The sequence below is a fragment of the Apium graveolens genome, chromosome 11, assembly GCF_009905375.1.
Source record: "Apium graveolens cultivar Ventura chromosome 11, ASM990537v1, whole genome shotgun sequence".
NCBI classification, from domain to species: domain Eukaryota; kingdom Viridiplantae; phylum Streptophyta; class Magnoliopsida; order Apiales; family Apiaceae; genus Apium; species Apium graveolens.
In genome coordinates this window covers 63,430,257-63,502,345 of record NC_133657.1, presented here as the reverse complement: position 1 = coordinate 63,502,345, position 72,089 = coordinate 63,430,257, and the positions used below count along the sequence as shown (strand labels likewise).

The window sequence follows — 72,089 nt, the reverse complement described above, 5'->3', positions numbered from 1 at the left end:
AAGTTTGATTTTTCTCTTAAAAACTGTTTGAGTGCATAAGTCTGTTTTTATGCCTAAAAAGATAAATGATTTGATAAGACACAGAGTAATCACCTAGCAGTAGTAAGAAGAGAAAGAAAGATTTTATCTTTCAATATGAATGAGTTTTTGTAAAAGTATTGATCACTTAGGGTAAAGTCTAAGCATTTTTCATTCATGTAAAAAGCTCCATAATCTGTCTTTATAAAATTATTACCAACAACATTGTTTATTGATAAATAATCTTAATAAGAATGACTATGCTGCTAATTTCAAATTATAATGAATTTTTCAGATATAGCAACTCATATAAATTCACTAGAACTTAAAACCTCACAATTATCTGCAACAAAATATTAACAATATATCATTGACTGATACTTTTCAAGTACTTTAGATACCAATAATTATGTTACACCCTATTTTAATATAATTTAAATCATGAAAATGATTTGACAATGAATTGTCTAATATCATAATTCAACTATATTAAAATAAGATATTAATGAATTAAATACCAACTATCTATTAAATAGACATTAGCATGTAATTTCATATATTATACAATTGTTAACTCCTAACAACTGTAATATCTCAAATGAAGTTGGTTCGATAAATAATGCAACATTTACCAACGTTTTCCTATTTGCAATCTTAGATAACTATTCTAAGTTCCGTATACTTTGATCTATTGAGTATTGCATTTATTATCAAAGTGTTTAGGAATTTGCAAGTAAGTATAAAATTATTTTAACTTGACAACATATGGTTACTTCTAATAAAGCATTATCCATATTGACCATAGTTGTACTTAAGAAAGACTTTTACACTTTTTAAATTAACATAAGTGACTTAGGATAAACATTGATTACTTAGAGGAGTTCTAAGTAATGTCACAAATACTAATACTTCACAATTAGTTCATAGTTGAACTCTTAACTAAATATCATTAACCGATATAAGTCAAAAATTAGCATACAACTAAACATGCTACAATCATGATTCTGATTTTAGTGAATTCTTGAGATGTAAACATTGTGAAATTAACTAAAACCAAAATCTCATAATTAACTTATAATACATAAGTTACAATCAATATACTAGATATCAATTGTTGACAGATTTAGTTATAATCAATCATGTTGCTTATTTATTTTAATTTAGTTTGAATTATGGAGCAAATAAAAATCATTGAACTGCTTCAATTTCCATAATCCAAACTACTCAAAATAAATATTAAATAAATAAATATTAAATATCTATGAGTTAGATATTAATACTTAAATATTTATAATTATCCTTGAATAATCACCAATAGGATATATGATTTATACACATGACAATCACTCTTTGGATAATTAGTAATATTAGAAATAATTTCTAAGCATATAAAATATTGAAGTTTATACACATAACTTAAAAATAAACATTGATTACTTAGAAAAAAAATCTAAATAATATCACTAATACTAAAAGTATCTCAATTATTCGTACAAGATACAAATAACTATGCTGCATATTATTTTAATAAAATTTAAATTATGAGACTGATATGGAATGGAATTGTCTACCATCATAATTAAATCAACTAAAACAATATTCAAATTTAATACTATAATACTTAACTACCACAAATATATATATGACATTGTAATCATGATAATCAAGATAATAGCACTAAATACGAGGTATTAGATTACTGATAAATTCACAAGTCCTTTAAATATTAAAGATTTAATACTTGTGAACTTATATAAATAATTCCTTATAGATGGGATTTCCATCTAATATGCAATGAATGATATCCCACACTTATAAACCAGTCTTGAAAGATTAATTTTAACAAGTGATTTGATAAGTGTTTCTGCAAGTGACTCTTTAACTAAAAGACATGCTCTCAAAATAAATGATACCTGGTGTGAAGGTGCCCTGTCATATAGTATTCCACAGTGTTGTTGGATGGAGGTTGTTTCTTATCATAACAAGAAATCAATCTTCTTCCATGAAGTTGATAGCTTCCTGAGATGCTTCTCCTGTCACTTTAGTTGACAGCTTCAGAGATGCTTCTCCTATCTTTCTCAAAACCTGCGTAACCTTTATCTATATAGCCAAACATGTTAAGCACAATATCTTTAGGGTACTTTACTCCAAGAGTTGATAGTCCCTTAAGATATCTAATAATCTTGTTAATAGCTATACGATTGGATTCTCTAGGATCCACTTCGAACCTTGCTCATTGTCATCTTGAGAACATTACATGTTGTCTATTAGCATTTGAGTAAAGGAGTGATCTTGTCATACCTCTATAGCTTGTCATCATACCTGAGTTTCACTGATCAAGCTTTAGTGTTTTCAGTTGGTAAGTAGTCTTGGCTTGTTCAGAATCTTCCAAAATTTACATCTTCAAAAGATCCTTAATTTACTTGTATTGCCATCATTCTTTTGGTTTGCTTGTGCTCCTAAAAGAATTGTTCTTTTGGCTTGCTTGAGCTCCTAAAAGAATTATTCTAATGGCTTGCTTGAAGTAATTCCAAAAAGAATTGCAACCTTTCCAACTTGCTCCTCCATACCTAATCTGTAATTACTTAGCAAATACTCTTGCACAAGTCTTTGTTAGTAGATCAACATATAACATTATCATTATATCACTACACATATATAACATTATGTTTGTGTCTAGTGATATTAGAGTTATTAATATGATGACTCTACTAGTTCATATATAACTGTAACTTCAGTTAGAGTGTCATACCATGTCCTTGACGATTTCTTGAGTAGTATACCATTTCATACCATCCTGAAGTGAGCTTGTAAAGAAGAGTTATACATAGTCCAATAGTTCTGTAACTGCAAAGTCCATGAACTTTTGTGCATTGACTACTTCTTTTGACTCACCAACCAGGAGTACACTTATTCACATTTACCAGAGTCCAATTCCAGGTAGAATGTGCAACAGGTGCATGATATATCATAATATCCTCAAGTCTCGTCACTGGTGCTTTTTGTTAGATACTGCTTCTTGTTAATAACCTAGCATCTAGTTTGGCCTTGTCCCTCGTAACAATGCCATTGTCATCCAGTATTGACTTCTGGTTATCCTTGTACCAATTAAAATATTTGTCATTTGGTTTTGGATACCAACTTCCCTTCAATCTGCTTGTTGACTGATTGAGTTCATCTTTATTTGCAATCACCCAATAAATCTGGATCTATCAGAGCTTCTGTAACTTTCTTAATTTCTTCTTCAGATAGAAAACTAGAGAATTAATCATTCATACTCAGTAACTCTGTTAATCATTACTCCACCATCTGGATCACTTAAGAACTAGAATCTGGGAATAATATTGAAATCAAACCCTTTGTCTCAGCATATCTGTTCTTTAGTATCCTTTGATTTTCAATATGGTGTTGTGTCTGACTAGTTGATCCTTCTTTTTCTCCCCCTAAGCTGTTGTTGGGATTTCCTAAAATAATCCTTACCCTTGCTGATTGGCTTCATTGAAATAATGAGTTACTTTATACATTGCCAATCCACTGCTTGGATATGAATCAGCAATACCATTAATTTCTCCTGTAACAGATTGGAGCATGGAGTTGTTGAACTATGCACTTAGACTATCTATCACCTTCTGTTGATCAACCACATATGCCCTATAGATTGTAGACTCCACTAAGTAGCCATGAAGAATATCCTTACAAGCCTTAGCTGCAAATGCAAAGATCTTTAAAAACCTGAAAACATTTTATTGTTTTCTCCTGTAGAACATTCTCTCCAAACACTTTCAGGCTATCCAGTGTTTGTTTCTGTTGGCCATTAACTCATTAATGGTCTTCATGTATACATCCTGATCAAGGCCTGATCTTAGTTATAGCAAAATGTATTAATTGCTCCATCCCTTTGGTATTTAGAAAGTCTTGATTAACTTGATATTTCCTTTGTATCTTTAATCAAGTTCTGGTTCTTCCTTTGTACCACTCCATTTTGATACGGAGCTCCCAGTGTTGAATATGTCTCAAAATATTCTTGATGTTACAGATATTAATCAGAACTACTTCTTGAATTCAGTCCCATTATCTGACCACAAGATCATTTCTTTTACAGTTGCTTCCAGCTTGATCTGTTGATATGATCAGTCACCATATGTGATGTCTTGTCCGAACAATAACTTTGTGTTAAGAGTAATCATTAATGATCACTAAGATATATCTTTACTTTGATGTGATGTTATCTTTGACTCCTCTTTCTGATATGCCTCACACTTATCATCCTTTTGAATTCCAGATGAGGCAGTCCTCATACTAAACCCTTTTCATAAAAGAGTTCCTTGAGTTGATGTTCAAGGGTGAGAGCTTCTTATGCCATAGCTAAACTTTTGTCAGATGAAGCTTTACAATAGAAAACAATGACTTCACATTTCCTGAGATTTCAGTCTAGCCACAAGTATATCATTTCCTTACTCTTAAGCAGAGCAAGCTTCTCAACCTTCCTGCTTCAGATGAGACACTAATCCTTCTTTGAATTGACATTTTGTCCTTTGATGCAGAACCGTCTGATAAGAGGATTTGTTCCTTAATTCTTTAGCAAGAAAGATGCTTCAATTATTATCAATGACTCCAATGATTAGTTGTTATTAGTAATAGCAATTGTTGAATCCATGATGTCATTCCTTTTTCTGTATAGCTTGTCCCGTGATGAAAACCTTTGTTATCATCTCCAAAGATTATTGACGGAATAGCTTTTGTTGATCACATTTGATTGTGAGGCTCTTTCTTTGATCATATTCCTTGAGTATGAATTACCAAGAATACATAGAATCAATTAACCTGTTATGTCCTGCACTCACAAATGGATTAACAGTTTTTGGTACCCAACTTATCAGTTTGGGTCCAGATGGATTAGAGATATTATTATAATCAAAGATAATAACAGTTGTAACCTTATCATGCTAATTCTTATCTTTGACCGATCATTTTCTCCATTTTGATACCCTTGAAAAAATTGTCTCTAGGCTGGGAGAAAAATGATTCCTACCTTACATAAGGAGGACTAACAGTCTTTGCCATATTGTAATCCTAATCATGCTTTTCTATAATTAATGCAAGTACTAGGAGATGCATTTATGGCATAGAACTAAGCAAGCATTGAATTAACAGTACATGGCATTCATTCAGAAACATTACGCATAAAGATTAAGCAAGACAAGCATGATATGGAACAAACAGAAGTAACAAATAAATCACTAATTCTATCTAGTCCAATCCTATTGATAAATTTCAGCTAAATATCTCAATCCAATTGTCAACTAATACATCTTAACAAACAATTCAGATCAAATGAATAGATCACACTGTAATAGGATAGAGGAGAGTAAGCATTAACAAAGGTCTTAAGTGCTGGAAAACATATATCTCACTAAAGTAATTAATCATGTTCAACAAATATTCAAACACATATTTAAGATCATCTAAAGTAACATGCACAAGTTAAAAATCAATCCCCGTTACCAGAAAAATAATCTAGTGAACTAGTTCAACATTTTCTATGTGAGATGCTATCATGCTTGTGCGAGTGTTAAACATTTAAACCTAAGATATTATCATGCATTGAATATTGGGAACAAAATATTGCAGTGTTTCAAGAAATTGAACCCTGAGATATGTGAGTCGGACTGTAAGAACCCAAATTTTTGACATCGGTAAAAGACCTTTATGAATAGTAATATAACAACTCGAATTTTTTAGACCTTGTAAAATGCTTAATGAATAGTAACCCTGACAGACGGGAAAAACTTTTTATCCCTCACTATGTTGTGCAATAGAAAATAAGTTTCGGAGTTTATAACAAGATTATACATACCAAATGAGTCTATGTAAATGCTATTAGTTTTCGAAAAAAACGAACTTTGAAAAATGACCATATCTATGAATCATCGAGGATTACGGGAATCACAATATAATTACGAATTTAAAACCCTACGGATTTATATCCAAGGACAATACTTTAAAACATAAAGAATAAATACGAAAGGATTTACGCCGCGAACCGTTTACGAGAATTTACTACGAAAATGAATAAACGACCGAGCGAACACATAAACGAATTAATAAATGTATCAAACCAAGCTAACTATACTAGCTAACTAGAGTAAGAAACTAACCATGGTCAAGTAACCAAATAGTAACCTAGCTAGATAGAATGATAACCTAAAAGCTAATAAATAGTAACCTAGGATCTATACCAAGTAGAATAGCTTGCAACCTAGGATGGCTAGCCAATATTTTCATTGATTTAGTAGTACTAGGAGAGATACAAAATCATATCTCACAAATCTTTCAAGAGAAGCATTCAAGAAAACACAAAAAGCTCTCTTTCTCTCTCTTTCTTCAAGAACAATGCCGATTTGCAAGAACACAATGGAAAGAAAAATTGATATCTCATGTTCTACTCATTCACAAATCATTTTACCAAACCTCTTCCATATCATGGGTAAGTCATGCACCAAATTTCATTCCTATCCATGAAGTTTTCAATTTTATAAAAATGTTTGAAGTTGAGGGTGAATAGTAACTCTGAAAATCACTAACTTGTTTTCTTGATTTTTCATGAAAGTTTAAGGCTCCTAAAGCAAGACCAAGGCTTTATCAAGGATCTTAGGACTTTATTAAGTATTAAAAATCTTCAAGGAAGGTATAAACATTCATCCAAACTTTGTTTAAGTTTTAAGCTTCAAGAAAAGTAAGGATCTTGGATATAAGTATGGTTTTGATGATTGATTTGATATTATCTTGATGTTTATTTAATTGGTTTTAAGGTTGATGATTATTGCCTCAAGAACATGATGTTCTTGAGAGGAGTTAGTTTTGAGATGATGATTTGATGATTGTTGATGGTGGTATAATGATTTAAGACGTAAACGAAACTCGAATCGTAATCGTAACCTCGTTAAAACGAACAAAACTCAACTTAAGTTTCTGCAGAAGTTTCTGAATGTATAAACTGTAGTTTTTTAAACAGTAACACATGATTATGATAGAAAATTTTATAAGGATCATTTAGACGCTTGAATCGCTTGATTCCAATTTACGGATCAAAAGTTATGACCATTTTAGTAAAAGGGATTTACGCGACAAAACTGCTACAAATTACGAACTTTGTAAATATAAATGATCGACTTAAAAAAAATTCAAAATCATGAAATTTTTACAGAGAGTAAGAAATAGATTTTATTAACTTCCATAAAAATTTCAAGTGAAAATGTTGATTTTCAATTTTATAAAAATGTTGGAGTCGAGGTCGCGCGTAGTACGAACGTCAAAAACAGCCCCGTGTTAGGAAACTGCCACTTCGGGATTTTCAACCCTGTTACCAGAAAACCATTTTCAAATGATGTGTTCTAAATTTTTTCTAGATAGCGCACGCGAAAATGGTGCGTCAATTGAGTTAACGGTTTGAGAGATATCAACATTTTAGTGAAAGTGGTTTGAATAGTAAAACTTCGTTGTTGACCGGACTTTTGAAATTCTTTTCACCTAATTAAATTCATTTTATCATAACGAAACTTTTAGGATAAATATTAAAAGCACTCAAGAATCTCATCGAGGTGGTTTCGTATTAAAATATTAATTTTACGATTTATTAAAAATGATAGAGTGTGAGTCGCGTAATAGTAATATTCGGTAAAGTCAAATCTAGAAGACCACTTTGACCGTCCGTTTCGACCAAGGATTGATACTTATTTCGAGTCGGTCGAATGATAAAAGTTATGAAGTATTGAACTTATTAGAAATATAAGTTGGTGATGAGAGTAGGAATACTGATTAAGATTATGATGTTTGTTGATTAGAAAACCCGGAACGAGAGGAAGTCGGGAAACGTGTCTTGGACTCCAGGCAAGTTTTCAAACCCTACCTTTTTGAAACTGTTGTGTTGTGTTTGTTTTCAAATAATGTCGATATATACATGATGCTATATATACGATATTTTACGAATTATGTTATATAATATCATACGATATGATAATGATTTTGTTATATGAATATTACCGAATTTTAATCGATAACGCTAGAGAGTAGCGTTGTATATATGAGGAGTTTATTTTAGACCGAGGATCGGTCAGTATAATTTTATGACAACCCGGAAGCATTTCGGAGGTGTTTTATTTAAAAATATAAACGCTATAGTAGAGCGTGATATATAAGTTATAAGACCGAGAGTCGGACAGTTTTTATAAAGTATAAACTCGGGAATCATCCCGGAGATGTTTTGGATCATTAAAAGTCTGTTCTTATTTTATTCCAAGAGACTCGATGTTCACTTGCGAAACATTAAATACCTCAAACTTTTATTAAAATGATTTCCAAAGATCGTATTTTCTCAACTATATTTTATTATTCGAATAATAAATATTAATTAACTATTCATTTATTATGGGATAAGTATTCTCCAACGATTGTTGATTTCAAACCCGATTAAATATTAAAGATTATTAAATAATTAAACATAAACTAGTTGAGGAATATTATTTAAATATTTTTTTAAAAAGCATAATTATTCGAGGTTTAATTATTTAACGATTGATATTTAATTATTAAATATTTATTAAATGATTTATTTATGATTTAAAAATTATAAAACCTGTTTTAAAATACTTTCTGATTTTCGGAAAATCATTCGAATAATTTCAGATCATCGGAGAATATTATCTCGACTTATTTTAAATATTTTGAATATAGTTTCAAAGGAAACTCCCCATTATTTACTTACTAGTTGACAACAATCAACTCACATCCTTAGTACTTCCTCCGAAAAATTCAGAAGTACGTATACATATACATATATACGCTAATAAAACAAGCTGTTTCTATCAACAAGCGAAACATTTGGGGGAACTTCGATGTGGTTCGAGTTCTCAAGATATGATAGAATTTTGTTAAAGGATAAGGGAGGGGTAGACTCTAGTACTATGTGTGCTAGATGGACTACCAAAGGTACCGCAGGCGAATGTACTCTGTGTACTTAGGAACTTGTGAAGTATGTGTATACCCAAAAATGGGACACGTAGCCAGAATGCAGTAAGGGTGATAATCGGGATATGAAGGTGTCGTCCTTCTACTAGTAGAAAAGGTTACTATTTCCATAGTACGACTGATCATCGTATGCGGTGGCTCCAACGAATGTCCTATTCTTCCAATTGGAATTGTGATGCAATACCGTAACCCAAGCCTAGGTGCTGGGTTTACCATTAAGGTATTCGCAGGATAATAATCCATTAAAGAATTGTTTTCATAAGAAGGTGTGTATCACCAAGGAAAATTATTTTTGAATAAAACATAATTATCATATATGACGTTTTACTTGAGTTTATTATACAGTCATTTCATATTGTATATTATTATGTTGGGCATTATAGCTCACTCTTGATTTCTTTTAAATAACACAACACAACAGATAACCAGTATGCCGGTGTGGGACTTACTCGCTTTCAGTCATGGGGAGAATCCCTGGAAGCTTTATCTCAGGTGGGCCAGAGTATCAGATAGGTATAAGATATCAGCCGTAATTGTTGTAACTTCATGTAGAGGTTATGAATAATTGTTTGAGATCATGTAAAGTACATTTAAGTTTTAATAACAGATGATACTTGTTGTACGTCATTTCTAAGGCTATAACTTATGAGTTTGTGAGATTAGGGGTCTGTGATATGGAATTATTGGATTATTGAGTTAATGCAGGTTACACATGATTGAAGGATTGCGTGACGACCCAGATTCCTGACCCTGGATTTGGGGGCATTACAAAAATGGTACCAGAGCAATAAGTTATAGTACTCAGAGACGAGAGTGTTAGGAGTCTGTCTAGATGCGAGATTTTGTAAGAGCTCATATAGAGTTTATCATTGGACTACCAGATGTAGCCCCAATGTGTAGGTTAGGATAAATGTATATTTGAGGTATTAAAGCATGACTAATAGGACCATTGGAGATTATCAGAATGATGAGAAGAAAAATTAGAATCATATATGATTTGGATAGTATGTGGATGTAGAACGTGGAGCTGAGTCTCCAGGGCATTTGGGGTAAAGACGATATTACCAACACCATATGTTCATTGTGATAACACGAGTCTGGTTACTCGTAGTTCTTTATGGGTTGCCCATGAAGGGGCATCACATATAAGAACCATAAAGTCTAACTATTAGTATACAGTTGAGGCTATTGACCCAAACTAATTGAAGGTGTCATTTTACCAATGAGGATGGGAATGTCGTATTAATCACAAACTCACCAGAGATAGTGTCCAATATACCCTTAAGGATTCTAATTCTATTACGGAATATTTGAATGTAATATAAGAATGTTATCATAAGATGAGTACACTGCGTGATATTATTAGTGTGCTTAACATGTAAGGTTATGATGGTTTAGCTCAGGGATCGAGAGCATCGAGAATTGATGGCATGACTACAATTGAATGGCGTAAGATTACAATGAGCGATAGTTCGATCTTAGAACCTTTTAAAAAGGATAGACCAGTGAGTCTAGAGCGGAATTCTTTGGTAGATATGATGTCAGAGGCTGCGTATATATACTCGTAGACCTCTAATATATTCGGTAAAGTATGTTCAATTACACACACATGCCACTGAATTTATGGACTGCATTGAGATCCCTATGAGATCTCTTTGATCTGTTCCCAAGGGGAACTTGCCACTTATAGTTAGTAACGGATGCGTGTAGCAGGCAACTATCGGCTTAACAAATGTTTTTGGAATATTTCTGAGTAAGGTCTTCGAGGTAAAACACCGGAATGACAGATATACGTGTGTAAGTCAAGTTAGTAAGCAATTTTGAAATGATGTTGAAAGAGAAACTATTTGAAACATGGAATTACGAAGAAGAAGAGGTGGGATCATCCTCAGATGGATAATGATGAGAGTTAGGATAATCAGTGAAATATTTTGGCACCTACTCACTGTCACGTTACTCCCTCCAAATTGTTAATCATTCGTATTGCCTTGATAAGTCATATCAGGAAATCCTTTTCATTCCCTACTTTAAACTTCTGATGTGACCATCTTGAATAGTCTTTCTCCGCATCAGGACTTGTTCAATTCTTTAGTTAATCCATGAACTTTCATTCATTGATTATGATCTTCTTGTTCAACTCAGAGATATTTATACTTCATTTCAAATATCCAAGAGATTTTTTATATATAAATTTTCCCTCAATTCATCGATGAATATTCATAATGAGTATCTTCATTTGATTCTTCTTTCATACTTACTCTTCTCAGTCGAGATTGTAAATATCTAACAAATTGTTAAAAACATGGATGATCTAATATCCATATTTTCCTCGGGAATTCTTTTCTTCTAATCGGGATGAAATTATATATTGAACTTTGAAATTATAGTAAGGGTATCAATTTGATATTGGTATTCCGAATTTAATTCTATTTAAAGATCTGATAAAGTATGTGAACTAGGGCACCTATGAGTGTACCCTTTATTTGGAAAGAAATATTTAATAAGAGGCTATCGATTGTTCCGATGCCAAGACCACTCGATTCAAAGTTATAATTGTCTTTCTCGGCCCAAATTTAGAAACTCTTTATTTCAAAATCGTCATCCAGGTAGCCACAATTTCTTCAGCGGTTACGATGTTGAGATTTTTTTACAAACAAACTGAAATATGCCTAGTTGCATATGTTCTCATGAATGACTAGTTAATTGTCCTAACTAGTCAAAATTTTAATTAATACAATGAAAGCCTAGCTAATCGTCCTAGCTAGTTGCTATGGGCCAAACCAATTGTGTTGGCCATTTTCTTAGCCGGTTGATAATATTGCTTGATATGGACTAGCTATTATATTGCTAGTTCCACTCCCAATTATATTTTTATTATTCCATAGTGCATTACATATGCAAAATTTAATTGTGGATGAAATTTTCAAAGAATGATTTAATTGAGACCTAACTAGGTCGCCCACTCAATCGAGAATTCATATTCAGTTTTATGAAATATTTTGTTCATGAAATATTCTACTCTTTCGTTTATATAAAGAATAACCAATTAAAATCATAAAGTGATTGAAGAACAATATACTTCCTTATTTATTAATCATTGAGTAAAATTCCTTTTTTCAAAATAGCATCTTTTGAAACCTCAATGGTTAACCTTTGGTTGAGGATGTTATTCGAAATTTCTTTCATCATTCGAAACGAAAAGTATTCTTTCATTGGGGAAATCTTACAAGCATTGTTCGTATGATGTTATTATTCAGCAATCATTGCTTTCAAGTAATATTCTCTATAACATCATAATATAAAATATTAAGGACAAGGAAGGATAATCCTTGTTGTATTCTTTCTTCCAAGTTATAAATCTTTTGAGTGTTGCGACTCTTTTATTCAGAGCTCATTATTTCTTCAGATTTTAGATTTTGAAATCTTGTTCAGATTGTCTAAATTGAATCGATATTGTGAAAATCATTTTTCCAAGGCTAATTGCCTTCCGAACAAAGAGAGGTATAGTTGAGAACCGATTGTTGTAATATGAGACTCAAAGATCAGCGCTATGATGGTGCAGTCGGAGCATCGTGATGAGTAAGTTGTTTTAAAAAGGGAATACCATGTTTAGTTTTATCATAAGGATCTTTAACATGGTTATAAAAGAACGATAATAGATATATAACTTGATTAGTGAGGTACGCTTCTGTGAAACACTATCGGGATAAGAACTAATGAATTCGGGAAAGACCAATCATGTATGAATTCGAGGAATAAGATTTTCAAAAAGTGAAGGTAAGATTAGTAATAACTTCTTGTTAGAAATACTCGGTGATAAAAATAGAATTTGTATAAAATATAATGATACATCTATGCAGCTTAAGGATCGTGACATAAGGTGTCCTAATAATGATCTAAAATAATTGCGATAAGGTTCGCACTGAAAGGGACAAGGAGTTTACTTATGAGGAAATTTTGGAATTTTTTTTCTTACACTGAACACGAGATAAAGGCTATAGTCGTCGATATCCCTTACGAATGACAACATGGAAGAATGAAGGATGTCATTGTCAGAGCTGATAGAAGGTAAAAGAAGATCGTACACACCCTATAAAGGCCACTGGTAGCAGGTACCAATGAACGTGAATACGTCTAAGGCGCTAGCGAGAATAACAAGTACGACCCGGAAGGTATCGTAGTACTATAGATATTATACGGGGAATGATTAAAGAAGTCCGACCGATGACGGAAGCTGAACGCTCCAATCAATTGCGTATGAAATGGTGTTTCCTTCAAGATGGCAACAAGATGATGATGTGCCTTACATTACTAGAGGGAGAACTGTTAAATTTGATGCTAAGCGTGTAACAGGAGACGAGCGTGTTGAAATGTGACGAGAACTTCTTACATAAAATAATAGATAGAGATGATGCGCCAAAATGGGAAAACGTTAAGGAACAAAACTCTAGCACTAGTTGGAGCGATGGAGAGGAAAACGAATCAGTTGAAGGAAGATTTCAAACACTAGAAGATGCGCTAATCGTCCATATTAACAATTTTTAAGGGAAATGAAGTGACGAGTTGAGGTTAATCGAATTACCGATAATAACGAGTTATCATGCGGGCATTGGAATGGCTACAAAGCTTTGTATGGAAGAAAGAATCATTCTCCCTTAGATTGGGAAAAAGTTGGTAAGCAGAGGATACTTGGACCATAGTTGAGTCAACAGACCAAAGAAATTCCTAGAACTTATCAGAACCCGGCTAGTAGCAGCCCAGGATAAACAATAATGAAATAACGGACCAAGTATTGTTGGAAGTGCCTCCCGGGGAGGGAGTGATGAGATTCTAAAAGGAAAGAAATGTTGAACCCAAGGTTTATTGGACCAGTTGAAATCTTTAAAGGACTAAGAAAGTTGGCTTATAAATTAGCACCATCGTCGAATGGTCGCCAAGTTTATAACGAGTACCATGAATCGAGGTTAGGAAATTTAACCGTCAAAACCAAACATATTATTGAAAATGAGCTAATAAACTCGTAGCCAGACTTAGTGTATGTCAAGTAACGTGTAGAGGTCATAAGACTACAAGGACGAGTACCCAGAAATATATTGGATGGATGAGTGGAAATTTTATGAAGAGATCAAATACTGCAATGTCAATGTGAGAACTTGAGGTTGTCATGTGAGAAGCATATCCCTACCTGTTTCTAAACTGATTCCGGGCCGGAATCCTTTTAAGGGGGGAAGACTGTAAGAACCCAAATTTTTGATGTCGGTAAAAGACCTTTATGAATAGTAATATAACAACTCAAATTTTTGAGACCTTGTAAAACGCTTAATGAATAGTAACCTTGACAGACGGGAAAAACTTTTTAGCCCACACTATGTTATGAATGAGAAAATGAGTTTCAGAGTTGATAACATGATTATACGTACCAAATGAGTGTATGTAAACGCTATTAGTTTTCGAAGAAAATGAACTTTGAAAAATGAATGTATTTACGAATCATCGAGGATTACGGGAATCATAATATAATTACGAATTTAAAACCCTATGGATTTATATCCAAGGATGATACTTTAAAACATAAAGAATAAATACGAAAGGATTTACGTCGCGAATCGTTTACGAGAATTTACTACGAAAATGAATAAACGACCAAGCAAACACATAAACGAATAAATAAATGTATCAAACCAAGCTACCTATACTAGCTAACTAGAGTAAGAAACTAACCATGGTCAAGCAACCAAATAGTAACCTAGCTAGATAGAATGATAACCTAAAAGCTACTAAATCGTAACCTAGGGTCTAAACCAAGTAGAATAGCTTGCAACCTAGGATGGCTAACCAATATTTTCATTGATTTAGTAGTACTAGGAGAGATAAAAAATCATATCTCATAAATCTTTCAAGAGAAGCATTCAAGAAAACACAAAAATCTCTCTCTCTCTTCAAGAACAATGCTGATTTGCAAGAATACAATGGAAAGAAAAATTTATATCTCATATTCTACTCATTCAAATATCACCAAATGTTTACCAAACCTCTTCCATATCATGGGTAAGTCACGCACCAAGTTTTATGCCCATCCATGAAGTTTTCAATTTTATAAAAATGTTTGAAGTTGAGGGTGAATAGTAACTCCGAAAATCACTAATTTGTTTTCTTGATTTTTCATGAAAGTTTAAGGCTCCTAAAGCTAGACCAAGGCTTCATCAAGGATACTAGGACTTTATTAAGTATTAACAAGCTTCAAGTAAGGTATAAACATTCATCCAAACTTTGTTTAAGTTTTAAGTTTCAAGAAAAGTAAGGATCTTGGATATATATGGTTTTGATGATTGATTTGATATTATCTTGATGTTTATTTAATTAGTTTTAAGGTTGATGATTGTTGACTCAAGAACATGATGTTCTTGAGAGGAGTTAGTGTTGATATGTTGATTTGATGATTGTTGATGGTGGTATAATGATTTAAGACGTAAACGAAACTTGAATCGTAATCGTAACATCGTTAAAATGAACAAAACTCAACTTAAGTTTCTGCAGAAGTTCCCGAATGTATAAACTGTAGTTTCTTAAATGGTAACACTTGATTATGATAGAAAATGTCGGAGCCGAGGTCGCGCGTACTACGAACGTCAAAAACAACCCCTTGTTAGGAAACTGCCACTTTGGGATTTTCACCCCGGTTACCAGAAAACCATTTTCAAATGATGTGTTTTAAATTTTTTCTAGATCGCACACGCGAAAACGGTGCGTCAATTGAGTTAACAGTTTGAGAGATATCAACATTTTAGTGAAAGCGGTTGGAACTGTAAAACTCTGTAGTTGACCGAACTTTTGAAATGCTTTTCACCTAATTAAATTCATTTTATCATAATGAAAATTTTAGGATAAATATTAAAAGAACTCAAGAAGCTCCTCGAGGTGGTTTCGTATTAAAATATTAATTTTACGATTTATTAAAAATGATAGAGTGTGTGTCATGTAATAGTAATATTCGGTAAAGTCAAATCTAGAAGATCACTTTGACCGTCCGTTTTGACCAAGGAATGATACTTATTTCGAGTCGGTCGAATGATGAAAGTTATGAAGTATTGAACTTATTAGAAATATAAGTTGGTGATGAGAGTAGGAATACTGATTAAGATTATGATGTTTGTTGATTAGAAAACCCGGAACGAGAGGAAGTCGAGAAACGTGTCTTGGATTCTAGGCAAGTTTTCAAACCCTACATTTTTGAAACTGTTGTGTTGTGTTTGTTTTCAAATAATGTCGATATATACATGATGCTATATTTACGATGTTTTATGAATTATGTTATATAATATCGTACGATATGATAATGATTTGGGTATATGAATATTACCGAATTCCAATCGATAATGCTAGAGAGTAGCGTTGTATATATGAGGAGTTGATTTTAGACCGAGGATCGATCAGTATAATTTTATGAAAACCCGGAGTTTTATTTAAGAATACAAACGCTATAGTAGAGTGTGATATATAAATTATAAGACCGAGAGTCGGTCAGTTTTTATAAATTATAAACTCGGGAATCATCCCGTAGATGTTTTGGATCATTAAAAGTCCGTACTTATTTTATTCCAAGGGACTCGATGTCCACTTGCGAAACATTAAATACCTCAAACTTTTATTAAAATGATTTCCAAAGATCATATTCCCACAACTATATTTTATTATTCGAATAATAAATATTAATTAACTATTCATTTATTATGGGAGAAGTATTCTCCAACGATTATTTTTTTCAAACCCGATTAAATATTAAAGATTATTATATTACTTAAACATAAACTAGTTGAGGAATATTATTTCAATATTCTTTTAAAAAGCATATTTATTCGAGGTTTAATTATTTAAAGATTGATATTTAATTAGTAGAAAAGGTTACTATTTCCGTAGTACGACTGATCATCGAATGCGGTGGCTCCGACGAATGTCCTATTCTTCCAATTGGAATTGTGATGCAATATCGTAACCCAAGCCTAGGTGCTGGGTTTACCATTAAGGTATTCGCAGGATAATAATCCATTAAAGAATTGTTTTCATAAGAAGATGTGTATCACCAAGGAAAACTATTTTTGAATAAAATATAATTATCATATATGACGTTTTACTTGAGTTTATTATACAGTCATTTCATACTGTACATTATTATGTTGGGCATTATAGCTCACTCTTGTTTTCTTTTAAATGACACAACATAACAGATAACCAGTATGCCGATGTGGGACTTAGTTGCTTGCAGTCATGGGGAGAATCCCTGACACCTTTGTCTCAGGTGGGCCAGGGTATCGATAGGTATAAGATATCAGTCGTAATTGTTGTAACTTCATATAGAGGTGATGAATAATTGTTTGAGATCCTGTAAAGTACATTTGAGTTTTAATAACAGATGATACTTGTTATACGTCATTTCTAAGGCTATAACTTATGAGTGTGTGAGATTAGAGTCTGTGATATGAAATTATTGGATTATTGAGTTAATCCAGGTTACACGTGATTGAAGGATTGCGTGACGACCCAGATTCCTGACCCCGGATTTGGGGGCGTTCCACGGACCATCTTAAAAGATTGCTATGAAAGCAAGATATTCATGATTCTCGTCATCTGATCCATCCCAACTCTTTCCCGATGCACTATAAGTTTTGACTGGCTGCTTCTCTTAAGAAAATATTCCATCTTTGTCTCAACTCGTCAACCGAATGCTTAATCATCCTTATTTGTCAAGCTTCTTGTTCTGTTGTAGCAAAACCCCTGATAGTTACTTGACACATATTGCTTGTCATACCTGTAGCTATCAAGTCTTGTTTATGTCCCAATCTCAGTCTTGTAATCACCCCTTGAACTGAATCTGTAATAATCTCTAGTTCAGAATAGAGAGGCTTGATCCTTGGATATTGCTTATGTACTCCTTGTGAATCTGATGTGACTAAACTTCCCTGACAAGTTAAACACTGCCCTGACGTTCAGTCCCTCAAGTACTTCTACCTAAGCTTCCTCTGATTCAGCTATCAGTAACTCTTACATTATGTCTAGAGGTTCCAACTTTAATGTCTATAACTGAGATGTTTGTATGTCCCCACTATTCTCTCTGACCTCCTCAATTCTTGCCTATATAACCTTATGGATTCCCGGATAAATGTTGCATTGGTACAAACCACTGTGTGACTGTATAATCTTGAATCATTAGAGTTATCCTAAAATCTTAAAGAAAACTTGTACCCAAAGAAATTTCATTCATTTCCTGCGTCTGAAAACCCAGTGGTATCCTATGGAGTAAGCCTTTGAGGAAATTCCGCAATTTTCTTTGGTAGGTCTTGAAATCATTTTCACTGGAATAAGAAAATCATTATCTTCAATTTCTATGTTCGGGAATTTTTTGTTTGAATAGCACATGATCTTCCTTTTCTTTAAAAGATTAAAATCACCTTTAAAAGCCTGGAGGAATCTTGAGTCTACCAATACTTTCAGTACCCTTAATTTAATATTTAAGAAAAAATTAAATTTCCAAAATTTTAAATTTCTTAAAAAATAAATTAATCAAAAATAAATATTTACGAAAAAATTAATTTTCAAGAGTTTCGAATTTTCTTAAAAATTTTAAAAAATGTAAATATAAGAATTTTAAATTTTCTGAAAAAAATAAATAAATTAGAAAATAAAAATTTGGGGTTTCCAACCGGCGACCAACATTTGCTAACTTGCAAAGTTTATTCCTAACCTGCGACGTCTATATAATAAACCAAGCCAATTGGTAGAAGCATTAAGTCTCAACCTGCGACTGGTTTTCCAAGTTAACTGGTGACTGCCATTTCATTTATTTGAACAAAATTTTAAGTTAATTTGTTGCGCCTGTACTTGGACAATCAACTTGTGACTGTCTTGTTTTCGTCCGCGCGTTAAACAGAAAGGTGCACGTTCAGGGCTGCCAAAATACTGGAGGTGTCAACTTTACTTCCTTTCCTTGTTCACTTTGATATACAAAAATGGCAGCTTAATAAATCCGTGATCTGCCGAAGTAAACAACAAAAAAATGGCAGCCAATTTCCTTTATTCTAGCAGCGAAAATATCCGAAAAATAAATTAAATTAAAAATTCTTATTTACAATAATTTAAATGATAAATTAATTTAAATCAAATTTATAAAATAAATTTATTTAAATTAAGTTTATAAAATAAACTTATTCAAGTTTAAATAATAAATTTATTTAAATTAAATTTTAAGAATAAATTTCCTAAATTAATTTTACAAAATAAATTGTGTAAATTCAAATTAATAAAATAAATTTATTTGAGGATCCAGATTTGTGTATCACTCAGTCAGTTCTGATACCAATTGTTAGGTACCGAAGTATCGTAGAAGGGGGGGGGGGTTGAATACGATACTCACTAAATTAAAAAATTCTTTCGAATCTGTTGCGGATATAAAATTTAGTGCTCGATTAGTAGTTCCGTGTTCTTGAGGTGAATAGCATTTGGGAATATAAAATGAGGAACACATGATATTCGGGGAAGTAGATATTCATATATAAATCTGTGAGGGGTGTTGCTACACTCCGCTAAATAAATTAATCGGCTACAATCTAAGAACAACAAAGTTCCTAGCTTCTACAAAGATTTACAAATCAAATCCTTACAATGATCTAGCTTTTGTTTATACAAGAATTTAATTACCGGGTAATGTTTATAATGCCCTTATGAATATACAAGAGTTAAACCGGGCATTATAACGTTACTCCGGTGAGAAGTTAAACGGGTACACAATTTTCTTGAGCTTCTCTGTATTTTCTTTGCTGCTTGTTTTTCATCAGCTCTCGTTTTGGAGAAGAAGATGAACAACACAAGTGAATTGCATATGCTGCAAAGTGTAGTCTTTTTATCAATTCAAAAATATGTGGTTAAAACTGAACCACACAATTTAATTAAATGTTCAACAAAGATGTGGCTAAGGAGTAACTTGCGACCAGGTACACTTCTGTAACTTGCAACCATAGGGACTCAACTTGCGACCAACTAAACAAAACCGACTTGATTTCCTTTTATAATTAACTTACGACTAAGTAAACAAGTACTGGTTTCTTTTACTTATATACTAACTTGCGACCATATATAGTTGTTTTTTTTGTTTTTTGTTTTTCATTTTGTTTTTGGTTTTCTTTTTCTTGTTTTTTTGTTTTTTTGGTTTTCTTTTTGTTTTCTTTTTGTTATGTTTTCTTTTTCTTGTTTTTTTCTTTTTGTTTTTCTTATTGTTTTGTTTTGTTTTCTTTTTCTTTTTATTTAAGTTTAAATATAACTTATATAAATAAACTAATTTAGATTTATAAAATAAAATTTATTTAAAGTTTATAAAATAAATCATTTTAAGTTTATTAAATAAATTATATTAAAGTCTATTAAATAAATTTATTTAATTTAACAATTAAACTTTGAGTTTCGCCAATCCCTCGAGCAGTTTAGCTGTATACCCTACGCACCTCTTCTCGTACTTTAACTGATAAACGTTCAATCCATGTACGTTCCTCAATTTAACAATTCTTCTAAAAATAATACCCAGATTCCTTTCACGAGCTGTGGACGCCTAGTACAATTGGTCTGGTTCACAGATGACTAACCCTGATTCACGTCTTCGTATTATAGCCTTGATTACATTATTAAGCTTGCAACAACTTTATCGCTTCAAACACTGACTGTCAATAAACAATTGTACTTGCACTGGAATCCTTTGGGGAACTTTAGACAACGTCTTCATTGCTACTACAATCTTGAATACTTCAATAACTGTTCTTCACCGACGCTTGAACATGTAAATGAACTCATGTCAGTGAGTATAACTTCAAGACTACAGTTGTCTTCTTTAACCTCTGTCTATACCATGTCTTCAATTCTTCAGATTTCTATGCTTCGAACACTGTCGATCTTCAATCAATGCCAATACACTGAAATCTTCTGGTAGCACTTACACACTGAATCCTCATCATTTCTGAAACACTGAAAGTCTTTAACCTTTATTCTTCACTGAGGCATGATCATATTAATGAACTTCTTTCAGTGACATGTAAACAGACTTCAAGATTTCTTCTAATCTTCTGATTCATTATATTTGCCTTGTCTTCATTTATTATGATTTCTTGTGTATTCGTAGTATTATTAACCTGTCATATTCTAGTGTTGTTTTCATGTTGAGTTATCACGTAACTGTTCATACAGCTACGCAGTCTCACCAAATGTGTATCATATAGCACATAATCATGTCATAACACGTAATCACATAATTCATGTAACACATAAGTCAGGTCGTCAAAAGATAGGACTCGGTACATTTAAAATTGAAATCAGGTCAAAAATAGAATTCGCCGATCAATAATCGACTCAGAACAAGTCGCAAATCAAGAGACCTTTCGATACAAAATAATTTGGGTCTCGAAAGTATTTTTATTGGAATCAGAATATTTTCCCGAGTCTAGACGCGTTCGTTTCGTATTAAACGGACGAACAGTTTATTTATTAGGAATAAAATAAGAATAAATCATTTAATAGTAATATTAATTAATTATTAAATACTTAAATATAGTTTTTAAAAGCTAAAAATAATTTTGTAGGAATTATTTGAATTACTTATAAATAATTATACTTTATTAACTATATATAAATAAAATTATTTGATTAAATAACTTGATCAATTAATTAAATTCATAAATAATTACTTAAAATAAATTATAAATAATTAAATCAAATTTTTTATTTTTGAAAATAATAAAAGAAAATGATTTTTTTGAAATTTAAAATAATTAATTAAATGATTTTTGGAATTTAAAATATTAACTAAATAATTTTTGGAATTTAAAAGAAATGATATTTATAAACAGAAATTGAATTTTGAATTTTTTTAAAACAGGTTTGAAATTTGGGGTTAGGGTTTAGGAAGATCAAATCCGGGTTAGGATTAAACCGAATCGGGTCGGTAACAGCTTAAACGGGTCGCCGGAGAACATCAAGAACAACCAATTATTCTTTAGTTTCCGGCGCTGCAGTTTTTCCTGGTGAGGTTCCGTCGAAGCCAAATCGGCTTCTTTTCAACCGTTTCCAATACAGAACAAATTCCAAACCTTCCAGGAGCACAATTAAAATAAGAACGATCATAATCAACGATTATATCGTTGATTCCGTTCAAAACCAGCGACTTTCTTGAGTTTTCCGGCCAAAAAATAAAATCATTCAATCCTCAACCAAAATCGATGAAACATATGCGAATTATAGCTACAATTATACACAACACGTTGGTGCAATCAAAATGAATCAACCTACTTCTATAATCAAGAAAACCGAAGAGATAAAAGTCATAAAAACCATAATTCGATTATATCATTCCGGGACTCAAATAATTTATATGAATACATGAATCGACTGTAAACGATCCCTGAAATCTATTCAAATCATCAAAATCAATCAATAATCATCAGAAATCAAAAGTCAATTTTCAAGCTCAAGAACATCAAAATTCGATTTTACTAAATACTTAGCCTCATATCGTGATTTTGGTATCAAAATAAAGGCCTTGAAACATGCTGTAATTTGGTTACAAGAGCATCAAGAACGCATCCCTATAGTTCCCAAAATCATTGATAAAAAATGAATAAAAATGAATTTTGCAGCTATTTATATTTTTAGAAAAATAAATACCCCAAAATCAATTAAGGGTGTTTTTATCCCTTATTTAAAATAATTAGGCCCAAAAATAATAATTATGGGGATTAATTTTTAAATCAAATAAATATAAAATTTATGTCAAAATTCTTCAAAAATTATGAATAATTCAAAAATGCAAAAATAATGGACATTTGAAATATGCATGATTTTATAAAAATAAAAATATGAATTTTGTGGGTTTTGACATCCTGGTGGGGCCGGTCCGTTGATTTTTGAGAAACTGAAACAATTTCTAAATTAACAGAAAATCCTGAAAACACATAAAATGCATGCAAACGCACATAAAATAAAATAAATCAAGTACCTCGATAAAGACGCTAATAAATACGCGTCCAGATTGCGGATCGATTCATATAAATATATTTTAAAATACTTAACAATTAATTAGAAAAATTTATGGTCCTTGCGGAGTCACAAATAACAACTCTAACATGTCATAACATAGCAATAATCATTTTAAACTCATGTAAACACATAATATTTATTTATTTATCACAAAATATTCACATAATTTTCCCGGATATTACATCCTTCCCCCTAACAAGATTATGTCCTCAAAATCAGCTCAGGAAAACAAGTGAGGATAGTTGGCTCGCATTTCGCTTTCCAATTCCCAGGTCGACTCCTCAACCTTGGGATTCCTTCACAAAACCCGCACTAAAGACACAGACTTATTCCTAAACACTTTTTCATGCCGGTCTAAAATATGCACCGGTCGCTCTATAAAAGACAAGTCTGGCTGAATCTCGATTGACTTATATTCTATCACATGATTTGAGTCAGGCAAATAACGCTTCAACATTGACACATGGAACACATTATGGATATGCTGCATGTGTGGCTGTAAGACTAGCTCGTAAGCGACCTTTCCCACACGCCTCAAAACTTCAAAAGGGCCAACATAACGAGGACTCGGCTTTCCTTTCATCCCAAATATGGATAAACCTTTCCAAGGTGAAATCTTTAGTAGCACTCCTTCTCCAACTTTAAATTCCATATCCTTTCTTGCAGGATCAACATATTTGCGTTGAAGATCTTGAGTTGCCATTAATCTATCTGAATGAGTTTTACTTTTTCTTTTGTCTGCTGGATCAATTCTGGATCCAAAATCTTTCTTTCACCCACCTCGTCCCAACATATTGGGGATCCGCATTTTCTGCCGTACAAGGTTTCATATGGTGGCATCCCAATATTGGCATGATAACTATTATTGTAGGATAATTCAACCAATGGCAAATGATCGTCCCAACTTTCTTCATAATCTAGAGCACATACCCTTAGCATGTCTTCAATAGTCTGAATTGTTCTTTCACTTTGACCATCTGTCTGCGGATGATATGTAGTCCTCATATTTAGCTTCGTTCCGAGACAATCTTGAAAACTTATCCAAAATCTTGAATTAAATCGAGGATCTCTATCTGAAACTATGGATACTAGAACTTCATGTCTAACCACAATTTCCTTCAGGTATAACTGAACCTATTTATCCAATGAGAGTCTCTCGTTGATAAGAAGAAAATATGCTGACTTAGTCAATCTATCAATAATAACTCAAATAACATCATGATTTGCCTTGGTCCTCGGTAGTCCAACTACGAAATCCATCGCAAGATGTTCCCACTTCCATTCTGGAATGTCCAATGGCTGTATCAATCCATTGGGCCTTTGATGTTCTACTTTGATTCTTTGGCATGTGTAACACTTACTTACCCATTCTATAATCTCCATCTTCATACTCGACCACCAAAAATTTTCTCTTAAATCTCTGTACATCTTCTTACTTCCGGGATGAATTGAATATCTGGAACTGTGAGCATCTCGAAGAATTTCATCTTTCAGTTCGGCCACGTTAGGTATCCATATTCTGGAAGAAAATCTTAATATCCCTTTTTTTTCCTTTTGATTCCTTTTCTCTTCTCATGTCAACTCATCTTGTTCATGGCTCATTACTTCTTCCTGACATCTTCTTATTTTTTCCAGTAATTCTGGTTGAAAAGACATTGCACACAACATATCTGTAGACATACTTGGAATATTGACTTCTATTTCAAGCTTCTCAAATTCCTTGATCAATTTCGCAGATAAAATGATCATGTTTAATCTTTCTCTTCTGCTTAGAGCTTCTTGATAAGTGGATTTTATATATACGTGGAGCGCTTCATTTTATTCTTAAGTTGGTGTTTTGGACTCAAGTTGTTGGTATTTTTTATGTGTTTTTGTGTTTGTGCATTTCAGGCATCAGTTAAATGAAGAAATAAGCTTTTCAAAATAATATGCTGAAAAGAGATCAGAATTGGAAGCCTAGGCCATTCTAAAGTTGTAGAGAATATAGAGAGCAAGCACATACTTTTTTGTTTCAGGTAGAGAGCGTGTATGCGAACGCGTTCTCAATCTCGTGTCTTTATTGAGGAAAAAGTTGAAGAAGAATTTTTGTTGCAATGGAAGAACCCGCAGCGAATCCGAAGGCTTTGATGGAATATTCTCAACTGAAGATCAATGACATTCAGTCTAGCATTGTCAGACCATCCATCACGGCTAATACTTTTGAAATGAAGTCTAGCACGATTCAATGGGTGCAGAATTCAATCCAGTTTGGGGGTTCTCCAACAGAATATCCCAATATGCACATTAGGGATTTCATTGAGATCTGCGACACCTTCAAGTTCAATGGTATTTCTGAAGATGCTGTGAAGCTGAGACTATTCCCATTATCTCTGAGGGACAAGGCTAAGAGCTGGTTATACTCTCTACCAGCTGGTCTGATTACTACTTGGGAAGATCCTGCTCAAAAGTTTCTCACTAAATTCTTCCCTATGGCAAAGATAACTGCAATCAGGAATGCTCTTACTCAATTTGCACAGTAATCAGGAGAATCTTTATAAGAAGCTTGGAAGCGCTACAATGAGATGCTTAGGAAGTATCCTCATCATGGAATACCTGATTGGATGATCATCAATTATTTTTATAATGGTTTGGGAGCACAGTCCAGACCCATGCTCGATGCAGCATCAGGTGGAGCCTTATGGGCTAAGAGCTACGATAAAGCTTATGATCTAATTAAACTGATGGCTGCTAATGAATATCAGTATCCAACACAGAAATTGCCACAGAGCAAGGTAGCAGGAATTCTTGAAGTGGATACAGTTACGGCTATCACTGCTCAACTAAAGGCGTTGTCTATGAAGATCGATTCGCTGGATAACTATGGAGTTCATTAGAGGACGAGTGTTTGTGAGCTTTGTGCAGGTTCGCATGTAACGGAGCAATGCACTATATCTAGTGAATCAGCTCAGTTTATGAGCAACTTTCAGAGATCGTAGCAACCAGTTCCAAACTCTTATCATCTTGACAACTGGAATCATCCCAACTTTAGCTGGAGCAAAAATTTGAATACGGTATAACAGCCTTATCAGAAGTTTGGATCCAATCAATTTAATCCTCCTGGTTTTCAGCAACAGTATGCACCAATACAACAACTCCAACTTCAACACTAACCGCATGGAAGTATCGGTCAATCTATTAATGAAAAATTTGAATTGGAGGAGTTGAGGCTTATGTGCAAAAACCAGGTTCTTATATGCAAAAGCCAGGCTGAGTCTATCAAGACTCTGGAGAATAAAATTGGGCAGATTGCCAATTCTGTGTTGAATCGACAACCTGGTACACTCCCTAGTGATATAGAAGCCAATCCAGGCAAGAGGGAAGTCAAAGAACAGGTGAACTCAATCACATTGAGGTCTGGAAAGGTCCCAAGCCCCAAATTTAGCAAGATGAAGATTCTGAAAATTCTGTCCAGAATGCAGGTGCGTATGCATCCTTACCAATTCCAGAAAATGAGATTGTAGCTAAAACAGTGGTGCTAAAGGATGCTGAGGTGAAAACAAGGAAGAAAGCTATTGTCAACACTCCTCCTGAGGGTAATACAGGGGAAAATAGTTCTATCCTCCAACTCCTTTTCCTAAAAGGTTGCAAAAGAAGTAGTTGGATAAGCAATTTGCTAAGTTTTTGGAAGTTTTCAAGAAACTTCACATCAACATACCTTTCGCTGAAGCTCTTGAATAGATGCCTAGCTATGCAAATTTATGAAAGGTATTCTCTCTCGAAAATTGAAGCTCGATGACTTAGAGACCATTGCTCTAATGGAGGAATGCAGTGTTGGGCTGTAACAGAAGTTGCCACCGAAGCTTAAAGATTCTGGAAGCTTCACTATTCCTTGCACCATCAGAAACTTGTCGTTCGACAAGTGTTTATGTGATTTGGGAGCTAACATAAATCTGATGCCTTTGTCTATCTTCAAGAAGCTTGGTCTACAAGATCCGAAGCCGACATATATGTCCTTGCAGTTGGCCGATCGTTCTATTACATATCCACGAGGCATTGTGGAGGATGTGTTGGTCGAGGTGGACAAACTTATCTTTCCTGCTGACTTTGTATTTCTTGATTTTGAGGAGGATAAGAAGATTCCCATTATCTTGGGGAGACCATTCTTAGCTACTGGCCGTGAAAGTGTTTGTCCTAAATCCAATCATGTATGATGAGTTAGGAAGAACTTTCTTGTATTCCTATTTGATTTCATTTGAATTAATAAAAGACTTGTTATGTTTTTATTATGGGTTTTATCTATTTAAAGTGTTTTAAATAAGATGTTCCATAGTTTAGAGTAAAGCTTCTAGAATTATAATGAGATTATAATAGGTAGATCTAGAAGATGATAACTCTAGACTTAAACAATTCCTGATCATAGGATAACTAATCGGATGTTAGTGGATCCACAAAGATTGGTACATACTATGCTTGCTCCCTTCAGGAGGATGTCTGTTCTCATAGGCATTTGTGTGGTGACACTATAGCTAGTATGTAGGTGCTTATTAGGGAATAAGTTCACTGAAAATGACTCGATAAGTTGAACAACTAATGGAGATTACTCACGTGTCAATAGTGGTTCACTGAGTGATAGTTGTACAAGTGTCCTTAGACTTGAGATCGTTAAAGTTATCTTGTATATAATGAATTGTGCTTTGGTTTAGTCCTTTGTCTCAAGGACATCCATTAGGTCTATTCTGGGCATAGGGATTTGTGTACAAAGATAGTTAACGTCAATAGAGGGTCTACCCCTTCCAGTATAGGTAGAGAATATCCTATATTATTCTTAGTATGCGAGTTCTGGAATCTCTGGCCAGAGTGTATGAAATTAGAATGAAGTTTCTAATTTGCATTAATATGAACTTTGCATTATGAATAAGAAATCATATGATTAAATTTGATAGGCCTGACACGAGATCCATGCTTTATATTTAATCAGGATATTGTAAGGGTAGAAGGAATTTATTGTACGGTAACTAATCACTGACAGGTTCTTGGTATTCTAAGCAGTGAATTCATATTATCCGGATAGTCGCGATATGTTGAAAAGCATCACTCACGATGTAGAATAAATATAATTAATCAGTTAATTATATTTAGTGAATTTTATTATTCATGTAAATAATTAATAAAAGTTTATTATTATTTATTTCTACTACCGGCATAATATTGAACCTACTGGGTCACACCATAAAAGAATATTTTCTTTGATGAAATAATGAGAGAGAGAATTATTTTCTAAATAGTTTAGAAAAAGAAATAATGATTAAAATAGTTTTAATTATTATTAGAGCATTTTATAAAGATAAAATGTAGGGGTTAATATATATATAAAGATATATTTTATAACCCTAGGAGAGCCCTATAAATATAATGAGATGGCTCATTCTAAAACACAATTTTGGTTTTGTAAAAACCCTAGCCTCCATCTTCTTCCTCCCTCTCTCTCCCAAAAACTCCATTTTTATAAAAGCTCGGTTTTATAAAAGGTTCAGCAAAGAGGATCATTCTTGATGGATACCGGTAGAGTGCTTCACACACTGAGGAGCAACTGCTAGCACTCCATTTTATAAAGCTTCGATTCACATGGTATGGTTACGATTCCTCAGTTTTTCCTTTTGATACATTTTTCTATATATGCGGTATATGGTTTTTATGGAATAAATGTTATTTCACGCTTCCGCTCATCCGTAAATTCCTTCATTGGTTGTAACGCGTTCCTGTAATGCGTTACAGACCATCTGTCTTTTTTAAATTTGATTTTTGGGAGTTTCGTAACTCCGTTTTTGGCGTGTAATATATCGTTGGATTCATTTTTCCGAGACGGGTCTAATGGAATGGTCAAATATTTTTTATATAAAAGTTTTGAACTGTTTATATTCCCGAAAGTGTTTTAAAGCATGTTTTAATTGTTTTAATTACTTTTAAATGCTATAATAAATCCATACATCATTATATCAATGTGTGACATGATATTACTTACATGTTTTCTAGTTTATTTATTTTTATATATGAGTATAATGCCTATGTTTACCATGCGATGATAGATTTAGGTGAACTTAAATCAATATAAGGCGTGCTCTAGAAAATCTAGAATAAGAATCATTTCTTACCTTAACAATAATATTATGAATACAATCATGAGATTCTTATATTTATGAAACACGTAATTAAATATGAATTTTCAATTTTGAGAGAAAGGATGATTCTGTCAAAAGCAGATTTCGATATGTAAGAAAGGGGTATAAAGTGACGCCTCTTGACAATGCTCCCCCCGATCTGGGAATCATCTGATTATCGATTATTGATTTGAAATATTTAATTTAAAAGGAAGAATCTCTTTATAATATGATTATGATTTTAACATAATATAATCCCTCTAAAATTAAATAATATCAAGTAGTAATTGGCCAATGACACAACGAGCTTGTGTCAGTCATAGCCTTCCAACATGGTAGAAAGTAGTTCTTATTTGTAAATCATTGTTGTTTCGTGTTACATCCGAGGGCTTTGATTTCGAAATAAGAAATACTTGTCTATTACATAGAGATGTGTACATTGAATTAGAATCTAAAGGTCATTACGTGCTGCAGTCGTGGGCCGTTGGAGACTGATTCAGTTGTACGAAATGTTGGGTTAGACTTGACTTAAAATTTTTGAGTCTGTCGTGCTACAGTCGTGATTCAATTATTCAAGAGGTTAAAGTTTTATTAGGGAATAACATAAGATGTAAATGAAAAGAGTCTGCCTATTGAACATCACATGACGTTTCGTGCTACAGCCGAGGTTGTGTGATGGAATGTAGGATCCCTATTCCCACTAGCATTATGAATGCTTATATTTTCACTTAAGGGGGTTGTATAAATTAGATAAACTAGTGGGAGCCACTTATGAATAAAGACCCGATTCGTATAGTATTTTGTAATGAAATTGAATATTTGCTAAGTGTTGTTATGTGTTCATCATTTACATATTTACTATATACGTTATGTCTTCTGCACTATCACTCCGGAGCATACTAGATGCTCATAAGTTGACTGGTCCTAATTTCGCTAACTGGCTTCGAAACTTGAGAATTGTTCTCAGGGTTGAGAAGCTGGAATATGTGCTTAACTCACCTAAGCCTACTGAACCTGCTAACGATGCACATAATGATGAACATATTGTGTATCGTAAGTGGATAGATGATGCAAATGTTGCTCAATGCATCATGCTAGCTTCCATGAACATTGAGCTACAGAAGCAGCATGAGCATATGGATGCTCACACTATCCTTATGCATCTACAAGAGTTGTATGATGTGGCAGGGAGGACAGCTCGATATGAGATATCGAAGGAGTTGTTCGGTTGTAGGATGTCTGAGGGAACATCTATGAATGACCATGTACTTAAGATGATCAATTTGATTGAACATCTTGGACAACTTGGTTTTACCATGGATGGGGAGCTGAGCCAAGACTTGGTCTTGCAATCACTTCCGGGTTCGTTTTCACAGTTTGTTGTGACCTTTCACATGAATAAGCTGGATGTCAGTCTGGCTGAACTCCATAACATGTTGAAGACTACGGAATCAAATTTTCCCCCTAAGAAGAGCTCTGTTCTTCTAATTGGTGAAGGTTCCAATCCTAAGAAAAGGAAGAAGAACCCTTCCAAGAAGAAGTAAGTGGGTGAGAAAAAGCCTGTTCCACCAAAAGCTGAAGACTCCAAGAGCAAAGCTGTTTGCTTCCACTGTAATAAGGTGGGGCACTGGAAGAGGAACTGTAAGGTTTACCTTGCAGAATTGAAGAAGAAGAAGGGTAGTGAGACTACTGCTTCTACTTCAGGTATGTTCATGATTGAAGTGAATATGTCATTAAATCAAATTTCTACTTGGGTATTAGATACCTCCTGTGGTTCTCACATTTGCAATTCGTTGCAGGGACTAAGGAGAAGTAGGACTCTTGAGGAAGAGGAGGTGATTCTATGGATGGGAAATGGAGCAAGAGTTGCTGCTGAAGCTGTAGGATCATTTCATTTACATATGCCTACAGGCAAGACTATTGTTTTAAATAATTATTATTTTGTTCCCTCGATTATGAGGAATATTATTTCTATTCCCATGTTAGACTTGGATAGATTTTTGTTTGTTATTCAGAATAATAAATGTTCAATTCTTAGAGATAACGTTCTTTATGGAAGTGGTATTTTAAATAATGGTTTGTATGTATATGACGTAGAGCATGATTTACTACAAACTGAACATACTAATAAAAGAAAAAGGGATGATGAAAATCTCACCTTTTTGTGGCACTGCAGACTTGGTCATATTAGTGAAAATAGACTGCGGACATTGCATAAGGAAGGGTTACTTGACCCCTTTGATTTTGAATCATATCCTACATGCGAGTCTTGTGTATTGGGTAAAATGACCAAATCTCTATTTAGTGGACATGGAGAGAAGGCTGCAGATTTGCTAGGATCGGTACACACAGATGTATGTGGACCAATGTCTACATAAGCCATGGGTGGATTTTCATACTTCATTACTTTCATAGATGATCGATCTAGATTCGGATATGTGTATTTGATGAAACACAAGTCTGAAGCCTTTGAAAAGTTCAAAGAATATAAGCATGAAATGGAGAAACAAACCAAACATAGTATTATAACTCTTCGATCAGATCGAGGTGGTGAATACTTGAATGGAGAGTTTCTAGATTATCTCAAAGAAAATGGTATAGTCTCTCAGTGGACTCCTCCATATACTCCACAGTTGAATGGGATATCTGAAAGGAGAAATCGAACTTTGTTAGACATGGTTCAGTCTATGATGAGCTATGCGGATCTTTCAGTATTCTGTGGGGTTATGCATTGGAAACCTCAGCATATTTACTGAATAAGGTGCCTTCCAAATCTGTTCCTCAAACTCCATATGAGATATGGAAAGAAAGGAAACCAAGTCTTAAACATGTTAAGATTTGGGGATGTCCAGCTTATGTCAAGAAAGTTGACCCAGATAAGCTGGAATCTCGATCCGTAAAATGTAGTTTTGTGGGATATCCTAAAGAGACTTTAGGGTATTACTTTTACACTGATCATAGGGTGTTTGTCTCCAGATATGCTACCTTCTTGGAAAAGCAGTTTATCCTTGAAGGAAAAAGTGGGAGCAAAATTGAACTTGATGAAGTTCAAGAAGCACAAACTACTACGAATCAAGTGGAAACACCTGTTCCGACTGAACAACCTTCTGTGGAACAGCCCATTCGTAGGTCAGGAAGAGTGTCTCACCAAACTGAGAGGTATTATGGCCTTGTCATTGAGAATGACAATGAGTTATCAATCATTGATGATGACAACCCTATGACCTATAATGAGACTATGAGTAGTGTTGACTCAGAGAAATGGCAAAGTGCCATGAAATCCAAAATGGAATCTATGTATACCAACCAAGTATGGACTTTGGTTGAAGCACCTGAGGGTGTGAAGCCTATTGAGTGCAAATGGGTATACAAAAGAAAGATTTGAGAAGATGGCCAGGTGGAGACCTATAAGGCCAGGCTCATGGAAAAAGGATTCAGACAAAGGCAAGGGATTGACTTTGATGAAACTTTTTCGCCTGTAGCCCTGTTAAAATCAATTCGGATTTTGCTTGTGATTGCTGCTTACTACGACTATGAGATCTGGCAAATGGACGTGAAAATGGCCTTCCTCAATGGGAAACTTGAAGAGGAAGTGTATATGACACAGCCAGAGGGTTTTCTTTCCAAGGGAAATGAACACCTAGTGTGTAAGCTGCTGCGAACCATATATGGTTTAAAGCAAGCTTCTCGTAGATGGAACATCCGTTTTGATGAGATAATCAAAGAGTTTGGTTTTATCAAAAACATAGATGAACCATGTGTCTACAAGAAGGTTAGTAGGAGCGCGGTAACATTTCTTGTATTGTATGTGGATGACATACTTCTTATAGGAAATGATATACCAATGTTGTAATCAGTCAAAGTGTGGTTATCGAAGAACTTCACCATGAAGGACTTGGGAGAAGCATCCTACATTCTCGGTATGAAGATCTATATAGATAGATCTAGAAGAATGATAGGTCTTACCCAGGGTACATACATCCAGAAAGTGCTTAAAAGGTTTAGCATGAAAAACTCCAAAAGAGGTCTCATACCGATGAGCCGTGGAGTGTCCCTTTCCGAAAAGATGTCTCCTAAGACACCTGAGGAAAGAGAGCGTATGAGTAAGATTCCTTATGCTTCAGTAATAGGATCTATCATGTACGCGATGTTATATACTAGGCCTGATGTTGCTTATTCAGTTAGTGTGACGGGCAGATATCAGTCCGATCCAGGTGAGGACCACTGGAAAGCAGTGAAGAACATCCTTAAGTACTTGTGAAGGACTAAGGATATTTTTCTTGTTTTTGATGGTGGATCTGAGTTGAAAATAGAGGGTTATACTGACTCTAGTTTTCAATCAAAAAGTGATGATAGCAAATCCATGTCAGGGTACGTGTTTACTCTGAATGGTTGTGCGATTAGTTGGAAGAGTTCCAAACAGTCTACAACGGCTGACTCCACAGCGGAAACAGAGTATATAGCTGCAAGTGAGGCTGCAAAAGAAGCTGTTTGGATGAGGAAATTTTTTTCTGAGTTGGGAGTTGTTCCTAGCATTGAGGAGCCTATTGTGTTGTATTGTGATAACAACGCAGCAATAGCACAAGCCAAGGAACCTAGGTCTCATAAAAATTCCAAACATGTTTTGCGACGCTTTTATTTGATTAGGGAAATCATTGAAAGAGGAGATGTCAAGATTGAGAGAGTTGACACACATAACAACGTAACAGACCCACTCACAAAGTCATTATCTCAGATTCACTTTGATCGTCATAAAGAGAAGATGGGTGTTAGTTACCAGGGTGATTGGATTTAGTTCAAGTGGGAGATTGAAAGTGTTTGTCCTAAATCCAATCATGTATGATGAGTTAGGAAGAACTTTCTTGTATTCCTATTTGATTTCATTTGAATTAATAAAAAGACTTGTTATGTTTTTATTATGGGCTTTGTCTATTTAAAGTGTTTTAAATAAGATGTTCCATAGTTTAGAGTAAAGCTTCTAGAATTATAATGAGATTATAATAGTGAGATTTAGAAGATGATAACTCTAGACTTAAACAGTTCCTGATCATAGGATAACTAATCGGATGTTAGTGGATCTGCAAAGATTGGTACATACTATGATTGCTCCCTTCAGGAGGATCTCTGTTCTCATAGGCATTTGTATGGTGACACTATAACTAGTATGTAGGTGCTTTTTAGGGAATAAGTTCACTGAACATGACTCGATAAGTTGAACAACTAATGGAGACTACTCACGTGTCAATAGTGGTTCACTGAGTGATAGTTGTACAAGTGTCCTTAGACTTGAGATCGTTAAAGTTATCTTGTATATAATAAACTGTGCTTTGGTTTAGTCCTTTATCTCAAGGACATCCATTAGGTCTATGTTATTCTTAGTATGCGAGTTCTGGAATCTCTGGCCAGAATGTATGAAATTAGAAAGGAGTTTCTAATTTGCATTAATATGAACTTTGCATTATGAATAAGAAATCATATGATTAAATTTGATAGGCCTGATCCATGCCTTGTATTTAATCGGAATATTGTAAGGGTAGAAGGAAATTCATTGTACGGTAACTAGTCACTGACATGTTCTTGGTATTCTAAGCAGTGAATTCATATTATCCGGATAGTCGCGATATGTTGAGAAGCATCACTCACGATGTAGAATAAATATAATTAATCAGTTAATTATATTTATTGAATTTTATTATTCATGTAAATAATTAATAAAATTTTATTATTATTTATTTCTACTACCTGCATAATATTGAACCTACAGGATCACACCATAAAAGAATATTTTCTTTGATGAAATAATGAGAGAGAGAATTATTTTCTAAATAGTTTATAAAAAGAAATAATGATTAAAATAGTTTTAATTATTATTAGAGTATTTTATAAAGATAAAATATGGGGGTTAATATATATATTAAGATATATTTTATAACCCTAGGAGAGCCCTATAAATAGAATGTGATGGCTCATTCTAAAACATAATTTTGGTTTTGTGAAAACCCTAGCCTCCATCTTCTTCCTCCCCCTCTCTCTCCCAAAAACTCCATTTTTATAAAAGCTCGGTTTTATAAAAGGTTCATCGAAGAGGATCGTTCTTGGTGGATACCGGTAGAGTGCTTCACACACTGAGGAGCAACTGCTAGCACTCCATTTTATAAAGCTTCGATTCACAAGGTATGGTTACGATTCCTCAGTTTTTCCTTTTTATACATTTTTCTATATGTGCGGTATATGGTTTTTACGGAATAAATGTTATTTCACGCTTCCGCTCATCCGTAAATACCTTCAGGTCGAACTATGATCGATGTGCAAAAATGGGAGCTTACGATGAAGGTTCACGATCAAAAGGTCACTTTTAATGTGTTCAGGGCAATAAATTTACCCACGGCTAAAGAGGAGTGCTTTAAAGTAGAGTGGGTCGATTCTGTCATGAATTCAGAGCCTGAACAGTTGCCAAAGTCCGATACCTTAGAAAAATCCTTAATAGGGGAATCATTTATTGAAGATGAAGAAGGAGCAGAGCAAATGAGGTTTTGAATGCACCTCCGTAGAAGAGGAAGTTGGATATGCCATTCAATTCTCTTGGGTTAGTTTAGCTGAAAATTTCTCAGGAGCATTTTGAAACATCTATTGAAGAAGCTCCCACACTTGAACTCAACCAACTGCCAGGTCACTTGAGTTATTCATTCTTAGGTGCACCCCATGATAAGGGGTTGGAATATATTTTTGATGATGTAGAGAGTGAATGGACGGATCTTCCTGTGCCTACAGAGGGTTCTTCTCATGTGCAGCAGGTAGTTGATAGGACTGGTGTTGGTGATGAGCAGTACTGGTGAGTGACTAGGCGTATGGAGGCCATGCACGACATTTATCGTCATTTTGCTGCAGATTTGACACAGGTTTTGGGCACTATTTTCCGATCCACTGGTGTCGAGGTTGATGGGCCACATGATCCTCCACCCGAAAGGGTGATCTTTCCGATGACTAGGTATGCCTGAAAACCTTATTATTACCTTCAATGAGGGCATTGAAAATTTAAAGATTGGGGGTGATAATGTAAGGATTAGTTTGTGTGTGTCCATATAGTTCATATAGATTCATGTTGCATATAGTTGTGTTGCATTCATATTTTTGCATGATTTTTCATATAGGTCATATACATATTTGTTTTGTTTTTGTTATGTGAGTTCATATAGTTGCATTTGCATGCATATTTAGCATAATCTCTTAAGATGAACTATGCTATTTGATAAGTTGATGTTGATTTGAGTGTGGTGATGACGAATAGAGGGATGTTTAAGTCTTAAAAAAATTGATTTGCATGCCAGAAGAATTTTTTTCATAAAGTATTATAGGATTCTTTTGATCTAGATCATAATTATGCTTGTTTATTACTTAAGATTTAATCACTGGTTTATATTTAGAATTTTTTCTATTCTCGTAATGATAAAAGAACACTGAAATTTTAAACTAGGGAAAAGCTTGGATTTCATTGCTAGTTGTTGTAAGGCTAGGCATCAAATGGCTAGTAGCCGGCTCATATTTATATGAGTAGTCTAGGGTTGAATAAGATGGAGCGAAACACACTCATTCCGAAATTGTTGAAAAAAAAGAAAAAAGGAAAGAAAAGAAAAGAAAAAAGTATGTGTTTATGCATAATTGATCAAGAGTGAGCTCTTTAACACTCGAGTTATTAAGTTCTTAGGGGACTTTGTGCCTAGTGAACTAAGGCTTTTATAGTCTGGGATCCGCTAACCTAACACTAGTTACATGGGTATTATCGTATAAGTCTTTTGGGACCTCATTCATTGCACGATCAAATAAGTATGTGTGTCATGTGTTCAATAATAGCGTGAATCCTTGTATAACTCTAGTATAATGAAGGTGTTATGAGTCATTATGCGTTTATCATCTATTCTGTTTATAAACTTGTGATTGTTTTGATGAAAGATAAGTTATGGTTATTGATCTAGTATCGAGAGTATATATGTTAAGCATCCATACACGCACGTTTCTGGTTTGTGAGTTGGTTGTTGGATTTATTCGAGCTTTGTTTTGAGTCATTGCATTCTTAGAGGCATTGGCTTATTCATTTGGTTATGGTTATTCTGAGGGGATCGATTGCATTATCATTTAGTTGCATTCACGTAGTTGCATTCATGCATTAGGTTTATTTTGTAGTTTTGAGTCTGTTTATGCTTGAGGACAAGCATCAATTCAAGTTTGGGGGTGTGATAAGTGGATTTTACATCTACTTGGAATGCTTTATTTCAGGCTTAAGTTGGTGTTTTGGACTCAAGTTGTTGATATTTTTTATGTGTTTTTGTGTTTGTGCATTTCAGGCATTAGTTAATTGAAGAAAGAATCTTTTCAAAGAAATATGCTGAAAAGAGACAAGAATTGGAATCCTAGGCCATTATAAAGTTGTATAGAATCTCGTTAGCTTCACGTGGGCAGTTGAATCGCCTAATTCTGACGAGCAGAACTCAAGATACGGCCAAAAGAAGAATTGTCAGAATTTTTCCAGAATATCAGCGCGGCCGCGCTAGAACCAGCGCGCCTGCGCCGCTAAAAACACTATTCCCGCGCGACCGCGCCCGAAAACAGCGTGCCCGCACCCTGTTTATGCACCAGAATCCCGATTTTAGTCGAAATTGAAGATTTTGAGACTCCTGGTCATCCTGGAGCCTATATATATCAATAAAAATACGTATTCAACAATAAGGAGGCCTGGGAGAGCAATAAAAAGACCTAGAGAGCATGAGACGGCTATGGAGAAGAAGACTTTTGTCTTTTTTTTATTTAGGTGATACTTGGATGCTTGTTTTCGATTTGTCTTTGAACCCTAGTACTCCTATATTGTTTATTATCATGCTTTCATTGGAACCCTTGGTGATGATGAGTTCGATTATGAACGAATCGTTATCGTGGGGTTCTAGCGGATTTATTTATGGATTTCTTTAGTTAAATTGTTTCGATACCTTAGTGTGTGGTGATTGTATGATAACCTAGTATTGGTTGTGCTTATTCGTCTTATGTGCGTAGATAACATATAAGATAGCGTGTTAATCTCTATTGAAGCGACAGTGAATATAGAGGTTTAGAACTTGCCATGCTAGCATAGGTTCATGTGTTATTGTTATGCATGAATCGTAGGTAATTTTAAACATCTTACGTGTCCTATGTAATCACGATAGATAACTTGCACATTAAACCGTTATATTTTCAATTCTTATAGACATTTAAGGACTAAGCATAATTGGTGTCTATTCAACTTCTATCTCTTTTGTGGATGCTTGGTAGCAGGGTATTCGTACAACGAAAGTTGGCATTTACTAGTTTCGTGTTATCTGATTAGTGTCCATTATATGCTAAGGTTAAGAACAAAAAGGCTATTGAATGAAGTATTTAATGAAGTTAGGATCCTATGTTTGTCATATATATTAATTCAACCATTCTTGTACTCTTAATTATAATTGTTAGTATAATTCTTAGTTATAAACAATCTCAACTTGTTATTTGTCTTAGCATTGGATAATAACCATATCATTGTTGCATAGGTGCATATTCTTAAATTAACCAAAGAGTCTCTGTGGGAACAAATTTGATCTAAATCTTATACTACTTGCGAACGCGTATACTTGCGTGTATTATTAGCGCGTGTTAACGTCCTAACACACCTGCCACCATATTTGCTTTCCCTAAATGATAGTTAATGGTACAATCATAATCCTTGATCAATTCTAGCCACCTTCTTTGCATCATGTTTAACTCCTTCTGGGTGAAGATATACTTCAAACTCTTGTGGTCCTTGTAAATTTTACACTTCTCTCCATAATGGTAATGCCTCCATATCTTCAGTGCAAAAACTATAGCTTCTAATTCAAGATCATGGGTTGGATACTTCTCTTCATGTGATTCCAGTTTTCTTGAAGCATAGGCTATCACCTTGACATGCTGTATCAAAACACAACTCAATCCTTTATACGACGCATCACTGTAGATCACAAAGTTTCCTTGATCATCTGGTAAGACTAGCACTGGACAAGATATTCTCTTCACACTTCTCATTCCATTCAAATTTTTGGTTCTTTTTGGTGAGCTTTGTCAATGGCATAACTATCTTCACAAAATCTTGCACAAATCTTCTGTAGTAACCTACCAATACCATGAAACTTCTTACTTATTTTGGTGTTTTTGGTCTCTCCCGATTATAGCTTCAATTTTTGACGAATCCACTTCCACTCCTTATTCACACTTTAAAAACTTTGCGTATAATTTCTCCTGTCACAATATCTCCAGATCTATTCTCAAATGCTCTGTATGCTTTTCTTCCGTCTTGGAATAGATTAAGATGTCATCTATGAACACAATCACAAATTTATCCAAATATTTCTTGAATACTCGATTCATTAGATCCATGAAAGCTGCTGGTGCATTTTTTAATCCAAATTCCATTACCAAAAATTCATAATGTCCATATCTGGTTCTAAATGCTGTCTTCGGAATGTCCTTTGGCTAAATATTCAATTGATGGTATCCAGATCTTAAATCAATCTTAGAAACCCATACAGTGCCTTTCAGTTGGTCAAAAAAATCATTTGTCATTGGCGACGGATACTTGTTCTTAATGTTCAGCTTATTCAATTCTAGATAATCAATACATAGTCGCATACTCCCATCTTTCTTCTTACATAACATAACTGATGCACCCCACGGGGATACACTTGGTCTTATAACTCCTTTCTCCAACAGATCTTGTAGCTGAGTTGCCAACTCTTTCATCTCCACTGGTGCCATTCGATACGGAGCTTTAGATACTAATTTTATTCCGGGTGCTAGATCAATTGCAAACTCAATCTCTCTGTCGGGAGGTAACCCTGGAAGATCATCCGGAAAGACATCTGGAAACTCATTGACGATTGGAATTGCTTCTTGTGATGGGACTTTTTTGCTGGTGTCTATCAAATGGGCCAAATACGCCTCACAATTATGACGCAATAACTTCTTCTCTTGAACTATCATTAAGAACTTCTTTTCCCACTTACTCCCTCGAAATATCACCTTCCTCTTACTATCCAATGTCTGAAGTCTCACTTTTATATCCTTACAATCAATCTAAGCATTTGTTTCTGACAACCAATCCATTCCTAAGATAACATCAAATTCTCCCAACTTCAAAGGTATTAAGTTGGCAGAAAAATGATGTCACGCTATCTCAATGTCACACCTTGGACACATTTGGTCAACGGGAACTTGGTTCTTATTAGCTAGTTTTATCATTAATGCTTGTTCTAACAATTCAACTTCACAATACAGTTTATCGACAAAATCTTTAGAAATAAATGACTGTGTAGCTCCAGAATCAACTAAAACTTTACCGTCTACGGAGTTTACTGGAAGCGTACCTGCAACCACGTCGGAACTCTGAACAGCATCCTTCATAGTCATATTGAACGTCCTGGCCTTTGGCTGGTTCTTTGCTGGTGGTCCTTTAATCCTTGCCACATTAGCTACTGGATCTGTTGCCTGATAGTCCCTGGAAATATGCCCCATCTTTCCATATTTAAAACACACAGTCCCCGATTTCTGAACCGGGGTTTCACTCCGACACTCATTAGCATAGTGTCCCTTCTAATTACACTTAAGACACAACACATTAGCCTTACATATCCCAAAGTGCCTTCTACCACAAAACTTGCAATCTGACATTGGTGGACGATTGGACCTCTGCTGATTTAAATTCTGAAAACGGCCGCCTTGTCCTCCATATCTTGATTGTGGTTTTCTGAATCCCACACTCTTATTATCCTGAAACTCTGGCCTTTTGTTGAAACGGACCTGGGAATTACCTTGCTGCTGACCTCCTCCTGAGGTTTCTATTTTCCTTTTCTTCCTGTCCCTTTCTCTCTGAGACGTGTCGCTGCTACTTTCAATCACCATTGCTTTCTGAACCACTGTAACATAAGAAGTCAACTCAAACATGGACATTCTATTCTGAATCCAAAATTTTAACCCTTGTTCAAACCTTCTTGCTCTCTTTTCATTTGTATCAACTTGATCTGGCACAAATCTCGCCAATTCAGTAAACTTGGCCTCATATTCTGTGACAATAAGATCACCCTGTGTCAGACTCAAGAACTTGATCTCCATTTGATTCTTCATATACCTCGGGAAATACTTTTCCAAAAATAGCTCTGTAAAACTTTCCCAAGTCATAAACTCACCTTCTTCCAATGCTCGTTTGGATTCCCACCAATAGTTTGCTTCACCCTTCAGGAGGTAACTGGCAAATTTGGTCTTCTGTTCGACTCCTGCTCCGACTAAGTCAAAAGCTTTCTCAATTTCTTTAAGCCATGCGTTGGCTTCCATGGGGTCAGCACTACCCTTATAATCAGGTGGATTCACAGCTTGAAAATTCTTAAATGTCACCGCAGGTGGAGCTGTTGGTTGCTGATGTTGTTGTTGTTGTTGTTGCTGCTGCGTAACATGCAACACCTGTTATTGCATCAGTCCCAACATCTGGACAATTGCTGGATCTATACGACTTTCATTACGATCCTCTCCTAAATTACTCCTCTTTGGTGCCATTATTCTGGTAAGAAAACAAGCAACTTATATAATAATCTGTCAAGCATGGTGTCAAATATGTAGCAATCTCTTAGCATGTCAAAATTCTCACAAATTAGCTCCTTTACAAAATATCATAAACTTGCTAATATATTAACATATGCGACATGATTATCACAGAATCCTGCTTACTATTTCAAATAATAATAACACAAAGAAAAATAACAAGGAATTATCAAAATCTTCCAACTCTTGCTCAACAATCTCAAATAAACCAACAAATGTTGGATAGTGTTACCACACAACCTTCCAACTTCTTTCATCACTTCTTACTATTCTCTGGAACCAATAAAATAGCAAAGCAATGACACAAAAGCCTAAGGCTAAACACATAATAAGTATTAGCGAAAGAAATGCTCAGCAAGCAGTATATAGCTTCTGATTAAAACAACAACAATATATCTGAAGAATAAACCCAACAACAGTACCTGAGAAATATCAAAAGCTAATATGAGCTTTAATGATAAACAATACTTTTATATATATTTATATTTTTGGATTGGAATCCTCGAACGACGGTGTGTTGCCGCCGTTGATCAGCCACGGAGCAACATCGGTATGCCGAAGCATATCCAACTAAACAAAGGGTACCCAAGGCATACATTGGCCTAGCAAGGTATTATATCCAAGTATAATACATAGCTCACACTGGACCACCGCCACGGCCTCTTACGCAACCATCCAATCCATAAAAATATTTTTAATTAAAGGAGCCGAATCAAACGATATCCTTAACAATATAACTCCCCATTTTACATGGTCCGGAGTCATCTCAACAACTAATAGCGAAATAACTAGAAAAATTAGTTATTCGCTAATCTCATCTCAAAGTTCCATTGTATAGAGTAATTGTAATGATATTTAAAATGTTTAACAATTTTGAACTTAGAATATCGAAGATATACTTGCATGATTATAATTAAACAATCTAATATATAAATTGAAAAACTATTCTGAAATTAGAGTAGTATAAAAACTTTCATAAAAGAGTTCAAAATAAACATCACTTGAACGATAAGTGAAGATAGGAATACTTGCAATTATACCACAAGAAAGTTCAGGAATACTTGCCTGGTATATTCGATAACTTTTCACTATAACCTTGGCTTATAACTGATGGCTACCAACTCCGTCTAACACTTGACTGCGCTCCTTGCTACTCGATTCTATAAACAAAAGGACTAACTCAATTAATAGATCCAAATTCAATCGATGTAACTATACGTCTTGACGTCTACCCGATCGTTTGTAACTAATCATGACATTTTAAAACTACAAACAGATAGCATGCGTATCATATAGCACGTAATCATGTCAAAAATAGAATTGAAACAATAATTGACTCAAAATGACTCGCAAATCAAGCGACCTTTCGATACAAAAGAATTTAGGTCTCAAAAGTATTTTTATTGGAAACGAAATACTTCCCTGGGTCTAGACGTGTCTGTTTCGTATTAAATGGACGAACTGCTTATTTATTACGAATAAAAGAAGAATAAATAAATTAATAATAATAATAATAATTGATTATTAAATACTTAAATATAATTTTTAAAATCAAAAAATATTTTTTTAGGAATTATTTGAATTATTATAAATAATAATACTTTATTTAACTATTTTTAAATAAAAATAATTGATTAAATAAATTAATCTATTAATAAAATTCATAAATAATTACTTAAAATAAATTATAAATAATTAAATCAAATTTTTGATTTTTGAAAATAGTAAAAGAAAATGATTTGGTTTGAAATTTTTAATAATTATTTAAATGAATTTTAGAATTTAAAATATTAACTAAATAATTTTTGGAATTTAAAAGAAATGATTTTTAAAAACAGAAATTGAATTTTAAATTATTTTTTAAACAATATTCTGGGAAACATGAATCAATTGTAAACGATCCCTGGAATATATTCAAATCATCAAAATCAATCAACAATCATCAAAAATCAAAAAACAAATTTCAAACTCAAGAACATAAAAATTCTATTTTACTAAATACTTAACCTCAGATCGTGATTTTGGTATCAAAATGAAGGCCTTGAAACAAGCTTTAATTTGGTTACAAGAGCATCAAGAACAACAGATCCCTATAGTTCCCAAAATCATTGATTCTTTGTTCAAGAACGAATTATACTCCCAAAAGCTTTGATTTTCTATTTTCTTATTTTTCTGAATTTTCTATTAAAAAATGAATAAAAATGAATTTTGCAGCTATTTATATTTTTAGAAAAATAAATAACCCAAAATCAATTAAGGGTGTTTTTATCCCTTAATTAAAATAATTAATCCCAAAAATAATAATTATGGGGAATAATTTTTAAATCAAATATATATATATAATTTATGTCAAAATTCCCTAAAAATTATGAATAATTCAAAAATGCAAAAATAATGGACATTTAAAATATGCATAATTTTATAAAATGAAAATATGAATTTTGTGGGTTTTGACGTCCTGTTGGGGTCCCGGTCCGTTGATTTTTTAGAAATCGAAACAATTCCTAAATTAACAGGAAAAACTCTGAAAACACATAAAATTCATGCAAACGTACATAAAACAAGATAAAACAAGTACCTCGATAAAGACGCTAATAAACAAGCATCCAAATTGTGGATCGATTCATATAAATACATTTTAAAACATATAACAATTAATTGAAAAATTGTCTGGTCCTTGCGGAGCCACATATAACAACTATAACATGTCATAACATAGAAATAATCATTTTAAACTCATGTAAACACATAATATTTATTTATTTATCACAAAATATTCACATAATTGTCCCAGATATTACACCCCCCCACAGTTCATTAAAGGCCTAACATCCTCTGATTACCGACTTCTCCCCGACCCAATGGATAATGATTTCTTCTTCCATACAATGCTTTGTAGCCATTCCAATGATCGCATGATAACTCGTTATTATCGATAATTTAATTAACGTCAACTGGTCACTTCGTCTTCCTTTAAAATCTATAACATGGACTATAGCGCATCTTCTAGTATTTGGAATGGTCCCTCAACTTATTCGTTCCCCTCCATCACTCTTACTAGTGCTAGAGTTTTGTTCTTTAATGTTTGCTCATTTCAGTGTATCATATATGTTGATTGTTTTATTATAAGAAGATCTGGTTGTATTTTTACATTCTCGTATCCTGTTATACGCTTAGCATCAGATTTAACATTTCTTCATGTAGTCATATAAGACACATCGTGGTCCCTTTTTCATCTCGAAGGAAGCACCATTTCATACGCAATTCATTAATAAGTTTTAGAATCTTAGAATGCTCATCTTCCGCAATTTGTCGGACTTCTTTAATCCCTTTCAGTATGATATTTCTAGTACTATGATACCTTCAAAGTCGTATTCATAACTCTGGCTAGCGCCTTAGACGTATCCACATTTATTGGGAGCTTTTACCAGTGGCCTTTAAAGGGTGTGTACAATCTTCCTTGCCTTTTATAAGCTCTAAAAATGACATCCTTCATCTTTCCACTTTGTCCTTCGTAAGGGATATCAACGGTATTTTCCGTATGCTTGCATGATAAGCGTAACTACGCAAAATTTCTATCGACGATAGGCTATTCTCCCAACTGCCTTAATCTAAGGCATGATGCTTGACATATATTTAAGTGTTTTGACCGTTCACTCGTTCTACTTGTTGATCTGCAAACTCTATGTGGTGCCTCTTCTATTTCTTTTTCACAAAATGGAAGTAATCTAGTTATAAATTTAAGTCTTGGGTTCTTTCCTGGCACAATTGCTACGGGATCTCTTTGTCACCAATTATCTATTCCATGTTCGAAAAAATTTGTCGAGTGGAGATCTATAATTTGCATAATAAAATAAGCGGTTTTATTTACACTATAACTCATAATATAACACCCCCAACTTCGGGGTCAGAGGATTTGGTCATCACTATAAAATATCAATCCAAAATAACCTGTTTAACCAATAAATAAATGCCAGCGGAAGATATTTATCATTTATGACCCCAAACTAATCCAAAATCTTTTAAGGTTACAATTCTAGAAACAAGAAATCCAAATTCCACAAATAAATTTTTCACTTTCTTTTTCTTTTAAAATTCTTTTCAACAAATTCCAATTCAATACTAACCCACTAGTATAACTTCGAAAAGAAGTATACTAGTCCCAACTATAAAATAACACAATTATAATATAATATAATATAAACAACTTCTCATAATAGAACTTACACTAGCCCGCAAACCCTGGACCAACCACCTTCCAAGAGCTTCTTCTTTGCTTCCTCGAATCACGCAGCTAAACAACGCAAGCTAATCCTCACTGGAGGTTAAATTTAAAAATAGCCAAGTATAAGCGGAAGAAATGCTCAACAAGTTCATTATAGCATATATGTGGTCGTTTTCATATAAAAACGACATCTGTATTAGAGCAGAACATTTAAAATCATAATTGCTGAAACAAAAAATTTATTAAAGAATCGGATAATTGTTTCTCACTGTATTCAAAAATCTTTTTGATATTTTCGAGCAAAATGCTTCAGCAATACTTTTAATGTTGACGAGAATAAAAATTATAAAACCGTGTTTACGGAAATATCGTAAACAAAAATAACAAGAAGCAATGATTATGGATTGAATCAACTTTATTCAAATTCAAACTCTTGATATTAATACTTATTTTGTTGTCAAATCAAATTAGATATCAATACGAACTTTGATGCTCACAATATCCCATACTGAAGTCAACATCAATCATTTGTACTAATACCACCTTTGATATTTACCAACAAAGTAAGTATCAACATAAATCAGAAACTGAATCAAAACTGCATCTCACCTTTTATTCAAAACCAAAACACATGATAAATCATTTATTCTATGATTATCAAAACAATATAATAATTTAGATTGGAATCCTCGAACGACGGTGTGTTGCCGCCGGTGATCAGCCGCGGAGCAACACCGGTATGCCGAAGCATATCCAACTAAACAAAGGGGTACCCAAGGCACATATCGGCTTAGCAAGGTGATATATCCCGTATAACATATAGCTCACGCTGAACCGCCGCCACGGCCTCTTACGCAACCATCCAATCTTAAACATTTTATTGAAAGGGGTCATAATACCTGACACACTTATAAACTTTTTTCCCCCATTCACTTGGGTAGGAATACTCGCAAAACCAAATCATTTTCCTCAGTGATCAGGAATAGTGAGTAAGAACTTCAAGTTGACCTCGCAGCATCACAGAACTTGTCATGTAGCTGCAAGTCACTTATCAGCTTATTCAATCTCTCAAACACTTCATTATTGTATTCTTTTGGTTTAGCCATGAAATCCTCATATTGTGAGATCAAGATTTCTTTGGTTTGATCTCATCTCTTCAATACCTTCACATCAGATCTCTATCTTTTCCTAGATTTGCTTGGCTGATTCACAGTTAATAATGTTATTGTACATAACATTATCAAGAGACTCAATCAAGATGAGTTGCAGGCCACTGTCTAGTGATACCTTCTCTTTTTCTGGCTCAGTATATGTAAATGGATATTTTGGAGCATAATGAGCTAGAATCATAACATCATCTTGAGTTACCTCAGGTACCCTCACCATAAGAATCAAGGGTCCATGCTTTAGAATCTCAAGGTATAGTGGATGAGACATCCTGATGAACAACATTATCTTCTTCTTCCACAGAGTATAGTTTCCTTTGTCAAAGATATGTATCTTGATACTGCTAAGCTTTTATGCACTCATACTTCTAAGATCTAATATGTTTGCTTTCATAATTTGCTCAGATACCCCTTATTAGGTATAAAATGCACAGAGAGGGAGTGGGTGATTTCTTGATTTTTACCTTAAAAATATTGTGAATTGTTTTCAAGAAATCAAGTTAAGTGGTTTGGCTTACTTGAACTCAACAGCTAAAGTATTCTGTAGTGATAATCTATTAATTGTAAATAACAAAGAAAAGCAATTATCAAAACTCACTTGATCTTTATTAAAAATCAATTGGGTTGTGTTATAAACCTAAGTTCTTGATATTAAAGAACTTAGTTTCTTCTACTTGAAGAAAAACTAACCTGTTTTGTTACAACTGGAACAAAGGACCCGTGACATGCTTTATAGATCGGCATGCACAGTTTACATAGATTGCATTAAAATAGACTACCATATTTTCTAAAAGATCTTTTGTCTATATCTATTCCCAGTGTTGCATATCTGTATATAATTTTCTAGGTCTACTACACTCCCTTGTCGAATTCATCTTGGCCCTTAATCTTTACTCTTCAAATTGCATTTGTAAACTTTCCATTTTAATAATAAAATGGTTTATTGCTGGTAATTTGAAATCTTCATGATAGATGTATTCTATAATTAAAGCTGTTATCGAGATCTTCTAAGTATAGAAAGCCTTGCGATATCTTCTCATCTCTATATGTATTTGACTTGTCGATATCTCCACTTCTCTACATGTATTTAACTTATCGACATCTTCATATCTCTACCTGCATTTTGACTTGTTGATATCTCCATTTCTCTACATGTATTCTGACTTGTCGATATCTTTACTTCTCTACATCCATTTTGACTTGTCAATATCTCCACTTCTCTACATATATTATGACTTGTCGATTTCTCCACTTCTCTACATGTATTTCACTTCACTATAGATAAAGTGACTTCTCTACAAGTGAGATGACTTCTCTATAAGTGAAATGACTTATCTACAGGTCAAATTGACTTCTCGATAAGCTTGAACAGTTCTCGATATTCCTTTATCTGTGACTTCTCGATAATTAAGTTAGAACATTTTTTTAATCTACAACATTATTCTTCTCCAAGCTATGTATCTTCATTCTGAAGTATGATCATTCTTGATCTTCTTCCAGAGACTTATTTCTTAGTTTGTTGGCTATTAACTGATAAATATTCTAGTCTAGTCTTTTTCAACATTCTTACAGACTCAAAGAATATACTAACAGATTACATAATAATTACAAGTCAACTTAATCTTAGAATTGTCAATGTGACTTTGTCTTGTTATACTAATACATGTCTTTCACAACAAACTCATTCAACGGTTATCCCTTAGGATGTCTAGCCGTTGAAGGCTACAGTTTTTCTTAACATAATATGCAATGTAATTTGTTTATCATCAAGATTTAGGTTTGATTCCTAACATATATTACTCGTGGAGTTAATTTTAAGAAATTAAATTTATATATTGTAGCGACTGGGAATTTCGCGACGTGATTAAGTGAATAAAGTATAATTCTGTGTTGTAATTATAAATTATGTGATTAAATAAAGGGTTAATTGATTTTGCTGGTTAATTGTCTTTCTTGTATATTAGTAATTGGGAACGTAAAATGACCCGTTCCAGTTTGATGACTCAGCTTAGGGGATAAGCTGTGTTGTCGGACCGTCAGGTTGAACGGAACCTGTCTTAAAAAAAGATTAAGGTATTTAAATATGAACTATGTGTTTTATGTCAAATAGGAATGTTTAAGTGAGTATTATATTCCAGTGCTATGTCAGTTGATATAAAGAGAATGATTGAAAAGCGTAAGTGGAAACGCTCAGCGTCGGGTCGTTCGTTAGGACACGACCCGTTACGCGAAAAGTGAATATTCATTAAACCAGGGAAATTCTTATGATTTAATGTGTTACGATATGAGTTGTGATATATGAATACATGATATTGCTTGAGAATGTGCTTGATTATGTGCTTTGGTTATTTTTAAATGATTTTAAAGGATTTATTTGATTTAAAATAAGGTTTATCGAACTTTTAAATTTTTTTATAAAATTATCCGAGTTTGGTTCAGGTGTAAAATTTGTTCTATTATCTTCAAAATAGTCCTAGAGACTTTATAAAAATGACAGATGAAATTGTTTGGTGATCGTTGTATTTTAAAATGATTTTATCGAGTTATAATTTTATTTTGAGTGCAATCTTGTAAAATTCGTATTAAATAAACCGTACGCTCAAAAATTGTTCTAAAAATATGGTTGGAAAGCTAATTTCGAGATCTATGTTCCAAAATTATTATTCTTAGCATTTTCATCTTTTTTGAGAGGGTTGTGTATTAATTAAATTCATTTTTGATTAAGAATAAAAAGAAACAGAGAATACAAGAAATAAAGCCTTGCTAATTACTACAATACCCCTGCCCCTTATAATATAATGTCACCCCCTTTCTTTTTCTTTCTTCACCCATTAACTTTCTCTCTCAAATTCTCTCATCTCTCTTTTCTCTCTCTCACTCTCGAAGCTCTCTCTCTCTTTTCTCTCGGTACAACCTCCTTCTCCCATTGATTTCTATGGATTCTCTCAAAAAAATCCTTTTTATTCCATATATATACTTTAAATCATGTGCATGTGTGTGTAGTTGCTTGCATGCGTGTGTGCGTGTGTGTTTGTGTTCGGTGTTGAGCCGAGAGCTCAACTCTTGATTCCTTTGAGTGTTCGACTTAAGATTATGTCATTTCTGTGATGATTGTGTGTTGCATGTGCTGGTTATTGGGTTTTTGGGTTAAAAAATGGAGGTTCAAGGTTGGAAACCCCCGAATGGGTCACCACCGTGAAACCACCGCCACCGGTGATGAACTCCGATGAACCGGTGGTGAGTAATGATGTATAAACTGAACTCTAGAATACTGAAACTCGATTTTCGATTGTTGCATGTGTTGTTTTCTATAAAACTGAATGGATTCTTGATTTTTTTTTTAAAAAAATAAGTTGATTTTATGGATGTAAATGACTTGTTAATGATTGTTCTTAGAACTTGTGTTGATTATATTGATTTGTGAACTTAATTTGTTAGATGCATGTGATGGTATTGTTTAAGTGCAAATTTGGTTAGTTTTTGTTCAAAAGAAAGTGATACTAAGGATCGATCTTGCTAAATTTGATTAAAATAAGTTTAATTGGTGAAATTATCTTTACATGTTGTATTTGATTGGGGATAAATGGTGTATTGTTTTGGTGACTTGTTGATTTGAATTTTTGGTGATAAATAAGTGTTATGGAGTCGTCCCTTGAATCTAAGTTATAATGAGGCTTGGGTGTTAAATTAAAGTCGTGCATGTAAAGATATATGGATGCATGTTAAGATAATAAGAGTTATTGAATATTTTATTTAGTTCGGATCGAATTTTGTGGATTAAGAAGGGGAGAATAAGTCGTTTTGATATAGGATTATACAGGTCGGTATTATAACTCAAGTATAGAGTTTGGGTATAAGGTATTGCATGCTATGTGTTATGGTTGCGTCGTAATATGTGATTCGATGACTATTTGATTTGAAGTATATCGTAATACGTGCTATGTGAATATGATCGGGTATATACTTTAAGGGTATTGCGAAGATGGGTAATCGTTAGACATTCTGGGAAATGTCATGTATCGAATAAAACACTAATTAGGGATTATTGTTTGGATTGTAGATTCGGAGCATGAAGGCATTTATGCTAGGAAAGGGAAAGGTATTCTAGGTGGCAGTAGCTCAAACCCCTTAAAACAGGAAAGCGAATTCAGGAAAGTAACTCTGCCTACTTGTATAAATTGTGTATAAAGAGGATATTGCTAATGCCATGATATAGTAATGATCTTTATAAACACATGTGATAACCTGTTATTGATTCTTGAACCCTGATATTGATTCTTGTACCATACCTGTTACTGGATCCTTGAAACACCCTAATATTGTTCTTGTAACGACTTTATATGATTATTGTTCAAACCCTTATGGTAACCTTGTCGATTTGTATCTTGATTACCTATTGAATCCTTTGGATACCCTGAATTCTCGTAAACCCTATAAGAACCTTTATGAACTCACTTGCGTAATGTTTCGAGTAACCCAAATCCTTCATTTCTTTGTTTACCTTAACCTGTATTGATCCTTGAAACTCTTTTGATTCTCAATTGTATACCTTATTTATCATTTGATCAAGATCCTTAAAATTGATCTTTGATTACCTTTGATCAGTTTATTATCTTTGAATTCTTGAATTGAACTTAAGAATGATTTTCGACTTGAAAGAGTCCGAATGATTTCATATTTTTTGTAATGATAAAATGAACTTAGTAAAACCTTTCTTTTCCAAGACAAGGTTTTCCAAATGAATTCCTGATGGATTGGATTGAGACGTAAGAGACTAGTGGGACTAGTCTAGTCATATAAGAGACTAGCGGGGCTACTCCAATTTAAGGCTGAAATTATGCCATAGGTACCTTAACGACCAGATGGAGGTCGGTACGGGATGATCTCCCGTATTATTATTTATGAAAGTTAAAGTAGTCCAATCAAGGGTTCCCTATCACTTTATAAAGAGAAATTGAATACAATTCCTTAGAAATTGCTTCCTTGAAAATGAAATGATTTAAAATGAATTGAGGTGAGTTGATTGTGTTATTGTTTCCTATATAGCTTTGAGAACCCTGATTATTATCTCTGATATTGTTATCAATCAAATAATTGATTCCCATAGTTGAATAGATTCTTGCTTTCCACTTGAAAGATCCATTGAGATCCTACTATTGATTTTTCATGAATGTCGGCTGTCGCCCTATCTTGAGCCTTGATTCCTGCAAGCCCAAATCTTTCCTCATAACCCTTTTCATAGCCATAAATAGAAATCTGCCACCTAGAGATTTAAAGTAGAATGCCTTAAAAGTGATTTTGGATAATTGTTATTATTACATCATAGAACTGTCATTTAGTTACTTGCTGAACATTTTATGCTCATATATTTTGCTTTATTCTAACCATGGCAGTTAAGCAAGAAGATGGCCAGACTTAGGCGCACTGCTCGTAAGAGCGTAGCTGGTGGCCCCTACCGTGTTGTAGGCTTCCAGATGCCAGAGCAGGTAGTACAGGTTGTGTGAGTACGTGCTTTGGTTGGAAGTTTGTAAAGATACAATGGGTTATCTGTCGGTTCTAAGTTGGAATCGATTGTGTAAATTAAATATTATTCTGGGTTGTATATATATTATTTGGTTGATAGTTGTAATCTTGTCTCAAACTTAATCCTATTTTGTTCCTGTTAATAGTTATTCGGGGTTTATTCTTATTTATAGTTAGTTTAATAGTGTGTGGGTCCTCATTTCCTAATCCCGAGATTGAGGGCATCAAAAGTTGGTATCAGAGCTACAGGATCTAGTCCCTAAGACAAGTTAGGATAAAAAGGTATTTTGGGTTATATATATCTATGTCGATGGAGTGTTCGACTCATATAGAGTTAATTTAGACTATTTGGTGTAGTCTAAGTGAAGTGAATAGGTTAAAGTGGCAAGTAGAGTTAGGGTGTGAGTCAGTTGGAAGTCTAATTTAACCCTAACGCTGTTCTTGGGTTGTTGTTTTGTGTTTTCTCTCAAGACCCCAGTAGTGGTAGTGATCCTAATTCAGAGATTGGTTTAACCGGTACCCCAGTGGACTCTATTCCGCCCTCTTCAGAGGAGCCTGTGTATGTTAGTTCAGATCAGGAGGAGGATCCATCTGAGAGTAGTGAGATTCCTATACAGGTATCACCCTTGAGGCCAGAGTCAGAGACCCCAACCCCTGAGCAAGAGTCTGAGATGCCTAAGATTGTGCATGTTAGTGTTGGTGGCAAGTTAGCCCAGGATCGAGACATTGTTTACTCTTGTATTCCTGAGTTGGGAGATTTGGTGGATAGGCTAGCTCGAGATTCTAGGCAGAGGACTTCAGTGCTGGAGGAGGAGTGGAGAGCTAGGATTCAGTTGGTGGAACAGGTTGCCCGGTGGAGATTGGACGAGGGACCCTCCACTAGTGATGCTGATGCTAAGGTCCGGAGGCTGCATAAGATTATTCGCTGGATGCTGGTTGTGTTGAGAGAGATTCTGGACAGTTAGATAGTGTTGGTCAGGTGGGACATTTGGTAGAGCCCGTAGTTATTGTTGTTTTTCAGTGCCAGTAGGCTTGGGAAACTTGGTCAGATGTCGGGATCCCTTTTTCAATTGCTTTGTTGTATTGTATTTCAGAACTTGGTACCGTAGCAGTTGTTAGAAGTTAGGGATAGATAAGGGGATATTTTCTAACTTTTCCTCTGTTCAACTCTGCCATATTATTATACCCTATTTCAGAACTTGATGTAATTAGACCTTTTATCTATGTACATTTGGCTTGTTGAATCAATCATATATCTTGTTTCCTATTGTGTACCCTGGAAATCTTTATAAACTGCTTTACATACCATGTTTATATATAACCGTGTTTAACATTTCCCAAATCATACCATGTACTATGTGAAAACACACAACTGATAAGAGAAATTATATAGTAATAGGATTGCATGTGCAAAATTGGGCAAAGGTTAAAACCCGTTAAAGTTATTTCGTGGTAAAAGTTGTTGTTATATATCAATATCATGCTATCATATTGCTAAATATTTGTTCAATCAGGTTTGTAAAAAAATGGCCAACTCACCAAATCACCAAGAGGAAGAAACTCAAACCCAAGACCAAGAACTAAACCAAGATATCACTGTGATGAACTGACTTGCTCAACTTTTGCAACAACCCGTAGCCCCTATAGTTGGAAACCTCAAACATTTTCAATCTGTGCATCCTCCAGAGTTCTTAGGTTTTCCCGACCCGATAAAAGCTCAGTCATGGTTAAGAGAGATGGAGAAAGTATTTGAATTAACAGAATTTAAGGATGAAAAGAAAGCTCAGTATGCGAGTTATTACCTTAAAGACGAGGCAAGTTTCTGGTGGGAATCTTCAAAGGCTTTACTTGAAGGAAAATATTTGTCGTGGGTAAAGTTTACCGAGATGTTTCTGGAGAAGTATCTGCCAAGTTATATGCAAGACCAGTTAGAAATGAAGTTTTTGGATCTTAGAGAATAGGATATGTCGGTGGCAGAATATGAAGTAAAATTTTCAGAGTTATCTAGGTTTGTACCTGAGGATGTGAATACGGAGGTGAAGAAGGCCAACAGGTTCCAACAGGGACTTAGCCGTGGATACGGAGTCAAGTGGCACTGTTGGAGATCAAAAACTATATCACTTTGGTGTAGAAGGCAATGATAGTGGAAGGGGAGCGAGAAGCTGCAAAAAAAGAGAATGAAGGTAAGAAAAGAAAGTTTGAGAACTCAGAGCAGGAACAAGGAAGTTTGAAGTTTAGAGGGAAGTTCGGCAAGAATGGTGGAGGTCAGAATCAAAAGTTTCAGAAGTATAAACCCGGGAATGGAGCACAAAAGAATCATTTTAAGAAGACAGGACAACCGGGAAAGGATAGTAGACCTCAGATTCAAGAGTGTAAGTTTGTGGTAAGAGACACCCTGGAAGATGTAACAAGCTGGATGTGACCTATTTTAGGAATAATCAGAAAGGGAATTATTCATCAGAGTGCCCAAGTGGAGCGAGAAAGCCAGAATTAACTTATTTTAAGTGTAGGAAGGTGGGCCATATGGCTAGAAATTGTAAGGAGCCTATTCAGAAGGCAAATGTTCTTAGGATTTCTGGACCACCGCTTCTCCCAGCACCAACAGCTCAACCCAGAGCTAGAACCTTCAATATGACAATGAAAGATGTTGTGCAAGATGTGGATATGGTGGTAGGTACGCTCGTTATAAATTCAGTAGAAGTAAAAGTATTAATGGATTCTGGAGCGACTAGATCATTTATTGCAGAAAGTATTCTTGATAGACTAAAATGTGATGCGTACCCTCTTGAATCCAATTTGATTATAGAAGTAGCAAATCAAGAGAGAGTTACTGCTAGTAGGATTTGTCCCAATTGCGATTTGATTATAAAAGGTCGGCACTTTTCTGCTAACTTAATTCCTTTTAAGTTAGGAGAATTCGATGTTATATTAGGAATGGATTGGATGTCAAACCACGAGGTGCAAATAGAGTGTTAAAGTAAGAAGGTGAAGTTAAAGACCAAGGATGGTGTTGAAGTGATATTTAAGGGAGAAAGACAAGTAAAGAAGTTTCTAACGGCTATTCAGACGAGGAGATTGTTACGTCAAGGATGCAAAGCTTATTTGGCTCATGTGAAAGATATATAAAGAGAATTCGTAAGGATTGAAGATATCCCAGTAGTAAGAGATTTTCCCGATGTGTTTTTAGATGAATTACCTGGACTACCTCCAGATCGAGAGATCGAGTTCACGATTGATATGACTCATGGAACGGAACCAGTATCGAAAGCACCTTATTGAATGGCGCCTGTTCAAATGAAGGAATTTGGAAACACAATTGCAAGAATTGTTGGATAAAGGAGTATTACGCCCAAGTGTATCCCCGTGGGGTGCACCAGTGTTATTTTTAAAGAAGAAAGACGGAAGTATGAGGTTGTGCATTGATTATCGCGAATTAAATAAGTTGACGATCAAGAATAAGTACCCTTTACCGTGAATCGACAACTTGTTTGATCAGTTAAAAGGAGCTACTTGTTTTTAAAAGATTGATTTAAGTTTTGGGTATCATCAGCTAAAGATTAAAGCGGAAGATAAACCCAAGACGGTGTTTCAAACGAGATATGGACACTGTGAGTTTTTAGTAATGGCGTTTGGTTTGACGAACGTGCCAGCCACATTTATGGATCTTATGAATAGAGTATTCAAGCAGTATTTGGATAAGTTCATTATAATATTTATCTACGATATTTTGATATACTCCAAGACGGAGGAAGACCATATGGAACATTTGAGGATTTCTTTAGAAATTTTGAGGAAAGAGAAGTTATATGCCAAGTTTTCAAAGTGTGAGTTTTGGTTAAGGAGAGTTCAGTTTCTTGGACATGTAGTCAATAGTGAAGGAATTAAAGTAGACCCAGCTAAGATAGATGCTGTGATGAATTGGGAAAGACCCAAGAATCCTACAGAAGTTTTTGGGGATTAGCAGGATACTATAGAAGATTTGTGCAAGATTTCTCTAAGATTGTTGTTCTATTGACTAAATTAACAAGGAAGAACGAAAAGCTTGTATGGACAGATAAATGTAAAGAAAGTTTTCAAGAGTTGAAGAAGAGATTGGTAACCGCCCCAGTCTTCGTGTTACCAGATGAAAAAGGAGAGTTTGTGATCTTTAGTGATGCTTCGTATAAAGGGTTAGGATGTGTGTTAATGCAACATGGGAAATCAATAGCATATGTGTCAAGGCAACTAAAGCCACATGAACAGAAATATCCGACACATGATTTGGAATTATCAGCGATTGTGTTTGCTCTTAAAATTTGGAGGCATTATTTATATGGAGAAAAGTGTGAGATCTATACAGATCACAAGAGTTTAAAGTATATTTTTACACAGAAAGAGTTGAATATGAGATAAAGAAGGTGGTTAGAATTGATCAAAGATTACGACTGTACGATAAATTATCACCCCGGAAAAGTGAATGTGGCAGCAGATGCTTTAAGCCGCAAAGAAAGATTGAATATGTTAACTTCATCAGAGGAATTGATAAAGGATTTTGAAAAGTTGGACATAGAAGTGCAGATTCCAGAATTAGGAAGAGGATCCATGTATGCAATGTCATTTCAACCAGAAATTTTGGAAAAGATTCGGTGTTGTCAAGATCAAGTAATGAACCACGAGAAAGATAAGTTGACAGGAGAGGAAGTTAGAACTCAAAAGGATGAAAAATGAATATATCGCATTAACTCGCGCATTTGGATACCTAACATTGTGGAGCTAAAGCATGAGATTTTTGCACGAAGCGCATAGCTCCAGATTTTCAATTCACCCTGGAAGTACAAAGATGTATAAGGATTTAAAGGGAAGTTATTAGTGGCCAAACATGAAAAAGGAAATCGCGGAATGGATAAGTAAATGCTATACATGCCAAAGAGTAAAAGCAGAACATCAACGGCCGAGTGGACTGCTTCAACCACTAGATATACATGAATGGAAATGGAAACATATTGTGATGGATTTCGTAGTGGGAACTATTGGCTCACCATGAAAGTTTTTTGTAGGATCTACCTTAAATTCATCCTGCACTTCTGAGAGCTTGGATGTTTGAGTTGAAGTTGTAGACTGTTTGGGAAAGTAGTCTTTCATCTTGTCATCATCAAAATCCAACATTCCTTTAGGAATAATCTTGTATCTGAACTTCCTTTTTTGTTGAGATTCCTTGTGCATATTCTGATCTTGATCTTCAGCTACCACAGGCGGTTTCTCGGGAATCTCAGTTGCAGTTTTCACAGCTTAAAGTTTGGCTATTATAGTAGCTTGCTTCTTCTTCTGTTTGAGCTTTTTAGCATCTAAAGCAGCCTGCTTCTTTTCTTGCTTGATTCTCTCTTTTTCTTCCTTCTTAGCTTCTGCAAACTGAGGGTGTCCAGCCACCACACGGATTTCTTTCCATTCCTGTGGATCTTAGCAATTCTTCTTTTTAGCACTGAGTCAGTTGGATCTTTGAACAATGCAATGGACCTTGCTAACAGCTTCTTTTCATCTGGTCTTGGAGTCTCAAACATAAGATCCAAGGGATTTTTATTAAATGACTTTGGATAATTCCTTTTGGGCTTCAAAACCAAGTTCGCTTTTGGAGACTTTATGCATGAAGGTTGGCCCTTTTTCCAAATTACCTAAACTCATTTCATTCACAGAAATTTGCTTTACTTGAGAGAAGTGATTAAAGATCTTGTTTGGTTTCTCAACTGGACCAAATTTCTTTGTGATTTCTTCATCAATCTTCCTCCATTTATCATCCAATTCCTTCTCAACTGCTGCAACATCAAGCTTCTTGAAATTTGTCTTGGAATCCAACTTAGCAGCTGTTATCTCGATTTGATCAATGCTTTCCAAGACTGGTGGCTTAGGATAAGTAATTTCTAGAACAATTACTTGACTAACTTGAATGTTTAGCACATTCTCCCCCTCACTGATTGGCTTTCCTTGACTAACTGGGACAAGTGAATCATTCTCCCCCTTTTTGTTAGCATCAAGTTGAGTGGAGGTAGAAGTTTGGGCAACCACTAACTTTTGAAGCAACTGAGTTTGCTGGGCTTGATGTAAATGAATTGCAGTGAGAGAAGCTTCCACTGCTTTTAGTCTTGTATCCAGGGAGTCTACCTTCATGGTTAGATCAGTATTTTCCTGAGTTGTTTCTGTATGTCAAGCATGGTTGTATTTTGAAACTTGGAATCCAATCTATCAAAAACAGCCTGCTTGAATTGATCTATTTCAGTTTTAATGGAAATGACATCCTGATTATGTTGAAGAGATTGGATTTTGTGCAGCTGGAGAGAGTTGAGATGTGCTTGTAGAAGTTTCTTGGTGTGAGCATTGGTGGTGGCTTGAAGAGTTATCTGTGTTTGTTGAATGATATGGAAGAGGGTAGACTTGAAGTACTTCTCATCACATTCCTTGGAAAACACCCAATATGGAGTGTTTGAACTGGAGCTAGGGCCTGCTTCTCCCCTAATGTCCATAAACTCTTCTTCATCACCATCTTCGTCCCCAAAAAGATCTTCAGAACCACTAGTTTCATAGTCAACATCATCACTAGATGGGGCTGGCATAGCTATGATGGCATCTTTAGCCCTCTACATTGAAGTTGTAGTATGCTCCAAATTTAGTAGCTCATCAGCCTCCTCATTGCCCTGTCCAGCCAAAAATTGATATGATGTAACAGGATGAGTAAATGTCTCAGCATCCAAAGACATGAAATCTATTACAACTTTATATTCTTGCTAAAATAGTTTCTCTTTTTCTGCGTCATTAACATTCATTGACTCATTAGCAATGGATTCCATCATTATCTCTCATGTACCTAATTTTCTCTCATTTTCTCTCTCTTTTTGCATCAAGGGCTCCCCTTGGCTCACTACCCTCACACCCTCACATTCACCTACTAAGGTGGGACTCCTCTCACTCACTTTTTCCAGGCTGGAAGAAATAGCCTGCATATTTTCTCTCATTTCCTCTCCTTTTCCCTGAGAGCAACTCAGCCTCTCACTCTGTTCACTCCCTTCCCTCAAACCTAGGAGTGATTGTACAACTACTAACTCATCTACACTTGTAACAATAGTTGAAAAATTAGCTTGTATAGAGAGTACCGACAGATGAAAGACATCCATCGGGGTAATAGTTAGGACAGCCGACGGATGACTGTTGTTAGGCACATCTGTCGGGATACAATCACTAGCCGACAGATGAACAATATCCACCGAAATAGAGGAAATGATAGAGTTTGGAGTTGAAACTATTGTGTACTCTGTGCAGATTGATGATAATTTAGGCACAGAAGTCTCAACATTTCCTGAAAGAATTTGCAAGTGAGCCAACAAATCATCTAGAAGATGATGCTTATTTGTACTGAATTTTGGCTTCTCCAATAGAGTTAAAGAAGGAGAATCAGGGATTGATGTGTGAATCATATCCACATCCAGAGAATTTATGGGAGAGTTTTGTTTGTTTGGTGCTTCTATTGTTAAAGATTTTGGCTGTGACTCCACATTTATTGGAGCCACATCAAGCTGAATTTGAGATGGTGCATTGACTGAGTCTTTAGCTGCAGTTTGCACTGTGTGTGATCCATGTGCATCCCCAAGTTTCTAGCTTTCTTCTTTCTTGTATAAGTTTGGGCTGAATCAGTGTCCCTAACCCTTTTGGCCCGTGTTCCTGGTTGGGAGATTGTTTCAATAGTAGCATCCTTTTGGGAGGATGAAACTAGAGATGTGCTAATTTCCTTATTAAGCACCACATTTTGTTAGGAAACTGTGGTGTGGCTTAGTTTTGGTACACTCACCTCTCTATCCTTATTCCTAGGGTTTATTTTATGGTCACCCTATCCCTCGCCAACCTTACCATCCTTCACACTCCCCTCTTTAGTTTTAGTGGATTTTAAAACTGGCATCTTTTGAGAGACACCAGAGTGTGGTTTTTTTGATTTGGATTTTGAAGATTCGGATTTTGTGGCTTGGGTAGGCATCTGTTGGGTCAAATACACGGATGCCATAGTCACAGTCAATGGCAAAGAAATTTGAGAGGTAGAAGGAGTAGAGACAAATGTGTTTACCTCACTTACCTGAGGGCCCTCCTTGTGATGATCAGCTCTGTTTAAATCTGCAATTACTCTTCTTTCTTGAACCCAACAATTCAGTTTGTCGGTTGGGTTCTCAATCACAAGATCCTCACAAATATGATTAGCAATAATTATAAGGAATCTAGCATAATAAACACTCCTAGATCTCTTTTTAATCTCCCCTAACTTGTATCATAACTCAAACATGATGGCATCATTGAAATTTTAGTACTTATTAGTAAGAAGCATGTAAAGCATGTTAAGCATTGTAGTGTTGACAGAATCAAAGTTACTTATTTTACCAGTAAACACCTTGGTAACTACATAACACAGATAACTCCACTCTTTACTAAGACCTAGCCTCCTAATTTCACTTAACTTAGTGGTAGGAAGTGCATAGCCCATAAAATTAAGCAAATTATGTAACGCCCCCAAATCCGGGGTCAAAGGATTTGGTCGTCACTATAAAACCTCAATCCAAATTAACATGTTGAATCAGTAAATAAATTCCAGCAACTGAAATATATCATCTGTGACCCCAAACTATACCCAAGATCTTTTAAGCTTACAGTTCTAGAAACAAGATATTCAAATTCCCGAAATAAAATTTTCACTTTCTTTTAAAACTCTTTTCAACAGATTCCAACTTAATACTAAACCCGCTAGTATAACTTCGAAAAGAAGTATACTAGGCCTAAATACAATACACAACTATAGTATAATATAATATAAACAACTTTACATAACAGAACTTACACTAGTTCGCAAACCCTGGGCCAACCACCTTCCAAAAGCTTCTTCTTTACTTTCTTGAATTATGCCGCAAAACAGCGCAAGCTAATCCTCACTGGAGGTTAAATTTAAAAACATGCAAGTATGAGTGAAAGAAATGCTCAGATTATAGCATGCATATGGTTGTTTTGATATAAAACCGACATCTGCATAGTGCAGAACATTTTGAAATCATAATTGCTGAAATAGAAAATTTATTAAAGAATCGGATAACTGTTTCTCACTGTATTCAAAACACTTTTTGATATTTTCGAGCGAAATGCTTCAGTAATACTTTGAATCTTAACGAGAATAAAACTCATAAAACCGTGTTTACAGAATTATCATAAACAACAATAACATAAACCAATGATTATTGACTGAATCATAAACCTTATTCAAAACCGAACTCTTAAAATTAATACTTATTTTGTTCTCATATCAAATTAGATATCAATACGAACTTTGATGCTCACAACATCCCATACCGAAGTCAACATCAATCATCTATACTAATACCACCTTTGATATTTAACAACAAAGTAAGTAACATCATAAATCAGAAATTGAATCAAAACTGCATTTCACCTTTAATCCAAAACAGAAATAGTTGATAAACCATTTATTCTATGATTATCAAAATAATTTAGAAACAACAGTTTAGATTGGAACCAATTATATTTCATGTTGTTCCTGATGATCAATCATGAAACAGCACCGTTATCCCGTATCCATACCGTAAATATAGGTACTACCTGTATCCCACAGCCATACGGTACCTATAGGGCGCCAGAAAAGGCATATATTCGCCTTGAAAGATATTACAGCTGGATCGATGTCTCGATCACCTACGCTGTAACCAGTAACCATCCAATCTTAAAACCTTTTTATTAAAAAGAAGTCATAATAATCGACACCCTTATAAATTTTTATTCCCCCATTCACTTGGGTAGGAATACTCGTGACCAAATAATTTTTCTCAAAATCCAAAATATTTATAAATCCAGTAAGTTGATAACTAAAAACATTTAACTATTCTGAACATAGAATAGCATAGAGTACTTGCATAATAAGCATTTAATTCAGCGGTATGTAAAACATTTATCGATTCTAAACTGAGAATAGGGAAAGCAATATTTGCATAATGGGATTCAAAATATATATCACTTGAACAATAAGTGATGATATGGATACTTGCCTTTGGGTTTTTAGCAGTTAGTCACACTCGTAAAAACACAATGCCTCATTCTGACATCTCATGGCATCACCATCTTTCCTTTCAACAATTCACTAGTGTGCTGCTCCTGCGATTGTTAGAAGCCATATATCCAATACCATTCCATCTCATTCTCCCCCATGTCTGGTCCTGATCAACTCGAGCGATCTGCATCTATAATTAAAAGATAATACTTTAATCGTCTAAACGATAATAACTCGATGAACTGCGCATCAAAAATCCTATCATCTACCCATACGATAGCCCACACATAATTATAAGAGCCAAACACTAGACTCTTGACTTACATACACATATAATTCATATAGCATGTAAGCACATAATTCATGTATCACATAATTCATATCACACATGACTCAGTTTGTCAAAAGGTTCGACTCGGTACTTTTAAAACTGGAATCAGGTCAAAAATATGATTTATCGATCAATAATCGACTCAGAATAACTTGCAACACAAGCGAACTTTCGAAAAAAAATTGGGTATCGAAAGTATTTTTAATAAATCAGAATATTTTTCTGAGTTTATACGTGTTCGTTTCGTATTAAACGGACGAACGGTTTATTTATTACAAATAAAATATGAATAAATCAATTAATAATAATATTAATTGATTTTTAAATACCAAAATATAAATTTTAAAAGCTCAACATAATTTTTAGGAATTATTTGAATTAATTATAAATAATTATACTTCATTTAACTATTTATAAATAAAATTAATTGATTAAATAATTTAATCAATTAATTAAATCCATAAATAATTAACTAAAATAAACTATAAATAATTAAATCAAATTGGATTTTTAAAAATAATAAAAGAAAATAAATAATTGGAATTAAAACAATTTAGTAAATCATTTAAATAATTAACTAAATTAAAATTAGAATTAAAAATGATTTTTAGAATAAAAAAATAATTTTTAAAACTAAAAACTGAATTTTGAATTATTTTTAAATCAGCAAATGCAGAAACAGTATTTTGATTGGGGAATTGGGAAATTTCAGATTAAAATCGGGTATTTCAGATCTGGAAACGGGTCGAGTGGGTCAAGAAACGGGTCGCCAAGAACCTAGGAACTCGCCGGGAAATCTGCAGAATCCGGCGAGCCCTCGAGATTCCGAAAAGCCCCGATCTTGCCCAAAACAACCTCGTTTCATCTAGCTTTCAACAGTTTTTCGATCCGACTAACACCATCAACTCAGACTGAACAACAGGGAAGCAAAACGATCCCTGGATCGTTGTCTCCGGCCGACACCAACCATTAAAGTCGGCGACAACAACAAAATCCGACAAGATCCAATTTTAGTCAATACTGAATCAAACTTAACACATAATATGCAAAAATGAAGTTGGGATCACTGAGAATCTAGTACTAGGATCAAAACGATCATAACAACACATATCCACCGGAAAAATCAAAAACAAAAAAGGAAAAACATAAAAACTTGCTCTAATCTATCTGATAACAGAACAAACAAGAAATTAGCATGGTTCGACTGTACTTAACAAGTTAAATCTATCTATAACATCTCCAACAACCAATAACTCCCTAAAATCAAAAATCAAAATTTCAAGAAAATAGATGAAAATTGGTTTTTAACTAATAATCAACCTCATACGGAGATATTGGTATTAAAAGATCAGGCTCGTTGAGAGCTTCAAATCAGTTACTAGAACGTCACAAACAGAGGTCTGTAGCTCCTGGAATCATCAATCAAAGATGAAGAACAAGATTTCCATCCCCAAACTTTGTTCTTGAACTTTCTGTTTTCTGAATTTGTTATGAAAATAAATCAATAAAATAAGAATTAAGCAGCTATTTATATTTTTGGAAATAAAGTAAATACCCAAAAATCAATTAAGGGTGTTTTTATCCCTTAATTAAATTAATTATGCCCAAAATAATAAAATATAGGGAATAATTTTAAAAGTAATAAAACATAAAATTTATATCAAAATTCCCCAAAAATTGCGAATAATTCAAAAATACAAAAATAATGGGTATTTGAAATACGTTTGATTCTATAAAAATAAAAACACAAATTCTGTGGGGTTTGACGTCCCGGTGGGGTCCCGGTCCGTTGATTTTTGAAAAACAGAAACGATTCTTAAATTAACAAAAAACCCCGAAAACACATAAAATACATTCAGACTCACATAAAACGAGAGAAAACGAGATAAAACGTTTACCTCGATAAAAATGCTAATAAACACGCGTCCAAATTATGGACAATCCCATATACATACATTTAAACAGTAAGAAATTTCTCGTTGGATAATATCGGATCCGAAAATAGGTTTGTTAGCCGCTAAGTAACTATAAAATGATACAATGTAATATCAGATTTGGATAATTATCAAAACCGAGCTTCTTATAAAACACCATATGAGAAAATAATATAAAAATATCCCGTCTCTCGAGAATACGGGTTTTATTGATTTGTCGAGATTTCATATCGAAAATTTTATGCCGGAACTCGTACGGATCAAACTGTACTCCGGATCGAAAAAGTTAAAATACGGAAAATGTTCAGAATAACCAGTTTAGGTTCAGAAGGAGTTTTCCGAAGAGTTTCGGATTATAAAAACCTAAAAACGGTAGTGGTTGGATGATTCCCGGTTTTATAAAATAATTTATAATTACTCAGAAAATAATTTGTTAAATCTATACATTCTTTATAAAATCATATAACAACCTATAAATTACAAGAAAAGTACCATAATTATCTACACTTTATTCTGGACATATTACAAATTAAAATACTCAAATAATATCACATAAAAACATTCAAACCTCAATTCCAATTATCATATAATACACTAAAATTCACACAAAATCACATAACAATTTCAAATAATAATAATAATATCTTCCAATATGGGATATTACAAATTAACTATATCATCATCTGTGTGTGGCTTAGTAGTAGAGTTATCAGGAATTTTAAAACATGCTTTGATAATATCACTGTTAATGCAATGTTCTTTACCTTTAATGGAGAGAGTGATGGTTTTGTCATTAGACTGATATACAACAGTAGTCCACATCTCTTCCACCACTTCACAGTAGATTAAGGGTGATTCCAGCATGGCATAGCTAAGCTTGCATCCCTTCATAAAATCCATCATTTTGTGATAATCCTCGTATGCTAGAATCTTTTTGTTCACTAGTGCCACAACATTGTTCTTCTCATATATGAATTCTGACTGAGACATGATCTTTACTACTGGTGCCATTGTTAAAGCAAGGAAATTTGCGGAAAGAAATGGGTTTTTCTTTGAGAGAGAAGAGAACAGTTAATTGCAGTAGAGAGAGATAAAAGTAAAAATAAACTCAAATTAGGCTTTTATGTATTCTCAAATAAAATGGGATAAAAATTAAAGGTAAAAATTAAAGACCCAATGAGAATTGCCCAAAATAGCCGTTTAAAAATAAGATAAACTGTCAAAATTCTGTCAATTATCCATCGTGATATACTTACAGGCTGTAAGTATATCCGATGGATAATGTCCAGAACTTTAACGGCTAAGATATAGACAATTCGACGGATGAGAATAAAGCAATTATCCGTCGGGTATAAAATAATCCAGAAAGGTAATTGATTTTTACTAAACTCTACTATTTCGACGGATGATCAAACTCGATGGATAATGAACATCCGTCGAGATGTAAATTTTGACTTAGCCAAAATTTCATCTAAAACAGAAAAATCAATTAATTTTCTGGCTGCATCATAACTTGCAAAATTATCATAAACAATTTAAGAATAATTAAGCATACCTAACTCACTTACCAATCTAGAGAAGGTGGATTCATCAAGTGGCTTAGTAAAGATATCTGCAAGTTGCTTCTCACTTGGAACAAGTTCCACAGTACCATTCATCACATGTTCCCTAATGAAGTGATACTTTATGTCTATATGCTTTGTTCTTGAATGTTGTATTGGATTTTCAGTGATGGCAATTGCACTTGTATTATCACAGAAAATAGGAATTTTGTCCACTTGCAGACCATAGTCCAATAATTGGTTTTTTCATCCATAGAATCTATACACAGCAATTTCCAGCAACAATATATTCAGCTTCAGCTGTAGAAGTAGAAACTGAATTTTGCTTTTTACTGAATCAGGATACTAGCTTGTTTCCTACAAATTGACAGGTTCATGTTGTACTTTTTCTATCGATTTTACAACCTACATAATCTGCATCTGAATAACTAATTAGATCAAAACCAGAATCTCTAGGATACCAAATGCCAAGTTTTAGTGTTCCTTCGAAATATATGAAAATTCTCTTAATAGCTACTAAATAAGATTCTCAAGGATCATCTTGAAATCTAGCACAAAGACATGTGGCAAACATTATATCTGGCCTACTAGCTGTCAATTACAAAAGTGATCCAACCATGCCTCTATAGCTTGAAATATCCACAGACTTTTCAGTAGTGTTTAATTCAAGTTTAGTTGCAGTGGCCATAGGAGTTTTTGCAGATGTGTAATCCATTAGATCAAACTTCTTTAAAAGATCATAAATATATTTGGTTTGACTAATGAATATTCCATCACTAACTTGCTTAACTTGTAAACCAAGAAAGTAATTTCTCCCATCATGCTCATTTTATACTTACTTTGCATCAATTTGGCAAACTTTTTGCAAAGTTTTTCATCTGTAGAGCCAAAAATAATATCATCTACATAAATCTGAAAAAGTATGCTAGAGCCATTAACATTTCTAAAGAATAAAGTTTTGTCAACAGTACCTCTTGTGAAATGATTTTCTAAGAGAAACTTTGACAAAGTATTATACCAGGCTCTAGGTGCTTGCTTCAGTCCATAAAAAGCTTTCAAAAGATAGTAGACATATTCTGGAAAATTTGGATTTTCAAAACCAGGAGGCTGACTGACATAGGCTTCTTCCTCCAAATCTCCATTCAGAAAGGCACGTTTGACATCCATTTGATAGACTGTGAAATTGGCATGGACTACATAGGCTAAAAAAATTCTAATGGCTTCAAGTCTTGCAACAAAAGCAAAAGTTTCATAAAATTCTATTTCTTTTTGTTGACAGTAGCCCTTAGCAACCAATCTAGCTTTGTTCCTGACAACTCTGCCATTTTCATCCATCTTGTTTCTGAATACCGACTTGGTGTCAATTGGATTTTTTTATTTGGGCTTGGGTACCAGCTTCCATACCTTGTTCCTTTCAAATTAGTTTAGCTCCTCCTGCATAGCTAGAACCCAATCAGGATCCAACAGAGGTTCTTCTACCTTCTTTTGTTCTTCCTTTGAGAGAAAGTTGCTATACCGACATTCTTCTTGAGTTGCTTTCCTTGTTTGAACTCTAGAAGATGCATCACCAATAATGAGCTCAAAAGGGTGATCTCTAGTCCATTTTCTCTGTTATGGTAGATTATCTCTAAATGAAGAGGCGTCATCATTGTCTTGATGTGTGACTGAGTTTTGATTAGAAGAAACTTCCCCTAAGTTTGTGAATCTTTAATTTGAAGAAGGAGTTCTTTCTATAAGTGATCTGTTTTGACTCTCAGCTTCTCTCATTGTTCCAACGGATGATGCACTTTGTATCTCAATGGATGAAGCCGATTGTCTACCGACGGATGATGTATTATGCAACTCAACTGATGCTGAATTTTGTGCATCATTGGAGATAGTCTTCTCTGCATTATCCTTAGCCACTATTTCTTGATCACTATCATCATCACGGTCTTCACAAATCATCTCCACATTGTCAAATTTGAGGCTCTCATGGAAATCTCCATCTTGCAGTCCTTCAATCTTTTTATCATCAAACACAACATGTACAGATTCCATAACAATGTTGGTTCTTAGATTGTAGACTCTATATGCTTTTCCAATAGCATATCCAACAAAAATTCCTTCATCTGCTTTGGCATCAAACTTTCCATGTTGATCAGTTTGATTCCTTAAGATATAGCATTTACAGCCAAAGACATGTAAAACGTTTAATGTTGGATTCCTATTCTTGAACAATTGGTAGGGTGTCATGTATTTTGCTTGATTGACCAAAGAAATATTTTGAGTGTAGCATGCAGTATTCACAACTTCAGCCCAAAAATATGTTAGTAACTTAGATTTTTCTAGCATTGTTCTTGCAACTTCAATAAGAGATCGGTTTTTCCTTCCCACTACTCCATTTTGTTGTGGAGTTCTAGGTGGAGAAAACTCATGCATAATCCCATTCTGTTCACAAAATAGTCTCGTCACCAATTCTTGAACTTAGTTCCATTTTCACTCCTGATTCTTCTTACTTTGAAGTCAGGATGATTGTTAACTTGCCTTATGTGATTGATGATGATTTCACTAACTTCATCTTTGGATTTTAGAAAATATGTCCAAGAGAACTTTGAGAAATCATCTGCAATTACTAGGCAATATCTTTTCCTAGAGATGGACATCACATTGAATGGTCCAAACAAATCCATGTGTAACAATTGCAAAGGTTCTTCAATTATTGAATCAAGCTTCTTTTTGAATGATGCTTTAATCTTCTTTCCTTTCTGGAAGGCATCACATAATACATCTTTTGTAAACTCCACTTGAGGAATACCTCTAACCAATTCTTTCTTGACTAGCTCATTCATGGTTTTGAAGTTTAGATGGGACAACTTCTTGTGCCATAGCCAACTTTCATCTTGACTTGCTTTACTGAGAAGACAAGTTACAGATTCTGCATTTGTTGAGTTAAAGTCAGCTAGATATACATTGCCTTTTCTCACTCCAGTGAGAACCACTTGGTTGCTCTTCTTGTTAGTCATAACACGGGCTTCTGAATTGAAAGTGAGTGAGTTGCCCTTATCACAGATCTGGCCGATACTCAACAGATTATGCTTACGTCCATCCACTAGGGCAACCTCTTCAATGATGACATTATCCTTTGAAATCAAGCCATATCCCACAGCATAACCCTTTCTGTCATCTTCAAAAGTAATACTTGGGCCGGCTCTTTCCTTGAACCCAGTGAGCAGGGTAGAATCTCCAGTCATGTGCCTTGAGCACCCACTATCCAAATACCAAAGATTCTTTTTGTTTCCCTGCACACATCAAAATCAAATCAAGTTGATTTTGGTACCAAAGTTTCCTTGGGTCCTGTTTTGTTAGCCTTTTTCTTTGATTTCATAGGTTTGATCTCATCTGACATGGGTATATCAGATTCATCCTTTGTCATTTGAGTTGGAGCTTTGAAATCATTCATTAAAGCAGAATTATCATGCACATTTTGATTAACATGAAAAAGCATGCTTTGTGCAAACCTGTTATTCCAGTAAGGCATGCTAAATGGTATTTGAGACATACTAAATGCAGCATAATAAGGATTAGGTGCAAATGGCATGTTAGCATATTGTGCATTCAAATTTTATGCAGGCATAACATGAACATACATTGTAGGCGTGTTGGGAAACTAAGGAGGTGCAGACATAGGAGTGGGCATAGCCAGTTTGCAATTAACAGACAAATGATTAACATTACCACACTTAACATATATTTTTCTTGGAGCATATTTATCAGGATTATAGTTGTTATGTTTGTTAATTCCTACCTTCCCATTTCTATTGTTTTTCCTTTTTGATTCTACTTTAACCTCAATCTTTTCTAATATGTCATTCAATTACTTGATAGATGGATGACCAACATTAACTCTCTTTTCTTTTCTCACTTGACTTGATTCTCCTGGAATAAAATTTTTAGAAACTGATCCATATTTATCATTCAACTTAGCTAGCTTAGCTTTGCTAACCGGCTTACTTACATTCGAAGGATGTGGCTCATTGTCTTTCGACGGATAATCCTTTTGATTATTTGACGGATAATTTTCATCATCCGTCGAATCCACATCCGTTGAAAGTCCTTCAACCAGATTGGAATCAAGCTTCTCCTTGTTCTTTTTCAGGCTACATCATAAAAAGATTCTATACCTTGAACTTTAGTGATTTGAGCATGGACTGTTGGATTTTTAAACGCAGCGGGGCGTGGAAAAACACTTTTACACACACAAAATCCAAATAAAAGCATATAAATCGTGAATAAAAATTCGAGGGATCGAATCTAACCTTTTAAAATAATTTGGAGACAACGATCAGAGATCCTTAGCAGTTGCTCCTCAAGTGTGAAGCACTCCACCGGTATCTACCAAGAAAACGACTTTTAGGAGGAGGAGGAGGTGGAGAGAATTTGGTTTTCTGAAACTTTTGGGTTTCTGGGGTTAGAATAAAATAGGGTCTATAATAGTGTATTTATAGGCAAAATTTTCAGCTAAAATTTTCTCATAAATAATATTATTATTATCCCATTTATTATTCTCATTAATAATTAAAACACCTTTTAATTATTAATCCTTTTTCTAAACACTTTAGAATTAATTCTCTCTCTTGGTTTAATTTCCAAAAATTAAATCCTTAATTAATAATATTAAGAACTTTTCTTAATTAATTTATAATCAATTAAATCTCATTTAATCAATTATTAAATTTGCCAATTAATTATTTATTTCAAAAATAAATAATTATTAGCCATTATTAATTAATTCCTCCACCATAAAATCATTCTCTTTTTATGGTGTGATCCTGTAGGTTCAATATTAAGCCGGTAGTAGAAATAAATAATAATAAAACTATTTTATCATTATTTATATAAATTCTCTAATTTATTAAATATGATTAATTAATTAACATTTATTCTATATCGTGAGTGATGCTTCTCAACATATCGCGACTATCCGGATAATATGAATTCACTGCTTAGAATACCAAGAACCTGTCAGTGAATAGTTACCGTACAATAAACTCCTTCTACCCTACAATGTCCCGATTAAATACAAGGCATGGATCTCGTGTCAAGCCTATCTAATTTAATCACTTGCTTACCATCTATTATGCGTAGTTCTATGCAAATTAGAAACTCCTTTCTAATTTCATTTACTCTGGCCAGAGATTCCTGAACTAGCATAAGTGGATCAGCCTTGAACATTCGCTTCCTTCACTGGAAGGGGTAGATCCTTTATTGATCATACACTATCTTCGTGTACAAATTCCTATACCCAGAAGAGCCCTAATAATTGTCCCTGGAGACTAAGAACTAAACCAAAGCATAGTTCAGTATACACAAGATGACTATGATGACCTCAAGTCTAAGGATACTTGTACAACTATCACT

General features: G+C 34.2%; 1 non-coding gene across 1 annotated transcript; it reads right to left on the bottom strand.

The window, feature by feature from the left end:
• Positions 1–25,598: 25,598 nt before the first annotated feature.
• On the bottom strand, positions 25,599–25,705 carry LOC141699482 (small nucleolar RNA R71). Its single transcript, XR_012565943.1, has one exon. It is a non-coding gene; the product is annotated as a small nucleolar RNA R71 (small nucleolar RNA).
• Between the last annotated feature and the right edge of the window lie 46,384 nt (positions 25,706–72,089).